Raw genomic sequence first — 71,533 nt, forward strand, 5'->3', positions numbered from 1 at the left:
AATAATACCTCAAAAAAGTTAGGCTGCCTTCGGCTCAGGTCATGATCCCAGCGTCCTGGGATCGAGTCCCTCATCGGGCTCCTTGCTCGGCAGGGAACCTGCCTCTCCCTCTGACTCTGCCTGCCATTCTGTCTGCCTGTGCTCGCTCTCTCTCCCTCTCTCTCTGACAAATAAATAAATAAAATCTTTAAAAAAAAAAAAAAACTTAAATACGAATGAGTAAGATGAACACAGGACTTGAGGTCACAAAAGAAGAGAGGAACAGACTGAACCCTTACGACACCAGGCGCGTGTTCCAGCTCGGTGACCCTACACGCACACACAAAAAGGTATTTCTAGTTTATAAAACCCATAGCTGAGCCAGATGAGGAGGTTAGGAGGAAGACTCGGAGATGAAGGTTTGTGGGCAAATGATTACCGAGGAAGTTCTTATGGGAGATTCCGGCAAGGGACCGAGGCAAGTAGGGCGGGGAAGGGGAAGAAGCCCCGCAAAGATGTCATTTCGGTAAGGTCTCCGTCTCCGCCTGGTCCCGCGGGAGCTCTGCAATGTCAGGGACCCCGCATAGTTTCTCCCGGCTCTAGGCAAGCGAGCTGGGCTTTGGCCTCCTCTACAAGTCCCAGCACATCCACAAGCTCCAACACCGTCCCACAGCACAGTGGCTCCTGCAGCCCAGGACTCGTCCTCTGAAGAAGGTCACCAGTGGGTCCTGTTAGGACGAAGAGTGCTTAAGTTGGGGGGATGGGCACGCAGAGGCAGTAAAGGGATTCCGGGAAATCGAGGGGGAGCGTCTGTGGTGTCTGCCCCAACTGGCAGGTGGGAAGGGTCAGTGGTCAGAGGCAGCTTTGTGCCCGAGACTGAAATGACCGGTTGTGACCAGCTGCGCAAGTGAAGAAATAACGCCAGGGAGGAACGAATGGTCATTCTCCAAACGACTCTGTTCTTCCCATGACCTTCCTGTACTTGCATCTAAAGTAGGTGCCCTGTGGTCAAGGTTGCAGAAGGGATGTGGGAGAGTACAGACAAAGAAGGGAAGAACTCATTTGTCCAGAAAACATTCCGATCCTGTTCACATCTTGGAATTTGTCGTGTCATGTATGTGCCGAAGAGAAGCAAGCACCTGGGTTGTAGAATGTGTGTTTGGTCGCCTTCAGGCCTCATCCAGCCCTGCACGGTCACAGGCGGTCCTTTCTCTGTGGGGTCCTCTGCACGGACTGAGCTGCATCTTCAGGGCGTCCGGTGAGACCGCAGGGCCAGCTGTTTCCCAGATGAGAAAGTGAGGCCGGATGCATTAAATCTGCTTCTCAGTCTTCCCCACACGGCATCGGCCATTGTGGCACTTTGTAAAGTACTGCTCGGAGTGCCTGGAAGCGGTCCAGTCCCTGTTTTTTAAAAAACTCCAAAGGTGGTCAGGAAGTACAGTTGGATTTGGAAACAAAGGAATTAAGTGATCCTCCCAGGGTCCTGAGGAAAGAAAGAAAATAGACCCAAACCATTAATTTTTTTCATTCACCCACCTACTTATTTCTTGAGCATTTACTTTGTGACAAGGATTCTGCTAAGTGCTGGGAATATAGCATAGACGAGATCGTCTTAATCTCCACCGTCTCATAAAAAGGAAGCGATCAGGGTGCTGTGTCCATAGTTCCTAGGGCACCATTCAACGTTGTTGGGCAGACAAAGCCTGCAATGACCTTGGGAATGAGACAGATACTGAGCTAATAATTCCAAATGTGATACACCTTATAAAACTGGAGTTTTATTGTATCTGGGGAAAGATAATGTCAATCATCTTCACATACAGGAGAGTCTCTGGTCATTTTGGGCTACTGCCACTGTCTTATTCTAGAGTTAGGCAAAACTGCTAACCAGTTATATATAAAAAAGTGTTCTCTTTTATTAAAACACTGCATAAGCAAATGGATAGGTCGTTGCACAGAGATGCTTCTGACCTTTGGATCTCAAATTCCACAAACCAGATTGAACTCCGAAGTGTGGACTTTTTATAATTATCTAAGCAAAAGATAATCCTGCAGAGAATTTGCCTGGAGTCCAGACAGATGCAGAACTCAGCTTTTATTTCCATATTCTTCTAATGATTCAGTAAAGTACTGGGGAAGTTTTTTGTTTCTGTGTTTCTTTCTTTGTTTTAGGTAAGATAGGTGGATATGTGGTATTTGGTGAAGATAAGCATCCAGATTTTAAGATTTTAAGGCCCCCAAAGCAAGTGTGAGTCATTTGTCTGAGTCCTGCCGCTGAGCGCATGGTGACAGCAATGGGATTCACCTTTGTGTGGGCTTGGAGAGTAACAACCTCCTTGGAACAGGGTATCTCCATGAACAGTCTCGGGAAGAGATGTGGGGACCCCAATCCCAGCCCGCTCTCCTCTATACAGCAGCTGTCAACACAGAAGCCATTTGCCCTGGGAAACTGGTCTCTTTGTGTTTAAAACATAATGTTTCTTTAAAGCATCCTTAGCATATTTTCAGTAGGTCTCAAGATAAGAAAGATTTCTTTTAACACTGTATTCATATAGGAACCTGCCATTCTGATTCAGCAATCAAACTGTTTTCTTTCACGTTTTTTTTTTTTTAATGCTCTTTGAGTTCATCAAAATCCTCATGAGAATTACATCAATTTCTTAAAATTCTCCTTTTTCTTCCTCGGAAATACAATTTGTGATCTCATCGTCTTTTGGCGGGGTGGGTACTGTAGGGGTTGGTTAAGTTCTGGATTTCAGAGTGTTTCCCCGAAGGCAGTATAATGTCAACAAAGCAAGTAATTAAACTGAGTAGGAGGTGCTGACTGGATGAAGCCTTTGCCAAGTTGTTAACACAGCAAGTCATTAAGCAAAGTGACTCCTAAACTCGATAAAGCAAGACTTGCCCTGGATAAGTTACCCTGGGATAACAGAAAGTTGACGACATTAGGCAAATTTTCATCCAGGGAAAAGGTTGAGGACAAAGATAACTCAGCACTAAGCAACCTTTCAGAGCTGAAGAAATGGAGAGGACCCCAAGAGGTCAGTGGGTCCAAGCCCAGCTCTTAAACACACCATTAACTGACTCTTCTGGGCTATAAGCCTGTCCATCTGTTCTCAAACTTAATCAGAATAGACATGCAACTTATTTTTTTTTAACAGCTTATTCCATTTGGAAGTGTTCAATCATTATATTGTATACCTGAAACTAATATTACTCTGTGACTAATATTATTCTGTAATAAATTTAAATAAAAACTTAACAAATAAAAACCCAGCTTATTCTAGTGTTTCATTGCTTCTAAATGGTTTTTCTTTGCCACCAAATGAAGGTTCTCCCAAATTTAAGATCAGTTTTCCTTGGCCAAATTTCTGGCTTTTTGGAAAGAATTGCTCATCATCTTTCTCATTAAAAGCATTAAAAAATGCAGGCTGTACGGCCAGATTGCCTAGGGTGTGAACACTAACTCAACCACCCAGACCCACAGTCTCTTAACATCTTTCTTAATCTGCCTGAGTTTCCTGACTGGTAACATGGCGGTTCTACCAGTTAGCTCTCTCGGAAGGCAGCTACGAGGATTAAGTGGGATAAAGTACTCAAACTTCTTGCTTACTGTTGGTACACGGTAAGTATTCAATAATGATAATAATAATAATATTGTTATTTTTAATGCTTTCTATCTTGAAAGGTGGTAATTGAACCAACCTCTTAGCCTTCTACTGAGCATTAATAAAATTCAAATTCTCTTTTGAAAACTTCAAAACTGTCTCATTTTTTTCTGGATAATTAGTCTGAAGCTTCTTAACATACTGGTTGATATCCCTATAGCCTCAAGGTCTAGAAGTTTACTGTATTCCACCATGTTTTTTATAGCAATGACCTTGCACCTTTAAAGGCAAGATTGCATGATATTTATTACACTGAAATTCTTCTGAATTTGAGGAAGATGTTAGCCAAGAAAAATATTACTTTTTCTTTTAAAATCAGTCCTTAAAGAGACAGTCAGAAATTAGCGGGGTCCTGACAACAGAGTGATGAATAGTAGACATGCTCTTTGCTCTCCTGGTGCTTACAGTCTGATGGGGGAGGCAGACATCCATAAAACAGTCGTAAAAAGCAGGGCCAAGTGAGATAAGAGCTAGAAGGAAATGAAGCTCGCTTCCGTGTGAGTATATTATAAGGAAGCCTGACCGCACCAGATCTCCCTGAGGAAGTGATACCAGAACAGGAGACCTAAGGAAGGAGGAGGTAATAACATCTACTCATTCTTTAGGTCTCCAGGGCGGAGTGAAGGGGGCAGCTGGCCTATTGGGAGCAGCGGTGGGAGGGAGCTGGTCTGCTTCAAAGGGACTGGGGCGGGCGGAGGGGCAGAGCACCAGGAAAAACCATCAGGAAGAAAGGCAGCAAGGCTGGGAGCTGAGAGTGAGGATGGGCACTACCAGGTAAGGCCAGAGGAGAAACCAAGTCAGTCCCCGCAGACCCTCATGGGCCTGTTAGGGACTGTCCGCCCTAGCTCAGGAGTAGCGGGAAGTCATTGAAGATTTTACACAGATTGTGTAGAAGGAGATCCGACTTGCCTTTTGCAAAGGCGACTATGCTGTGGCGTGGGAGTCCCAGGATCCCAGGATCCAGGATCGCATCGGGCTCTGTCCTTGGCGGGAAGCCTGCTTCTCCCTCTCCCACTCCCCCGCTGTGTTCCCTCTCACTGGGTCTGTCTCTGTCGAACAAATAAAAATCTTAAAAAAAACGAAAGAGACTCAAAGTGTGTTTCCCAAAGAAAAAAGAGAGAAACCAAGAAGTGGGCTCTTAAGTCTAGAGAACAAACCTGCCATTACCAGAGGGGAAGCGGCTGGGGGAGGGGGGGTGAACTAGGTGATGGGATTAAGAGTCCGTCATTGCGGTAACCCCTGAGCGCCTTGCCCAACTGCTGAATCACTATAGTGTGCTTCTGAAACTAATAGGATGCTGTATGTTAATGATATTGGGATTAAAATAAAAAGCAAACAAAACAATAGCTAAATCTTATACTTGTTAACCAACCCAATTTACAACATAGAGTCCTAAACTATTGGAGCAACGGTACCGGAGGTGCGATAACATGGGGTTTCCGTGGGAAGTCTTTGTAAGAAGCTAATAGCGCCCCAGTTCCCCACCCCTATTTCCTCCAGGTAGGAGATGCCTTTCCTTCCTGCAGAATGAAACTGAAGGCCTCTCGACGAGAACAGAGGACTCTGGATGAGAGAGGCGGGGATAGGAGAAGAGCTCCTGCACACAGGGTACATATGTAGAGCCACAAAGTGTGTGTCGAAACTGCCTCCGTCTTCTTCCTCCACGTGGCTTCTGCTAGCCGGAAGCTTGTGTTTTCTTGGCAGAGGGCTGGAGGGATTCTCCGGCTTACCTGACCAGCCTAAGAGTAAATGTAGTGATACGGGCTCCGCAGGTAGACCCATGTAGTGGACTCAGTGAAGGGTCTCCGTATGCACAGAGCGTCCTCTCTCCAATGCTCCAGGCTTAAAATAAAACTAGACAGCTAGCAGCCACCAGATAGTTGAGGAAAGGCTATTAATGAAAGGTAGTGATCAAACTCAACAGAAGGAAGCAACTTGAAGGAAACAAACTTTGCCAATAGAAAACTTAGGGAAAAAACCGCAATCTTGTCCTCAGAGAGATAGAGAAGGTATGAAACAACATTTTATACAAAAGGAACATTCAGCATGTTCAAAAGGAACTAATGTCCTATTAAAAATAGGACATTAGTGTTACAAGGTAAAATGTTAACAAGTGTTGCAAGGTAAAATTAAGGCAATCTCCCAGGAAGTAGAGTTTCAAAAAGATAATAGTATACAGATACAGGAGAGAAAAGGTTTGAATATTAGAGGACCGGTGCAGGATGTCCAACATCTCGTCATAGGGTTATGAAAGGAAGGGAACGGAGGATAGGAAATCATCAAAGGAAAAAAAAATTACTGAATGTATCCTGTGTCTCAGTTTCTAGATTCTTGGGCCTACCAGCTACGCAGAATAAGAACTAAAAATAGATGCCTACCTGAGAACATCATAATAAAATCTTCCGTGATATATTTGCAGCACTTAAATAGTGCCTGGCACATAGTAGGCATTCAAAATATTTGTACTAAAGAATAAACAAAATATCCAGAACAATAAGGATAAAGAAGTAGGATCTCCAATTCCCGGGGTGGGGGGTAATGTTTTAATATAACAAATCAAGCGTTAGAATGCCACCTGTCTTCTCAGTAGCAACACCTAAATCTAGAAGACAATGGAGAAAATGCTCCCAGAATTCAGAGGAAGAATAGATTTCTATGTTCTGAAAAAGTATTAAATGTAGAATGGAAGTATTTTCAGATACATAAGGTCTCAACAATGTTGCCTCTTTGTGTTCTTTCTCAGGAAGCTCCTGAGCTGTGTCCTTTATTAAAACAAGGGAACAAACCAAGAAAGTGAAAGACGTAGAAAGCAGGAAATTGGATGGAAGACTAGAGAGTGGTGAAAAGAAATCCTCCAGAATGAGGACAGGTGGGAATCAGCATTCGAGGTGGAACTCGTGTTAGAGAGCTTCTGACCCAGATCGGAGCAAGCAAGTCTGATTTCCTCAGAAGAAGAAGTGGTTCGAGTTTCCAGTGCAGTTGCATGTATTAAAAGGAGATTTAGACAACTGAGGAGGAGTTGGAATTTGTATCAAGCATAAAGAACACGAAACAAGCCACACTAAAACAATCGTGACAATGATTCCAGGGGAAACAGGAGGTTGGGTATTGAAGGGAAGGCGCTCACGGTGGCCTAGAGCATGAACAAGTCAAACAGGCTTTGTCTGTCGGTAAGAACAGAACAAGGAATATGAGCAGAAATGGAAGTCACAGTGTGTGACTGTCTCAGTGTACCGGGCTGCGGGACAGAATCCTACAGACTAGGTGGCTTATGAGTCAGACGCTCTCCGTGTCACCGTTCTGGAGCTGGGACGTCCCAGATCCTGGCACTGCGGATTCGGTGTCCGCTGGAAGCCGGTCTCCAGGTTCCTGACGGTCCTTCCCGCTGTCACCTCCCATGGCAGAAGGGGTGCGGGACCTCTCTGGGGTCCCTCCATAAGGGCATTAATCCCATTCATGTGGACTGCACCCTCGTGGCCTAATTATCTCCTATGGATCCCGCCTCCGCCACCCCCACGCTGGGGATCAGGTTGCATAAAAGATCTTGGGGGAGGGGCAGAATCATTCACAGCACAGCCGTCTACACCGGGGGAACGGGCCACTAGTGGGGCGGGAGTGGGGCGTGCGGGGCGGGGAGCCGCAGCCATCCCAGCTGGCGGCGACACGACGGAGCGCGCCCACGGGGAGCACCGCGGGATATGAGTAATTCTCATTTTCTTCTTCACTGCTTATTTTTTTTTTAATTTATTTGACAGACAGTGATCACAAGTAGGCAGAGAGGCAGGCAGAGAGAGAGGAGGAAGCAGGCTCCCCGCTGAGCAGAGAGCCCGATGCGGGACTCGATCCCAGGACCCTGAGATCATGACCTGAGTCGAAGGCAGCGGCTTAACCCACTGAGCCACCCAGGGGCGCCGCCTTTTTTTTTTTTCTTTTTTTTTTTTTTTTGCACAATGGGTACACAGTACTCTATAAAATCAGAAAATAGACTTACTTTAAAAACAACTCTTCTCTCATAGATTTATAATTTCATAATTTCTTCCTAAAGGTAACTTTTTCATCTATTATATGTGACTTTATTGGTTTCACTCTTTAAGAGCCAATGTATTTCCAAGTTCCTAAAGGCATCTCCCTGTCCCTGCCCAACAAAGCAACATTCACAACCTCTTTGGAGCATAAATTGCTCCAATTTCCAATATAGAAATTGAGATTCACTGGTTTGTCTGATAGGTACAACCAGAAAGGGGCAAGTTAAGATCCAAGTTCAACTTTTTTTTTTCATTCTGAGCTCAGTGTTCTTTCTACCATATGAACGGAGTGCCTATCAGTAAGTGACAATCTCTCCGATCTCAAATTTATGGTATGAAGGTGTGTTATGATCTTTGAATTCCTACCAGCCCTAACACTGCATGAATTACTTAGGTGCATGAGAAGAGTCAGTCTGTGTCGTTAACAATATTTATTTCCCCCACATCGGGGCTGTGGATTCCATTAGGACCCCGAAGTCCACATGATCATGAAGTTAATTTGCTGTCATGCAAGTTTTCACTTCCTGCCTTATTCGTAAATACGGAGGCACAAGAATAGCTTTGGGTTTTATTTTCACTTTTGCAATCACTTGGGAGCCTTACGAAGGCTGAGCAAGAGATTTGGAAACTCATAGTGCATTTCCCAAGAAGCTGCAAAGGTTGTGAAATTCACAGGGCTCTAACCTCCCCATGAGAATGGGAGCTGATGGGCCAAGACAGCTCACTTCCAGTTATGTTCCCGGGTAATTCTCTGGAAATAATGGAGAGGGCATGGGACTCGCAGCCCAGTTGCAGGCTCCCGGTTCAGGCTTATGTCCAGGGGGACACCCACAGGATTCTCTTTTCCTTCTGTTCCAGACATTCACTCTGCAAACTGCACCGAGCCGCCAGGAAAGGCTGAAAACGAGATTGCCTCACTCCGTCCCCGCCAGGACTCCGAAGACACAAAAACCAAATTGCTGCCAGTGACAGAGTTTCAAACTGGATACGAATCAAAGAGGCAGAGTGAGATTGCCTTCTGCTCAGCTCTCGGGTGTACCGTGTGTAATTAGCTGTGCCATGCACTCCCCCGGCTGACCCCTCAAAGCAACGAGAAAGAGGTCTTCTTCAGTCTGAGTGATTTTAGGCCCTGGTAAATGATGCCTCTGTGACAGATAACCTTTAGTCTATGCTTAAAGGACCAGGATTAACTCTTGAGAAAATTCTTTTGAAAAACAAAATCGCTATGAAACTCTAAGAGCTGGTTGTATGTGTGTGTGGTTTTTTTTTTTTTTTTTTAACATTTTATTTATTTACTTGACAGACAGAGATCACCAGTAGGCAGAGAGAGAGGAGGAAGCAGGCTCCCCACAGAGCAGAGAGCCCGACTCGGGGTCCGATCCCAGGACCCCTGGACCATTACCTGAGCCGAACGCAGAATCCTTAACGCACTGAGCCACCCACACGCCCTGAGCTGGTTGTGTTTAAAAGAACATCATAAACCCTCTTCAGGAGCACCCGTAAGCAACCTGGGAAGATTGTCTAATGCAACGATTGGAAGTCACTGGTCCTTGAGCATGCCGACATTAAGAGAACCATTAAATAAAGGTAATTGTTACAACACTGCAGAGTCACACCATCCATCCTGATGTCTGTGTTCCCAAACGTTTGTAAGGGAGATTTAACATGCTGACAAGGGACAGTGCTGGTGATTATGTTCCAGCGGCTACTCAGAGGCAGACCGAGCTTTTGCTGTGCGTCCGTCCGGCCCGTGTCCCCTTCTTATCAGCGCTCTGTCCCATCCTGCCCCGCGCACAGAGCTCTTTCTCCCTGCCCCACCCCCATGGAAAGGTCATCCTGTAAACAATATGATAAAATCCATCAAAATGGTGTGTAAAGACGGGTTACTCACAGTACACACTGGTTACTCACAGAACACAGTGGTGTTCCCTCGTGCAAGGTTATTTTCCTTTCAGTAGCTCTTAGGACAGAGGAGAATCCGGAATCCGGGTTTGCTTTGGAGGAGGGAGTCCCGTGGGAGCTAAGAGGTATGGATTCCATCACTTAGTTCTGAGGGCCATGTCTGAGCATCCCCTGATAAGGCCGGAGGGGCCGTGTCGTGCACACTAAGTGAACTGTTTGGAACTGGCTCAGGGTCTACTGGCTTCTGCCCTGCTGCCCTGGACTAGAAAACAACTAGAAAACAAAGCATTCGCCTCTCCTGGCCCTTGCTAATGGGAACCAGTGGACTATCCTGGGGATTACAACCTGGAGAACTCTAACCGGAAAGGTTTACAAAGTTTCGGACACACGCAGGCCTCCCCAGAAGGGCCCCGAACCGGAGACTTCCCGACACGTCCGGGGGGATGAAGGCTTCTGTGGCCTGTGCGTAAGCGGCTGCGTCTGCTGGTGAGCTCGGCCGGGCCCTCGGGCTCTGCGTCTCTCGTCTTCCCGGTGGTGCTCTCGGCTTGTGTCCTGGGCCGTCAGCGCTGTCCTGTCCCGGAGGTGTCCCTGCCGGTAGTTCTGCCCGACAGGCGAGGCTCTAGGGAAGTGACTGTTCTCAGCCGGGCAGCCGAGGCTTAGCGCGAGTCCGTGTGCAGAGCGCGCGATTCGGAGATAGTTTCAATCTACGAAGTGAGTGAGTCTTTTATATAAAACACACAGAAGGCTAAAGTGTTTCAGTGCAGGGCACCCGGGCGGCCCAGTCGGTTAAGCTTCCAGTGCTTGATTTCAGCTCAGGTCATGATCTCAGGGATGTGAGATGGAGCCCCATGTAGGGCTCCTGGCGCGGCGGGGAGTCTGCTTGAGAGTCTCCCTCTCCCTCGCCCTCTGCCCCTCCCCACCATGCTTGCTCATGCACGCCCTTCTTCTCTCTAAAATAAATAAGTAAAAATTAAAAAAAAAGAAGAAAGTGTTTTAGTGAGTTTTCCCATCCAATACAAACATTGTTCTAGTGGAAATGAAATTTTGGTGCGAGAAGAAAAGGCAGTAATTTATGCTACAGATATGCTCCAAAATGTGTGAAATGACATGTCACAGCTTATATAATGCAGCATTTGTAATATCAAAGGGCGGCAACCGTCCAAATGTCCATCAATAGTGGATTGATCAAATAACTTATAATACACCCATCAGTGGGATATCAGGAAAACCTATAAAAGAATGAGTGAGCTGTGTACCACTATGGGAAGATTACTAAGATGTATTATCACTGCAGAAAAGCAAGGCACAGGTGCTGTGAAAAGAGGTGGAATGAAAGACTATTTTTACATATTTGCTTATAAAGGCAGATTATCTATGAGATGGTCCACAAGAAAATAGTAACTTCAAGGACATTAGAATGGGTGACTAGGGAACAGAGATAAGAAAGGGATGACTTGGGGCATCTGGGTGACTCAGTTGGTTAAGCATCTGCCTTCAGCTGACATCATCATCCCAGGGTCCCGGGATGGAGCCCTGCATCAGGCTCCCTGTTCAGCGGGGAGCCTGCTTCTCCCTTTCGCTCTGCCTGCTGCTCCCCCAGCTTGTGCTCTCTCTCTGACAAATAAATAAAATATTTAGGGGGAAAAAAAAAAGAAAAGAAAGGGATGACTCCTGAGACACGCTTTAGGACCTTTAGAATGACTAATTATATCAATGTGTTTTTTTCTCATAAATAAGCTGGATTAATTTTTTTATTTAAGAGGGAAATAAAGAAAAGGCATATGGTAATTTGCAGGGTGTGTGTTTATGCATAGGAAATGACATGTCTGTCAATGGCATTAGAAGAAAGCCAAAAAACAATGTACATTTTTTTTTGTTTTTCTCAAGTTTGGAAATTTCAAAAGTTTCCAGAATGACCCTTTAGAAATTTTAAACAATTTTTTTGTGATGAACGTATCTGGCCTTTATGTTCAGTTGACTCAGTGAGTGTTCAATGGGAAAATAATAAGGACAAGCTGTATCGTTTTGATTAAGATTGTATCTTTCCATGCGGTGTCTTAGTAGACCCTTCATCAGAAAATCACATTCGTTGTCTTGAATATAGTGCCGGACCTGTTAACCCCATCTTTAGTACAAGCCATCACATTGTTGAGTTGCAAGTGGCCACGACTAATTTAAGCCAATCCTGAATTCCATCTCCCTTATGAAGGTTTGATTGGTTCGGGGATGGACAGCCTCTACCAGTCTAGGAGAGTTTTGCATATCTGTTAGTTTTCCATTTCTGTTCTAATTCATTGTTCGTTTCTGTTTTCACAGCAATGATATTATGTGGGTTTTCTCCATCCATGTTTTCAGTTATTGTGGAACTTAGAGAATAGTATTTGTGATGAGATTCCTCGACGGCAATAGGTTAGGGCAAGAAGAATTGACTCATTTTATAAAATACGTCCTCCGGGTGAAGGTGGAGGGGGCAGACCCCCCACACCTCTGCAGGAGTACAGCTCTTCACGGTCCCCTGACGTTGAATCCATCTTCCTGGGACAGCACTGGACATTGCTTCTACTCCAGAGGTCAGTGCAGTTTTTCTGTAACAGGTCCGATAGTAAATATTTTGGGCACTGTGGGCCATATGATTTCTGTCACAACTACTCAGCTCTGTCCTTGTGGCCACAAGCAGCCGTCAGCAACGAGGCAAACATGGGCTCGGCACCCGTCCCATAAGTTTTTATTTACAAAACAGGTTTGGGGCCGTAATTTGCTGACCCTTCTTCAATTCTTTTTTTTTTTTTTAACTTCAATCCCTAAGCAGGTCTCTCCATTTTAGGGATGATATCTGGACTAGGTTACATTGATACGGAGCTATTTGTATCTTGTGATGTGATAACTTGGCCTTGTGTATTGGGTGGTAGAGACACAAACAACCAAGTTTGTCTGACTCCAAAGTTTGTGTCTCTGCCACCTGAATAGCAGTGGTCGAGCCGGGAGCCTCTCTCCTACCCACATTGTCCCATCCGTGGAATGTGGAGAAGAGTCTGACTTCAGTGGAGTGTTGCAATGATAAAATGAAAGTGTGTGTTAAGTGCCCGAATCAAAGAAAATGCTCCCCAAACACAATTTTCCTTCTCTGGTGCCACAGCAATAACCCCCTCTCCGCATATACACACAAGAAACAGGCAATGCCCCAACTTCATCCACACCTATTTGTAAACCCTCTTTTCAATGACTAATCTTGGAAACTGGAAATTAATTCTAATTAGCTTCAATTGCAGATGATACTACTGAAAAAAAATCTGTCCTCAATTTCTGGTAATATATTTTGTTTAGTTCTTGAAACCCCTTGTGTGTTAACAACAGCTAGCTACAGCAGTCATCAAAGCATTTTTAAAAAGGTCTTGATTCTAATAATTCTCAAGGAAGTAAAGGAAAGCTATAAAATATACTATCAGACTGTAAAAGACCATTAATCAGAAGAGATCTTGCAGAAAGAGTAACAACATTAGATTCAATTTAACGTTTGCAATGTTCCTGGTTATGCTTTTAGAATTGGTTCTACGTAAAATCTTTTAGGCAGTTCAACTTTCAGTGCTGTAAGTAGTGGATTGTGAAAACAATACTACTTGAAATTATCCCCCTTTGAAAAATTAATTAAAAATATGCGTATATCCATAAGGCATTAGTGATAGGAAATACTTTCATAACAGGAGAGCAAGTCTGTGTGTTTACTCTTGTATAAACATCCTTGGAGTCTACAAAATTGAGTATATCTAGCATATCCTTTTTTGGATGGGGTATATTTAAGTCCTCCCATAATTAGAAAATAAAAAAGAATTTTATTTTCACTAGGAAAATCATTAGAATCAATGCTAAGGTGGTTATTTAACATCTGTAAAGTAATAATATCTTCAGAGAAATAACATAAAACCAATACAATTTTAGAAAATAATAAGCACCCCAGTGAATGAGAGAGTTTATTGTTTCAAGCATGAAAATTAAGAACTAGGTGTCCTGGTGAAGGAGCTCTGGCCTTAAATCCTGGATCAGACGCTTCAAAATGTGACTCCCTGCATTTGTTTCTTGGTTCGTTCGTTCATTCATTCATTCACCAAATATACATTTATTTAAAAATTACCCTTTGTCAAGCACTATGCTAGGAACATAATTTGTTTCAGAACAAATGCCTAAACAGTCGATTATAATATGTTTTACGATTGTTACAACAGAAATATGTCCCCGTCGCTGAGAGAGCAGTGCAGAGGGAAGGAGTCACTGCGGCGGGCTGGGGGGAGTGCGGTCCGGGAGGCCGTCGGGGAGGCCTCGGGGATAATGCAAACAGCATTCGTGGTTAGGTATTTTTTGAGGATGAAAAGCCCTGAAATTCTAAACAGAGTGAAAAACAGGATCAACATTTAAAAAGTTTAAAAGTCCACTTTGCGTCTGAGTATGGCTGTGTCTGGTTCGCGCTGACGAGAACAGGGCCTCACGGAGGAAGGTGAGGCCTTCAGGCCGTGCTGCGGGCCTTGGTCCCTCACCCACCTGGCCACTGAGCCCTCGGCCACCATAGGAGTTTCCCTCCTTACGTCTGTGCTGCCAGTGGCTGAAAACCCAGGTGTATGAACGTCGAGGAGCCCAGCCCAGCTGGGGTTTCTGCAGGAAATGTCTCTGATCCTGGTGATGGGAATTTACTACAAAGATCCAAACGGACATCAGGAGGCAAGAATGGGAAACCATTTCGCAGAGTGATCGGGCGTCAGGAAGGCCCCGTTCGCGGGCCTCCGGATCACAGAGCCCTTCCAGCGTCCCCAGAGCACTGTGCGCCTGTGGTCACCCAGGCGGGCACCCGCTCTGCCCGCACGAGTCACCCTTCCAGGCCCGTGACCCAGTTTCTCTCCTTTCGGCTTCTTCCTCCTGTACTGCTGCCCGCTGGCTACTTCTCAGTTTGTCTAAAACTAAAACTCCACATTCCACGGACGGGACAGTTTGTCTCAGGAATTTTGTTGACTCTTTGCGTCCAGGAGCTCACGCAGCCTGCGTGGTCTCCTGTGGTCTCGCGGCTCCTACTCCAGGGGGCTTGGAGCGTCTCTGCGTGCTTCGGTGCAGATCAGACTTCATAACCGGCCCGGGACTTCGCTTCTTAGAAAGCCCTGCTAGCGAGGTTGGCCCTTGCCCACCATCTGAAAGCCTGGGTTTCCGGAAGGTTCCGACCGTTCGTTCAACGGCGAAGTAGCTCGCTCTGCCCGAGCTGTTTGTACAACAGCATGGCTCATGCTGGACACGTGCCCGCCTCTGGCAGCCAGGAAGCTGGCACACGCCAGGACGAGGACACCCGGGTGACCGACCCTCAGGAAAAACCCCTGGGCATCAGCCTCCCTGGGAGGCCGAATTTCCTAGCTGTCGTCACAGCTGGCTTCTGGAGGAAATACGCTCCCTTTGTGTGACTCCCCTGGGACGAGACTCTTGGAAGCTCGTACCTTGTTTCCTCCAGACTTTGCCTTGTGAGCTTTTCCCCGCTTTGTGGGTTTGCTCTGTGTCCGTTGGTATCTCAGCCGCGAGTAGGTCCTGGCGACTCTGCGTCTAGAGATCTTGACGGTGTGATCTTGAGAACCCGTGAGGCCGCTTCGCTTTCCGACTCCCGAAGGAGGGGTGTCTGATGCACAGCCTAGTCCGCAGGACTTACTAGAACCTGACCTCTGGCTGTCTCTGTCCTCCTGTCCTGCCGTTCCCCCTCCCCCGTTCTCGCTCCGCCCGCTCCTCGCTGTTCCTCAGACTTTCCAAGCGAGCTCCTGCTTCAGGGCCTTTGAACGTACGGTTCCCTCGGCCTCTGGCCTTTCTTCCCTAGATCTGCAGGGCTGTTCCTTACCTCAACTGGGTCCCTGCTCACATGTCACCTATCTAAAAGAACTGTCCCTACTACCCACATGCCTTAACTACCTATGCCTTTATCTCGATGAGTTACTCACAGCACTTACCACTCTTTTGCATTATATTGCGTATTTGTTTGTTGCGTATCTTTCCAGCTACAGTATAACTAAATGAAGGCAGGGACTTTGCTTTGTTTACTGCCCTATTTTTAGTCACTAGAACAGTGGTTAGCACATACAAAGGACACAATGTGTACTATGTTTGCAGAAGGAGTGAGGTAATAAATAATGCATCTCTTACCAGGCTGTATTATATGCCCACAGACAGTGTGTAGATATCTACCTTGGGTCAAGCCCTGTGGCACAGACTGCGATCATCGGTCAGTATCTGCTCGCTCCTTATTTTGTAGCAGGAGAATCCCTGATTTCTGGCGGGGTATAGGCCACCAGAAATAGCACACATTTCCCAACCCCTGTGTTGACAAGCATGGCTCTCTAAGTGCAGGCCAATGGGATATAGGAGGAAACTGGGTTTTCAAATTCCAGAAGTATCCTTAATTGGAGTGGGTTTTATGTTTCCTCCCCTTTCCCCACCCTGTTGGGTGGGATTAGTTGTGACAACCGGAGCTCTGGCAGCTTTGGATCATGAGGCAACCTTGGGAATGGAAGGAGAAGATTGAAGGGGCCAGATAATTCAAGGCCAAGGCCAATCCTGAAGAACCTACCTCTGGACTTTCTGAAAGCCAGAAATAAATTTCTTCTTTTAAACCCGACCATGTGGGATTGTATCTCACTTGAAGTTAGTCGTAAATTTAACTAATGTAAGTGCTAATTTCCGGTATGACTTCTTGAAGCCGGTTGGCAGAGTCACACAGTGCAGCGTGAAACCATGAGAACTGTTCAGTTTGTTTAAAGGAAGCCGTGGGCATCACAGGAAGGCTGGCAAGCCGAATGCTATCCTGTGGGAAATGTCAGCTGTGGGAAAACATTGTAATAAGGCCCCCAGTGAGTCACACTTTCCTGTATCCACATGCATCTTCGCAATACGATGTTGCCACTCCTTCTATCGAGAGGCTGAGGCTGTATCCCCACCCCCTTGCATCCTGGTTGGCCTCGTGACTGACCTTGACCAACAGAATGTGACAAAAGCAACCCTGAGTTCCAGAGTCTAAGCTGTAAGAGACCTTGATTAATCGATTGCAGGCGAGGTCATCAGAAATCCCTCTCAGATGACCAGCCTACAGAATCATACAAATAAAGTAGTTGCTATTTTAAGCCACTGTTTTTTTTAAAAAGATTTGTTTATTTGAGAGGGACAGAGACAAAGAGAGAGGACAAGGACAGGGGCAGAGATAGAGGGAGACAAGCAGACTGTCCATTGAGCAGGGAGCCTGATGCATGACTTGATCTTAGGACCCTGAGATCATGACCTGAACTGAAATCAAGAGTCAGATGCTTAACCAACTGAGTCACTAGGTGCCTCTAAGCCACTAAATTTTGACAAGATTTGTTAGCAGCAACAGATACCTGAAAATTAGTCTGAGTGCATATCTGTTTCTTGCTACAAAAAGATCCTCAGACAAGGCTAAATGTAAGTTAAAATCATTTAAAGTATTGAGTTTGGTCACTTTTAGAGAAATATAAAATCTTCAGCTTACCCACTTTGACATTAAAAATGAGGACCACAAGTCTTTATTCAATAATTACAATAAATGTAAAAAGTAGCAAAGGGGGATGCCTGGGTGCCTCAGTCGGTTAGGCCACTGTCTTCTGCTCAGGTCATGATCCCAGGGTCCTGGGATCCAGTCCCACATCGGGCTCCTTGCTTGGCGGGGAGCCTGCTTCTCCCTCTGCCTCTGCCTGCCTCTCTGTCTGCTGCTCCCACTGCTTGTGCTCTTTCTCTCTCTGACAAATAAATAAATAAAATCTTTAAAAAAAAAGTAGCAAAGGATAGTAGAAGGAATATTAGATGAGAAACTGGTAGAACTGGGTTAGGGTTCTCCTATGGTAAATTGGTTTTATGACCTTAAGACAGTGGCCTTGGGGCATGTGGATGGCTCGTAGCCTTGATTTTCGCTCAGGTCATGTTTGCAGGATGGTGAGATCAAGCCCTGTGTTGAGCTCTGTGCTTCAGCGACAAGTCCGCTTCAGATGCTCTCTTTCCCTCCCCCTCTGCCCCACCCCCAGCAAGAGCTTTCACTCTCTCTAACTAAATAAATAAAATCTTAAAAAAAAAAAAAAGTTGCCTGGTCTTCTGGTGTGTGTCATTTTTCTCAGGTGTAATATGGGGACCACCTTGTTGCTCACTCACTCCCTCGTTCATTCCAGAATCATTGAATACGTCTAACTATTGAGCGCTACTATCACGAAGAGTGGGGTAAAAGGAGATTTTGACTTTCTACTTCTGTATTTCTGTTTAAGTTGACTAAAAATAAAAACCTGGATTGGTTTATAATCAGCAGGGATCATAAAGATGTTGTTGTGGGTGAAATTGTGTACCCACACTGATACGGTGAAGTCCTAATTCCCAGTACTTCAAAATGTGTCTGGGGGCGCCTGGGTGGCTCAGTGGGTTAAGCCGCTGCCTTCGGCTCAGGTCATGATCTCAGGGTCCTGGAATTGAGTCCCGCATCGGGCTCTCTGCTCAGCAGGGAGCCTGTTTCCCTCTCTCTCTCTCTGCCTGCCTCTCTGCCTACTTGTGATTTCTCTCTGTCAAATAAATAAATAAAATCTTTTAAAAAAATGTGTCTGTTTTTAAAGATGGAGCCTTTGAGGAAGTGATTAAGTAAAACTGAGGCTATTGGGGTGAGTCCCAATCCAATCTGACTGGTGTCTTTTTCAGGAGAGGAAATCTGGGCCTATAAAGAGGCACCGGGGATCCATGTGCACAGAGGAAGGACCATGTGAGGACACCGTGAAGAGGAGGCCGTCTGCATGCCAAGGAGGAGGCCTCCAGAGAAACTGGTCCTGCCAACACCATCATCTGAGATTACAGATTGTGACCAGGCACATTTCTGCTGTTTAAGCCACCTAGACTGTAGTATTTTGTTGGGGCAGCCCTAACAAACTAATACAGATGTTTCTTTCCTATTGAAGGAGAGCTAGTACCTTCAGTGGGCACAGGGTCCCTTTCTCGAGGTGCTCATGTTCAAGTAGGAGCAAAGTTAACCTTTAATACAATGCAGGATGATAAATGCTACGGCAGAACCATGTAAAGATTACTCTGGGAGCCCAGAGGAGGGGACCCTACCTGGCCATGGTGAGGGAGATGATGGTGGCTGCCATGGGGAGAGTTCGGAAAACCTCACCTGTGGACGAGCTGTCCTCTTCCTGTTGAAGGAAGAACAGGCTATAAGAACAATCCTATCCTGGCCTCTCCGTGGAGCCTCTGTGCTTGGTGGTCTGACGGAGCTCTGGTCCCACGTCAGAATGGCAAGAATCAGTAAAATCTCAACAAGCACACATACACGAACTGGAGAATGAGAATACTGAGGTACTATTGTCAACCTTTATTTTACAAAAAAAAAAGAAAAAAAAAGAAAAAAAGAAAGAAAGAAAAGAAGGAAAAAAAGAATTAAAATGCTATCTACCATCCCCACTGTATCATTAGATTTTAACGTCAAAAACAGAAAGGACATAATCTCATCATTAAAAACAATCCCTTTAGCTTTAAATTACCCGCAAAGATCTTGCTTTTTGCATTGCACGTACATTAGTTCCTTCGTTGTCTTAAGCCAGCGTTTGACGGCCACTAGAGTATCACTTGTCTCCGGGCGTTATGAGCACCATATCTGATTTCTTTATGTGGCAAAACTCCTAGTTTTTCTCTAAAGTCTGGATTTTCTGTGTTCAGTAGAAACTGATGACACTGACTCCATGGCTACTTGGCCAGAGACAACATCCTTACCCTCTTTGCACAGCTAGATAGGATTATGGGGCTACATTTTAGCTGCTGGGATGCAAGCTGAAGTACGGTGTTATTTCTGGGTCACTTCTGTCTTAGAAGATAAGCCACTTGCCTCGAGTTCCTCTCTTCCTTTTGCATAGGTTGGAAGACGGAATGTGCCCCAGCCCAACTCTGACCACGAGGATGGAGCGTCACCCCAGGTAATAGCGGAGCAATAACACGTGGAAGGGAGGTGACCTTGGGGCGGCTTTCCTGCCGAGCGCGGTTGCTCACCTTCCTGTAGCATGAGAAGGATATGGACTTCGCTGTTACTTAAGCCTCTGCATGTAGATGCACACTCTTTGGTTTCATTTTTGGGACAGCTTAGTCTTTCTCCCTGTTACGCAAACGGTGCTTTCTCTTGCTTTCATCTTAGTTGCGTTTGAACGTTCTCTTCAGAGTTTCCTGCTGCTCCTCTGTATCCTGCCCGCATGGGGTATGTGACCACTGGGTCGCCGGAGAAAGACATTGACATCATCCGCTCCCGTCGACGTGTGGAATCCCCCAGTGAAGGAGGCCGGTCGCCTTCTTCGCGCTCTTGCATGGCTTTCCCCTAAGTCTCCACCTCGGTCCCTCTGACGGCTTAGGTGGCCGGGACGGGAATCACTCCCACAGGGGACTGGCTGCTTTTCCCCAGGACTCTTCACCTGCTTCGATCGCTTCCCTTTTCTGCCTTCCCAACACTGCCCTTTTAGTTTCCAGAGAACTAGGTAATAACACCTTCTCCTTTGATTCATAGACACTTTGAACAGGCACTTACTCAACAATTACGTCACAAGGTGTCACCGAAAATGACAAAATAGGGAAAGTACCGGACTCTTCAGTCTACCTGGAAAGAAGAGATAAATAAGTTGGCGATTATAAAACAAGCGAAAAGTATCATAATTCAAATAAGTGTCGCGTGTCATTGGGAACACCCGGAAGAGGCACCTAACCCAGCATTTGCAGGAGGGAGTGTGGTTGGCAGTTTAGGGATGGAAAAAGGTGAAGTGCGCGTGCGTATCGGCCGGACAAAATTGTACACCTGTTGCTTAAGAATAATATATAATTCTAAAACTTCAAATAACTTGGGGGTATATAAAATAAAAAGTGGAGGTTCTTCCCACACACATTAATTTTAATATCCATTGTGATTTGTTAATACCTGATGTGCGTTCTTCCAGATAAACAGACATGAAAATAGATACACCAATGTATATCCAGATAGGGTTTTATTCTCAAAAATCTAATCGTAGTATACATATTATGCAGGCTCCCATTTTCCCCACATAATCTTTTTTTATCACGTGCAAATATTTACCTCATTTTAAAAAATAGGTGATAGATTTTCCTACTAATTCATCACTAACTTATTTAATAAATCTCTTCTTTTTTGACCTTTAGGTTGTTTTCCATTTTTTTCCTTCAATAGTACTGTTTCAAGGAATATTCTATCCATTGGACCCGGCGATAAATATTAAGAGGAAAAAATTACAATCTGAAGATTCTATACCTGCCCCAAATGTCATATGTATATGAGAAAAAAAAATTCCTTGGTTCTGTAAAGTATCAGAAAGTTATCTTCTGCTTTTCTTTTTGGGGAATTTACTTGAGGAATTACTCTAGCAAAATCAAAATCAAAGCAAAACCATATTTCAGGGAGATTTGAAGTGTATAAAAACATGAATGAGTAATCAACCCAGTACAATTTAAAAGACCAGAATAGATGATCAGAGCATGGTTCCTGAATGGGGAACTTAAATATCATAAAGAAAGTGGTATTTCCCAAATTAAGATTTAGGGCTTCTTTTGATTCCAAACAAACCCTAAGAGGAGTCTGTTTTTGAATCATGACAAAATTCTCTAGAAAAATAAGTAAGAAGGGTTAAAGACTACTTATAAAAAAGAGGCTGGAGGCTGTTACTTGCCTTATCAGATGCTGAAGAATTATAAATACGCCATAGTTACAGCTTTATACAGATGAATTGGTGACTTCGAAGCCATAACCCGAGGCACCGGGGTGGCTCAGTTTCAGCTCAGGTCATGGCCCCAGGGTCCTGGGATCCAGCCCCGCATTCAGCTCCCTGCTTCTCCCTCTGCCTCTGCCCCTGCTTGTGTTCCCTCTCTGTGTCTCTTTCTATTAAAAAATAAATAAAATCTTAAAAAAAAGTGATAACCTGGAATGAGAACTTACAAAATATAGAAAGATAATAAGGTAACATATTTTAAAGAAATTACAAACTTAAGGATAAGGAATTGCTTCTTTAATAATTAATGTGGAGAAGAAGGACATTTTGAGGACAATTTAATTAGAACTTTGCATCACAGCATATATACAAATAGATTAAAGAGTTAAAAATTCAATCATAAAAAATTGGAGAAGGTATAAAAGAAAGATTATATCATCCCTTCTTGAGGAAAGGCTCCCTCAAGGAAAAAAAAAAAAATGGAAGAAGCCATAGGAAAAAGACAACAGATTTGACCGTATAAAAAGTTACTATAGTTCAAAGAAATATAGAGAGACAAAAGGAGAAGGCAAATCACAAACCAGGAAAGATCTGTACAACACACACTGAAAAAAACAGGGTTACTATCACTTGGCAAAACTCCAATACTAGTTAGATCCAAATCTCAGCCTAGTCTGTGCCCAGATCTTCACAGATGAATGTGTCTTAAGAAAAAAATGCACTATGTGCAGTGCTCTAACCCTAAACTTCCTACTGACTGCCTTCACGTGAGCAATTAGTCCTGCTGTAAAACTGTAATCCATTTCCCTAGTTCACTCCCTCTCCCACGCTCCCCGACAACTCGTTCATACCCTCTTCCACACGTCAGTCTTCTAGCATCTTGTCCGCATCTTCACCCAACATGGATGATCTTGCTTATTTCACTCAGAAAGTAGTAGCATTAGGGAGGGCCCGTGATGTGATGGGCGGGGGGTGTTATATGCATCTAATGAATCATCGAACACTCCATGAAAACTAATGATGTGCTTTATATTGGCTAATCGAATCTAAAAAACTGAATAGAAAGCAAGCAAGCAAGCAGTAACAGCCAGAAGGGGACGTCCACACATGCCGTCATGTCGCCCCACCCCCAGCATCTGCCTTGGGCTGCTCCAGAGGAATCCTGTGTGCTCCCACCAGCCCTTCCACAGGGTCTCTCCCTCCCTCCCCCCTCACCTACTCAAGGACAAGGCTGTGTCTCCAGAAGTTCCCTCTACCTACTGAACATTCTCTTCAGCCCACAGTCATGATACGATTTTTCACACCTTAAAAAAAAGTCTCTCTCGGGGCACCTGGGTGGCTCAGTCAGTTAAGTGCCTTCAGCTCAGGTCATGATCCCAGGGTTCTTGGATCTAGTCCCACGTTGGGCTCCTTGCTCAGTGGGGGGCCTGCGTCTCCCTCTGCCTGCTGCTCCCCCTGCTTGTGCTCTCTCTCTGTCAAATAAATTTTAAAAATCTTAAAAAAACAACAACCCTCTTTTGTCCCACTGTCCTCTGAAGTATTGCCCTCCTGCTCTGCTCCACTCTGCAGCTAGAAAAGCGCCGGGCACACTTCTCACCGTTTCCGCGTCCTCGACTTCCACTAGCCCCTGACTCGGTCCATTCAGGCTCTCAGCCCCACCAACTCCGGGGCAACTGCTCTTGTCAAAGTCAGCCACTACTTTCCTTTTTTCTAAACCTAATAATCAACCCTTGATTTTATCTCGCTGGTCTATCAGCAGCATTTGACACAAACATCACCACCCCCTCTTCCTGGAAACATTCGGTTCACTGGCTGCCGGGGCACGTCTTTCCTTCCTCGTGGCTTTTCATGTCTGATGTGGCCCTCCGGATCTTCCCACATCTGCCCAGCCGTCCCCCTGGGAGTCTCCCCGTTTCAGTGAACGACAACCTTCTTTCCAGCTGCTCAGACTGAAAGTCTAGAAGTCTACTCGATTCCTCTCATTTTCCCAAACTCTGCTTATAACCTGTTGGCTGTCTCTTCAAAATGGATGTAGAAACCTACCACCTCTCGTGAGTGTCCGCGCTCCCACTCTCGGGCAAGCCACAGCGTCTCAAGTGGTTTCCTACGATCATCTTTGACTGTTTCCACTCCAGCTAGCTCCTTCTGTTCTGCACCGGCAGCCGGAGCGATCCTGTTAGTCTGATAAGCGTGTTGGCTCTTTGCTCAGAACATTCCAGCAGACCCCCGTCTCGGAGTCCAACTCAGCGTCCTCCTCTGTGACACCCCCTCCCCATTCGCATCCTTCACACCCTCTGCTTGTCCCCCTGCTTCAGTCACCGCCGTCTGCTTACTGCTCCTGGGAGAGGACAGACGGCCTGAGGTCTTCCATGGCCCCTTCCTCTCATTTCATCTTTGTGCGAATGTCACTTCCCTGCCCACTCTCGGTAGTCCCTCCTGTTGAATCCCTACCCTGTCCCCGGCTTCATTTCCCAGCACACTATTCATTACCCTCTGATATACTATGTAATTTTATGTATTCAGGATGCAAGCTCCGTGAAGTTAGGGACTTTGTTTGTGTTATTATTATTACTATTTTACTGACGCAGTCTCAGGGCTGGCACATTGTAGTTGTTCAATAAAAGCTTGTTGGATAAATTAATATGTCATGTTTAATGAGCATACAGAGGGCAAACGGGATTATAAGTCTCTTCAAAATTCCTAAAATGTCAACTGACAATACCTGTCAGAGTTCTTAACTATGCATTCATTCAGTAATTCCACTTCTAGAAGCTCATCTCAGTGCAGGATTTCCCAAGCTAGAATAAGGGAAATACTGTTCCAGAACAGGTATGTGGAAAATAAAGAAAATATTCTGGGGAAAAAAAAAAAGTCTCTTCTAACCTGCTATGGATCTGATTTGGTGGTACACTGAGAGGTTTTAGCACACACCGATGCCTAAGTCCCACCTTTAGAGATTCTGATTTTATTGTTTTGACTGTTGTCCCCCTTGTCATGATATTAGCAGCCTATAATGATAATTACTGAAATCACTGAGAACCTTAATTCATTAGAGGCTGTAGTGTTACTCTTATTCACAATTTTGGGCATATATACCCAGAAATGCGGAAAAAAATATATATATATATTTAACAAAAAGAAGGACTTAGAGTCCATTATCTGTAAACATTCTTCCAACTGGGATTCTCTATGTTCACATGGAAAATGATCTGAATTAGGGGTTTGTACAGAAGCAGTGACTGTTTCTTCTGTGTGTGAAAGGAGAGAAAGGGTGTAAGCTGTATAATGCTATAAAATAAGAAGAAATATTTATTTTTACTATAGATAAGCCAAGAGTATAAGGAAAACTTCCATAAAGGGTCACCAAGCCCTCCACTGCAACACAGGTCAGGCACGAATGATGTTAGCAGAAACTGCTAACTTGTTGGGCCAGCTGCTTCTTGTTGGGCCAGCTAGAGCACATTGAGGACCAAGATTCCGAAAGCAGGAGAGGTGGTTTTTAGAATTATAACTGAGTTATTTATTTTTACACATGTGTTAGCCTATTTGGACTCTTTGAACAGAATACCATAGATTGGGTGGCTTATCAGCAACAGAAATTTATTTCTCACAGCTTTGGAGACTGGGCAGTCAAAGGTCCAGGCACTGGCAGATTGGGTGTCTGGTGAGGGCCTGCTTCCTAGTCCACTGACACGCCTCTTGCCTTTGTGACCTCCCAGGGCACAGGGGTGAGGGAGCTCCCTGGAGTCTCTTTCCCAAGGGCACCAATCCCATGCCTGAGGGCTCCGCCTTCTTATCTAATCATTTCTCAAAGGCCGCACCTCCAAATTCCACTTGACGTTGGGGATCAGATTTCAACACAGGAATTTGCGGTGGCGCGTGAACACTCCCTCCACAGCCACGTAGGATAACAAGAAACCTCAGCAAACAGCACGTTCTCTAGACACACAGTTCGGAAAGGACTTCTGATCCTATGCAATGTGGTCAGCCAGCTGGACTTGTGATTTGTAGCCTTTTCTACAGTATCCCTTTAAGTATGAGGATTAGGATACATAATGAGATTAATCTGCCAATAAAGAAATAATTTTGTTTTATGAATTCTGAGTTGTTCAGTTGCCACTAATGTTTTGTTTTCTCAGCTGAGCAAACAATGAATTCAGGCAGCTACTTAGATGTATGCTGCACCTGAAAGGAACTTCTTTAGAACAGAAACCGAAAGTGTTCACACTATCATTAAAAAGATAATGTAGCTGAGCTGAATTAACCTACTTCGGGATGCATTTCTTCCCAAGAGAAACTACAAAGTTATTCCTCACCAGCGGACCTCACTGCCCCCACCACAATGAGACATTAGGGATTAAATAACCTGGCGTTGCACTTATCACTGAACTACAAAGCCTTCAAGAAAATCCAATTACCCACTTAGATAACTAAAGAAGTGCACTTTTAAAGGCAAATAACCTGTTTCATAGAAGAAGTTATTTCATGTAAGGCTTGGTTTTAAATCCCAGCTCCGTAACTTTCCATAAAATAAGAAAACCCACTCCCAAAATATTATTAAATATATTAATAATATGTATAAAATGTCTGGCACATAGCAAAGGCTCAGTAGTGTGCATTAGCCTGTATCATTATAGGGATGATTTGTGTGTCTATATTGTAAATATTTCTAAACATTACTTATAAGTCTTTTGGTTAAATCTTTTTTTTTAAGATTTTATTTATTTATTTGATAGAGATCACAAATAGGCAGAGAGGAAGGCAGAGAGAGAGAGGAGGAAACAGGCTCCCCGCTGAGCAGAGAGCCCAATGCGGGACTCGATCCCAGGACACCAGGATCATGACCCGAGCCGAAGGCAGAGGCTTTAACCCACTGAGCCCCCCAGGCGCCCCTTTTGGTTAAATCTTTTTAAGGACATTAAGAAAAGGCTATTTCTTTTTGACCTTGCCAATTACGTTACAAAGTAGATTACCTTTGTAATGTGAGAACACTGTAGTTCTTGTTAATTTTTTATTGTTCGTTTCACCACACAAGACATCTCGTTTCAAACAGAACTTGGTCCACTACTTAACGGAGGTTGTCACAGTGGTGAATAGATGGGTAGCGCAGCAAAAGTGAAAATGATTTTTTTGATCCCAGAAACCAGAACGTGGCAGTGAGCGTGGGTAGTGGCTGGTGGCAAAATTTACAGGAAAACTCTTACCAGGGAGCACCCAGATAGGCAGACCCTGAAGTACAGATTCTAATGGATACACTTCTGTATTGTACTGGATCTCGCCTCGCAACCTTTTTTTTTTTTTTTTTAAACACAAGGGAGTGTTGGTGAGGTTCTGGCCACAGTCCTCTGCTTCCCTCAGAGGCTGATGTTTGAGGCCGGAACATGAGGCAGGCCTGAAGAACAAGAGCCTTGGAAGGAAGAACACTGTGAGGCGATCCTGTGGATGCCGTCACGAGTCCGCAGGAGACTCCTCAGCACCTGACCCGCTGGGCCTAGGTGATCCCGCTGGATCTCTTCGCTTATTTTGCTGAATTACGGATTAGGGATGACTAATGAGCGGCACCAGTTGTTTTTCTCGACGGCCACCCCCTTTCTCTTTTCGTTAACATCACCCTGGAGTGGTCACTGGAGTTGGCTGAAACCAACTGCTCTGGATTGAAGAGTTCCTGCCCTGTTCACACCATTTTGTTTCCTCAAGGCTGTCTCCAGTCTCAGTGACCGCCAAAGCACTTGGGGGCCATTTCCTGCTTGAGAACAGCTGAGTGAGTCGGGAGGAAGTAGAGGTTTGGCGAGTTCGCTCCTGTGGGGTTAGGGCAGGGCGGGGCTGCCAACTTCAGCTTCTGCTTTTGTGGGGCTTGGGCTCCTGACTGGTTCCTCCTCGTCAGTGTCGGTAAAGTAAGTCTGAGCCCCATCTACTCCCCTTTCTGGGAGCAGCGGACGGAGGGTGCAAGGAGGGGCCAGCTCGCTTTGTCCAAAGTCTTGGCCGTGATTGTGCTCCACGTTCTTAATTGGTCTCCTACCTGTTGTTCATCTTTTAGAGAGTTTGTCAAACCTTTAAATAAATAAATAAAGGTCTGATTTAAATATTCCTTCTCTGAGGGACACCGAGGTGGCTCAGTTGGTTAAATATTGTTTCTGTGAGAATGTTCTTGCCTGTCTTGAAGAGAATTGCTTTGAGGAACATCTAAATGAAGCAACAAGTCCTGCTGGATACTCTTGGTGGAATCAGAGCTTCTGATCTGAAGGGGGAGACTTTGGGAGCCCTGAGGTTGGATGTGGTTCCGCCAGTAACTGCCATGTTTCCTCATTTATTTGATGTTGAAATCATGCTTACATTATTTTACATCACTTTCCCTCATCACGTCAGTGTCTTTGGCTCTCCGGGCCTTACTGGTCCTGAAATGGAAGCTTTTGCTTCCTTCGGCACGTCTGGGCTGTCCTGGTCACGTGATTCTCTCCGAAGCCCTTCTCGGGCTGTGTAAGAGGATGCCACTTCTTCGCAGATGCTTGGGCCGAGGTGGTGCATCTAAAAACATGCAGCAAGAATCAAGAAAAACATAAGGCTTCTGCCATGCACGTTCTCTGACTCTTCTCCCCATTTCTGTTACCAACACAAAGTTAATGATTCTTTAATGCCCTACAGATACGTTTTATTGCTAAAACATGTAACTCTACCACTGCAATGTAAGTCTGAAAAACTACTTTTAAGCTGCAGGGCTCTGGGGGGTGGGGGATGGTGGCGTCAAGACTGCCTGGATTGGAACCCGAGGTCAGCTGTGCTCTGGCTCTGCGTCCCGGGAGTCTCACCAGCTGTGACATGGGGTAACAGCCAGCGGCCACCGCGGAGGACGGGTGCGGGGCCCGTGGAACCGCAGCTCAAGCTACTGCTGCTTTCCTCTTCCTTCAGAGTAACAACAAAGCGACGGAGCGGACTGTTTGCACCGGCCAGACGACGCCTGCGGTCGCAGCTCCCAGGCCGGCGGCCTCTTCTAGACGATGGATCAGGATTACGAAGCTCCATCGGTGTCCGGAAGGTCCCGCAGGACCGTCTGAGCCCAGATTTGCTTGTCAAGTGCCCGTTCCTCACGACGCGAGGTAAAGAGATGAAGAAAACCTATTTTTCTGGGTTGTCGTTTCGGGGTTCCCGTTGCTGTTGCGTGACCGTGCGGTTGTGCACGATTGTGCGGTTGTGCGTGACCGTGCGGTTGTGCACGATTCTGCGGTTGTGCGGGACCGTGCGGTTGTGCACCATTGTGCGGTTGTGCGGGACCGCGCGGTTGTGCACGATTCTGCGGTTGTGCGGGACCGTGCGGTTGTGCACGATTCTGCGGTTGTGCGGGACCGCGCGGTTGTGCACGATTGTGCGGTTGTGCGGGACCGTGCGGTTGTGCACGATTGTGCGGGACCGCGCGGTTGTGCACGATTCTGCGGTTGTGCGGGACCGCGCGGTTGTGCACGATTCTGCGGTTGTGCGGGACCGCGCGGTTGTGCAAGGACAGACCGAGCCCGCGGAAGCGCGCCGACGGGACGCACAGCGCACAGCAGTGCAGGGACCGTCTGAAGGGCCGGCGGTGCCCGTTCTGCGGTCACAACTGCGGAGACGGACGAGGGGGCGCCGGGACCAGGAGGGCGGGAAGGACACGCGGTGACACGGACTTTCCGGGCCCTGAAGCTCTGCGACACCGTACGGTGGACACAAGTCCCCACACACCTGTCCCAGCTCACGGACACACAAGAGCCAGCGACGTGCCGGTGTCGCTTCAGCAGCCGCGACCGGCGGGCCCTCCGGGCAGGGGACGCGCGGGGCGGGGTGTAGGGGAGCGTCCGCGCCCTCCCGGGGCTCCGCTGGGAACTTAACGCCGCCCTAAAAGTTCGCCCATTGAAGAGACTGCACGGAGGGGACGAGCGCGCGGGGAGGGAGGGGAGGACGGGCGTGAGGAGGGGCCCGACTTCTACCCGCCGAGTACGGGGAGGGCACGGCCAGGCCCGCGGGTCACAACGTCCCGGGGACCTCCGGGAACCCCTCACCGTCCCTGGGACGGAACAGACGTGGCAGAGCAAAGGCCCCGGCCCCGCCCCAGCCGAGGCCCCTCCCCAGCCGAGGCCCCGCCCCAGCCGAGGCCCCGCCCCAGCCGAGGCCCCGCCCCAGCCGAGGCCCCTCCCCAGCCGAGGCCTGGCCGCGGAGCGGGGACTCGCCCGTCTGCCGGCGCGTCCCTCCGCCCACAGCCGCCCCGGCTTGCGCCTGGGCGCCCCTCTCTGAACGACCCACGGGCCCTAAACACAGGCGCTGCCCCGTGTCCCCACGGGGACGAGGGGCTAAAGCGCCCGGGGAGGGCCGAACTCCTAGCGAGAAAGGAGCAAGGACACCCCGCGCCGCTCGGTGACCGCCCGGAGCCGGCAAAAAGCCGCCGGACACCCGGACGCGGCTCAGCGACGGCGGAGCGGGGTGGGCGGGGCGGGAGGGGCGGGGCCGAGCGCTCATTGGACGGCTTCGGGGGGCGGGGCTCGAGAGGACAGCCCGCGAGGAGCGAGGGAGGCTGCGCGTGCGACGCCGGCCGGTTCCGGACCCCTCGCTTCCCTTCCTGCGGGCTGGGCGAGCCCGGCGACGGGCGTGCCGACGCCCGTGACGTCATAAGGGGCGGGGCTGCCGGGGTAGGGGACCGGCCGGCGCGCGGGCGCGTGCGGCAGTCGCGGTTCGGGACGGAGCGTGCGTGGTCGCCGGGTCTCGGCGCCGGGTTCGCTGTCACAGTCTGTCCCTTCCCGAAGCTTGGGACAAGCTCGCGCGTGTGTGTTGCGAGTGTGAGGGGACTCCGGGCGGAGGCCACCCCTCGCTGCCTTTTTTGACCTTCCTTTTGTCCGAGGGGGGCCGCCCGGCCCGGGGTCGCTGCCGCCCCGCCGCAGCGCGCTCGGGTCCGGCCGCCTCTTCCTTTGCTTTGGAACTCGGGAGCTTTTCCCCTTTTTCCGTCTCTGTTTTGGGCGCTCAGTGCCGTCTGGGCTGGTGTCCCTGGTCCCCGACCGGCCTCTTCCTGCCCGTGCGCTCGCCGCCCCCGCCCAGGGTCTCCCCCGCGCCCTCGCCCCGGCCCGGGAGGTGGGAGGCTTCGTCCCCCCGCCCACCCGCGTCTCCGCAGCCGTAGCCGCACCTGCCTCGGTATGAACGGGGGCACCGACCCTCCTCTTTTCATAAAAGACATTAAGCCCGGACTGAAAAACTTAAATGTCGTCTTTATTGTGCTGGAGATAGGTAAGTGGGGTCCGCCGCCCGCCCCGCTGCCCCGCGCGTGCTGGGCAGGAGGGGAGGGCGCCGCGCCGCCAGCCCGGGGCTCCCCCTCCTCCTCCTCCCCTGCGAGGCCCCCACCCCTCCCCCGTCCACGTGGCCCCGGTGCCCCCCCAGCCCCGGGCTCGGATCCGACCTGCGGCGAAGTCGCGGGGCTCGACCTCTTGCCCCTGTCCGCGGAGGAGGAGTTCGAGCCTCTCTGAAGTCCTCGTTACCTAACGCACCCCTCCCCCTTGCGATTTTAACTCTCCGCAGGACGTGTGACCAAAACCAAAGACGGCCATGAAGTGAGATCATGCAAAGTGGCCGACAAAACGGGCAGCATCACGATCTCCGTGTGGGATGAAATCGGAGGTCTCATCCAGCCGGGGGACATCATTCGGTTGACCCGAGGGTAGGTGTGCGGGGGGGCGGGCGGAGGCTTCCTAGGTGACAGCCTACAGCCACCCGCTGGGGACCCTGACAGGTGCTGCAGCTCCTGTCTGCTCGGTGGCCCTCCGCGCAGTTTGGGGCCCCTTGGATGGTCATTTTGGGTAGTGGACAGCTTCGGATGGAACCCCCTCCCAGGAAAGCGGTCAGTTTGACCCCGGAATCTAGCCCACTTTCCCTCTGTACAGATGGTTAAATACGTTTTTGGGATTACTCGGTGTTTTTTGTAGATTGGCAAAATTGGCATAAATTCATCCTACTTACTTTTTTTTTTTCCCCCATAAATTATTTAATACAGTTGTCAGCGCTTTTCTAGCTTTTCCCCCTTTTTAGTGGCTTTTGAAATCCTGCGTATTTTGTTTAGACAGGACGTCAGATTGTAGTTGGACAGTTCAGCAGGTCTGCGGTATGTCCAGTTTGTACCGGAATGGAAAAGTTAAGGGAAGTTCACAGTATCTGGAAGGCACATTCTGGAAGATGACTTCCGGTGCCTGCTGCTGTAAGGTCAGTGCAGTACACGAACCAGAATGATAGGCAGAAAAATGTTCGGCAGGAAGAGAAGTGTCAGATCACCCTGAACGCTGGAGGTTGGGTAGGCCCTTTGGTAATAGGTGCAGGCCTCAGAGCTGCTTCAGGAAGTGAGGCAGTGTCCTCGAAGAAGGAAGTGAGAGTCAGAGCATAGACATTTTATTCTCCTGCAGTGACTCAGGACACTAATTGTGTCTTTAAACGTCCACATCTGTAGCTGACACAAAAGAGAATTCCTGCCTAGGAGGGTGTGGTGCGGATTAGCATAATTGAAGTTTTTCTGGCTGCCAGAATATTTCGCATCTATCTACAGTAGTGTAAACAGCATCTCATTTCAGATATCTCATTATTTTGGGGTCAGTGGGAAATACATAGGTATGTCCGTCAAAAAATTTGTGGAAAAACTAACATCAAGTTCCATATAGTATTTATAGAGTTTCAAGGAGTATAATATAAAGGAAAATTCAAAACTAAAGAAACTCCACTATTTTGTAACTTCAGTGTGACCTTGAGGTTTTTACACTTCGGTAATTTCCTCATCTGTAAAATGGGAATAATTACACCTTACTTAAAAAATAACATGTGTGGCTGAGTCTGGCCTATTGTAAGGCCGCCATTCAGTTCTAGTCGTATCTGTCGTTGACCTCATTCCGAAAACAAATGCAAGTTAAATGTTTACTTGTTGAAACTTCAAAATTTTTTCTCAGCATGCTTTAACTTTTACATTACTAAGGTGAAATATTAGTGCACTCTTTTTCTTCTAAGTTGCTTTTTGTATAGCATAAGAGTCTTTAGTGGATTACCCTTACTAAAGACGAATGTATAATGTGGAACTAACTAGTATTTATTAATCTATGTTAAAAAATGAAATACAACTACTTAGTTAACAATATTTAATTATAATTTGTCATTTTTTTTAAGGTTTTATTTATTTGTCAGAGGGAGAGAGCTCACAAGCAGGGGGAGTGGCAGGCAGGGAGAAACGGGCTCCCTGCTGAGCAAGCAGCCCTGTGCAGACCTGGGGACTCCATCCTGGAACTCTGGGATCTTGACCTGAGCCAAAGGCAGATGCTAAACCCACTAAGCCACCCAGGCGCCCCTATAATTTAACATTCTAGGTCCTAAAGTTACCATTGTAGTTTATAGAGAACCACTGAAAACCAAATTTTAGACCTGATTTTACAATGTTTAATTTACATTTTTATTAGATTTTTGTGCAGGAATATTTAATGATGCTGTCTGCACTCTCAGAGTTGATCAGAGTAAATAATCTGTTCAGCTAAATTGATGGTAAAGATTGCAAGTTTGGAAAGGCAGATAGGTGAGATTTGTGATTGATTTTAGGCCCTTGATTAAATTTTACCAAATTTTCAGTAGCTCATGAATCCTCCTATGTGTTTTATAGAGAAAAAGGAAAATCTGTTTTACTGAATAATCTGAGGAGACCAAGTTAATGTGTATAAAAGTACATACTTGGTGTTGATATTCTATATGCTATGATTGAGAAATAATTTCTGCTTGAATCTCTTCAATTGAAAGTTCTTTGTTAATTGAAGATGTGATCTTTGGAGTATAACAATGCTTGCTTTTCAAAAAGACTTTCTGTTTTCTAGGGTTGGTTATAGTTTAGATAATTATGTCAAAATTTGGCAGTAGACTTCTCTTTGTACTGTTCGATTGTAAGTAACAAGTTAATAAATTAGACTAATTGATTTACTACCATAGACAGAGTTTGATCTACACCTACGCCCCGATACAAAAAAAAAAGTATAAAGTTTCACTTAAGTAGAAGGAAATACATGTATTTTTACAGAACAGACGTTTCTTTCCTTTCTAGGTATGCATCCATGTGGAAAGGCTGTTTGACGCTGTACACTGGAAGGGGTGGAGAACTTCAAAAAATTGGGGAGTAAGTATTCAAATGCATTTCCTGTAAGTGAATAACTTACACGTAGTGTCTACAGAGTAACTGGTACGTATAAACTATAAAGGATAAACTTCTTGGCTTTTCTGTATTGGTAAACGGAATGCCTTCAATAGCTTCGCTGTAAAAACAACTTTGCATGTATGTACCAGCTTAACAGCCGTCCATATTGTTTCCTGTGGTTGAGAATGGTAGTTTTCCTGGCAAAGAGTATGAAGTTGCACTTGAGATGAGCCCCAGTGGGGCCATTTCTGTAGAGTTTGGGAACACGTATCTTTTAGGTGTCACAGTGCAGTTTTAAATAGGTTCTGTCTTCTGGTGAAATGCCAAAGAAGAAGCTAGGTAAGAAGTTAGGTTTCAGGCCAAGAGTTTAAATTTTCTTTTTTCATTTATGGGTGAATATGTACTCACGGTAGAAGGACTTGCAGCGATGACCATTGAAGTCCTGTATTTATCCACAGTCTAGGTACCGTACAGGCAGCTACAATGCGAGCTTCCGTATACTCCTACCCTGGTAATCTCCACCCTGACTTGGAGGAACCATCCTCTCTAGGGGTGTAAAGGTAATTTAGCCTCCATATTAGCTTAGACATTTGGGATGTGTTCATAAAGTATTGTGTTGGCAGTGAGCCAAATCATTAGTTCATTCTGCTTGTAGGAGATTTGAAGACCTACAGAAGCCACACACGGCACAAAAAAAAAAAAGAAAGAAATGTTCTACACTGCAGGGATAAAATTGTTGGGAAAAGATAAACAATCTTGCTAGCTTTTCAAGATCAGAAATTGGTAACACTTTGCTTTTGTTAGGAGAAAAACTGTTTGTTTATGTTTGTTTTTAGAGCAGTATTAGAGCAACTTGTTATGAAAGCTCTTAGCGTCAGTATCATCCAAAGACGTGGGGTTTTTCCTGACCTTCATGTATACGGAGAAAGAGGCCAGTTATGTGAAGAACCAGTGGAGGTCACTCTATTCTTCTTTGACTTGACTTTGTTAGGGTCAGTCTAGGATATACCAAAACCGATTTTTTAATTTATTTATGGGGTGAGGAGCTAAGTAAATGCTTATGTGTAATCTTCGTATATGCCATAGTCAGCTTACAAGAAGCATTTGAATAAACTGTTGTCCTAATAGCCACATGTCTTTGTCATACCTGCAGAGTCCGCTCTTAACCTTGAATGATTATCTTTGCAGAGTCACAGTGATTGGTCAGGAGAGGGACTGGATGGGGGTGTGTGGATGGATCAGTGCAAATCCATCACCACTGCTGGACAAGCCACTCTGGAACCCTAAACATGGTTCAGGGACAGCAGCCTATGTGGAAAAACAGCACAGAGATGTGTTTCTGCGTCCTTGATCTTTGACATGATTTAGTTTTTGCAGTACAGAAGAACTAAAATAAAAAATAGAATATTTTAAGTATTGTGGACCATTGAGTGTTTTAGAATGCTTTGTTTTTTATGGAACATGGCGTTTAGGAAGTTTTCGTTGTATAAACAGTTAGCATGTTGCTTTTTAGTTAATTCATTGAACACCTAAATTCTTCATTCCTATAAGTTATGCATGTTACGCAAAGAAAGGTTGATTATTTTAGGAATCGTTTAACTTGTGCTTTATTTTCTTTCAGATTTTGTATGGTTTATTCAGAAGTGCCAAATTTCAGTGAACCCAACCCAGATTATCGAGGACAACAGAGCAGAGGGGTAATTAATCCAAATGTATAGTCTGTTCATATGATTAGACTAATTTTGACAGGGTACTATAATTCTCTGGCTAGGTGTTCAACCCTGTCCTACCCAGAAATAATGAGGACAGTTTTAAAAAAGAATATAAAGTCATTGTCATTCTGTATATTTTGTGAGTATATATACATATACCTTTGGTGTTAAATATATGTGCCATTGAGCACTTGGAGCAGTAGGGAGGAATATCAGGAGAACACAGTAAGATACAGCAGAAGCTATAAAAGCTTTGGGAAACATTCCTGAATAGTAACATTGAATGGACTTGGATAAATCTTTTAAAAATTTGTTTAAAAAAAAAAAAAACAACAAAAACAAAACTAAAGAATGGATATAACTTGTTATTATAATAATTTTTTTTAATAAATCTTTAATCGGTTAAATTAAAAACATATTTTTTAGGCACACAATGAGCAGAAGAATAATTCCATGAATAATAATATGGGTACAGGTACATTTGGACCAGTGGGTAAGATTTTTTTTTTTTATATTTGTGATCAGGTGTTAAGAAGTTAAGCGAATATATCTTATGAAAGATTAGAAGAAAACTGTCATTAGGTGCGCATTGACACTAAAAGTGAGCTGCTAGTCCACAGGGAATTCCCCAGTAAGTGATTTCCTAAATAGCAGATGAGCTCTCTTAAGCTAACTTACTGAGCATCTTATTTTTATTTTTAAAAAAACATTTTGTACACATGTATTTTATTTATCCGTTTAAATTCCTTGTGGTTAACACAGTGTTTTATGAGTTTCGCACCCGCAGTGTAGTGGTTCAGCAGTCGGCGGGTCGGTATGTGGGCTCTTAAGCCCCTTCACCTGCTTCGCCCTCGCCCACCCACCTCCCAGAGCACATTCTGTATTTAAACGGTGGCTGATAATAAGAAATCTGATTTAGTGACGCGTGATAGGTTTTCCATTGATTTTATTTTTAACAAAATTTCTATAATCTGGTGATTATTTATAATAGATGGAAAATTACTGGTTATTTTGGCAAACCAAAAGCCTTTTACCTTTAATAGCTCACCTTAAATTTTCACACGTGCTGATAGCTGCCTCTTTAAAAGATTGGCCTTTACCCCTCAAATACTCTCAGATGCCACGTTAATGGGTCTTTCAGCTGTGTCTTTTGAAGTTTTTATTAGGGAGGAAAAGCTTTGAGATTGGGAGTTCAGTCGGGTGGCTAAAGTCTGTTTAACGCGGTGGGTGCATGTTTTGGCACAGCTGGTAACGATCACATTGTGGGAAACTTTGCTGTCTTGTCCTTTGAAAAATGAGAATTCCATTGTTCATTCTGAATTATTAACCATATTTGAACCTAATGCCAGTGTTCATACACTGTTTCACCTTTTTTTTTCTTTTTCCCTTACAATTTTGGCGCAGGACACTACTATGTTTTTCTCGACTAATTTCTCATTTTGTTCCCCAAATTGTTCTATTTCTTTCTCCATATTAATACAGCTTCAAGCTAATACATTTACAGTAATTACATGTTTGGAAAACTCAGAACGCACATTGAGTCTTTTCTAGTAGTTTAAAAACAAGGGCATTTGTTTTCTCTACTACTACTTGTAAACACGTGTCAGAACTTCAAATAGGTGTGTTACTATATATCAGTGTCTGAAATGGTGATGAGTTTTTATATTCTTTTTAGGAAACGGGGTTCAAGCTGGCCCAGAATCACGGGGATGCCAGTTTTCATATGCTGGTAGAAGCAATGGCCGGGGACCTACACATTCACAGCTACACGGAACAGCTAATAATCAAACAGTCATGACCACAATAAGTAATGGCAGGGACCCTCGGAGAGCCTTTAAAAGATGACCTATGCCCAATACTCACATGTAGTTTTTAAACTACACACCCTACTTGAACACTTACTGCACTTTTATTTATCGTCAACTGTGAAAACTGTGTCCTTTATCGGTTTCCTCTTATGTTTTGGGTTTGTTAACAAGAGTGGATTGTTCTTATAGCAAAACTGTTAAGCTGCTCAAGTCTCCTGTTGGAAGAATTTGAAGAATGGGAAGACTCTGAAAAGTAGGGGCATTTATTTTTAGGGCAAAAAGATCAGTAGTTATCCTTTAAAAACACGCCCCTGTTGTGTGGGTGAGTTCCTTAAGACATCAGCATTATAGCCTCTATGAGTCTATTTTCCATATACATTTTGTAATATTTAAAGTAAGGCTTAGTGGGAGATGTTCTTTTGTCTTAATTCAGGTATTGGCAACTGAAGCAATAACCACCAAAACCGCCTCCCAAAACTCAGTGGTAATAGCAGTTTTTGAGTGTTTGTGACTCCAGGAATGATTGACTTCTTCATTTGAGTGACTGCCAAGAGGATTTTCCAAGGACTGAATCTTCTAAACTCTTGTTTTATTACCAAAAAGAATATATTCTTTATCAGAATTATGGAGTAGAATGGAAACTGTATTATAACCAGGAATTTTTATAAGAAAGCTGCATTTATTTTAGGGTAGTCCTGTTAATACTTGTTGTCAACTGTGTGCATTACACTGAAGGAAAACTTAAAACCGAGGCCTTGAATATTTATTTTTTGAAACTACTATGTCAAATATTAAAGTATAATTTGAGGGAATTAAAAAGTCATAATAAATAGTGATCTAAATATTTTAAAAAATTGTGGTACATAGATGAAGGCAATTCAAATTGAATTCATGTAGAAATATGCAGTCTTTAAGTTAGAGTGTCCTTAGGTACTTGCAGAAACTCATCCTGGAGTGAAAATCCTAGGTACTTAACTTTTATTTGAAAAGTGTGTGTGTGAATATTGTCCAAGTTTCTGAACATAATTCACAAAGCCTTATCAACCAAAGTTAAACGGCTCTCTCTTAAGAAGTGCATACAGCTTTATTTAGAAATGTAAAGGTAGAATTTCTTTATGTGTTATAAATGACACCCAGTTCCCACTTTCTACTATAGAGTGGGTAACTGGTAAATTTTTCCTTTGTTAGAATTCAGTTCTTCCAAATTAGCCCCAATAAAACTTGCATTAATGTTAACGGACTTCCCTTATTTTTGCTCTTTCAATGATTTGCAATGGAGAGCCGGTAAATTTTACCATAGTTGTAATGATTACTTCAGCCAGGGGACTGCTTAGCTCTGTACTTGTCGCCTTTTGTCCCTGCCTTAAATCACAAAATAATTTAAGTAGACTCTGTTTTCTAAGAACGCCATAGCCTTTGAATATGAAAATTGGTACCAGAATATTCATTTCTCCAATTCAGTGTGTCTTAACAAATTGCTGTACACACTGAGTGTGAGACACTGGGGAGTTAAGGGGTCGGTGACGAGTCCTCTCAAGGAGCTTATTCGTGGTTCATAGTACTTTGGTAACTAGGGTTTGTATATTCTAGAAGGTTTTCTTTTAGCCTTAACCCAGTGAATTTGGCTTTGTGGCTAATACCTTTTTAAGATACAAGATAACATGTTGGAAGTAAAAATTTACTAAAAGTTAGCATATAAGTTTTTCTTTAAATAGGGGTAGGAGCAGTAATACACAATTGATTTGTGTGAATATGGTGTTAAAGATGATTTTAAAAGAATTTTGGAGTTTCAGAAAAGTAAACTATCGGGAGGGATAGCTGAGCTTCTAGTCCTGGTGCCCTGTATCCTCACCTATGATGTTGGACAAATTACTACACTTAGGACCTCTATAAGCCTTAAGTTCCACAAATACAAAAACAAGTAATAGGATCCCCTTAGAGAGTTACAGGAGATTTTCCACGTAAGTGATGAGGGTGATTTCTGGCACGTAGTAGGCAGAGTGTCACCTGATCATACCTCAAGAACAGAAGAAGATGCAGCGTTAGGTGTGGAAATACTGTTCTCCTTCAACATGTTGCGATTAAATAGAGAACGATCTAAGCTGTTAATTTTGTAATTGACATTTGCCTCAATAACTTAATCTTGTTCTGTGTTACTGTTTATTAACAGATCTCTTTTTTCTTAAGGGAAGCCTCCAAAACCAAAGCAAAGTGAATTACAGTCCATAACGAATGTTTGCCCCACCAGTCTGCTTGGACGGTTCTCAACAAGAAGAGGAAGAAAGTTTTCTACCTTCCTCTTCCCTGGTGCTTTCACTTGTGAATTTTTAAATGTCTAAACACCTACCAAAACCAAAACCACGTAGTTTAGAAATACACACCTGCTAGAATGGGGCCCCATCTCATCTCTACAAAACAGTTCTGAAGTGGTTTCAAGGCTCATCAGCCAGCCGGCCTCGCTTCTCTGCGACAGGTTTTTGGCTGGTGGCTGCACTACAGAGACGGGAGGATGAACCTCACAAGGCCAGAGAAGGATGAGGAATAGTGAAGGTTGCGGTGTGCTTTCCCAAGGGCATTTACACAGGTTTTCCTGTATATACCTACACACACACACCCCTTTCCTATATATACCTATACACCTATACACCTATATAAAAAGAGGTGTCTTTTGGCTTTGCTTTCGCAGGCTGGGGTCTGCGGGTAGTCTGCTCTGTGAGGGCAGTTTAACTTGATTCCCTGAATATTTGTAGTACTGAATCCTTGTGATTTGTATTTTTATTATTTAACATTTTAAAAGAATGTTTAATTTGCTGGGTTTAGTAATAACGCCAAAGGGATGATGCAGAATAAACAGATGGGAAGTTAGTAAAAAAAAATCCAACAGTAATTATGAGAACGTTTAAAGTCTAGGAAGCTGGTTACGTGGCCCCACAAAGTGTTCTCAGAGGTGCACACTGGCCGTCTCTACAGCAGCGTGGAGACAATGGCAGTTTTAAGTTTATATAGATCTGGCATTCCAGTTACCAAAATGACTTCCCTTTTCTGTTATGAAACTAAGTACTGTTTGCTCCACGAAACCTTAGGCTCCAGTGACTCCTAAGATCCTTTTCTTTGATGTACTTGGAAAGGTTCTCCCGACAGCAAACCTTGGAAACCCCAGGAAAGCAGTCCACACGGAGCACTTGCCCAGCGTCTGTCTCCGCCTCTAGGCTGCTGCTTGGGATTACTTGCCCTGTGATGGCTTTTGTAAAAATCTCTTTTGCCTTTTCTTTGTTTAAGTTCCCCATCTGATGAGAGTGTTTTCACATTTCTGGTAGAAAAGGGGGTTATAGAGGGGTAAAGGCAGGTGTACTTGGCTGTGGTGAAAACCAGGCTTCAGCCAATGATTAAATGTTAGGGTAAAGAAACACTCCCTCATTTCACAAAGTCATTGTAATGATTAACCGTTAAGGTATGCTGAGGAAATGCTTGTGACCTTTGGAAAACAGCACTGTCGTGAGTGGTGTGCGTAAGGCTCTGAGGGAGAAGCTTAGGGAAACCTCTTCCTTCCCAGGCCTGTTCAACTCTTCCCAGAGTTTGTGTCTAAGTACTATAACCACATTACTCCAGGTTTCTGAGCTAATCGGGTCTAAAGAGGTTTCTCAAAGCACAGATCACAGACTGAGAAACAGACTAGAGAAAAGGCCATAGACTGTTCCTAATAAACCTTAGCACTTTCTTCATTAAGAACATTAGACCCAAAGATGTTCCTAAGGGCTCTTTACCACTATGAGGTAACTGGTGTGATGTAGCAAAAGGAACATTTAACATGTTTGACAGGTAGGCGTGTAAGCCTTCTGAAAGGCCTTGATGGGGAGCCCACAAGGCGCGTGGCTCCCACGTTCGAGGACTGTGCCAGCCCAAGGCCGCAGTAGACCCCAGGAGTCAGTCCACTTCCCACACCATGGCCCTTGCCACCACGTGTCCCTACAACCTCAGCTGATGGCCTTGGCATGTCTTCAGAAACTTTTTAAAATGATTTCCCAGCAAAAGTTGAATTTTCTGTTTTACTCCATCAAAATCTTTTGAATGTAGAGTTCAGTTTCTTATCCATATATTGAATGTATGTGAGTAAAATTGACATGCTCGTTTACACGCCTGCGATAGATTTTCCCCCCGAACTTGATGGAACTAGGAGTTGCTTCTCTGCTCGATCCGGAGGAGGATTTGTAAGTGCAGGAGTGGTAGAGCTGAACTTGGAGTAAGACCCTAAAGATTTTTGTCTCCTGCCCTTGATCTCTCTCCCAACATAGCTGTTTTGAAATGCATATGTAGTTTCTTTCATCATTGTTAGGCTAGAATATGCCACAGTGAGAGAGCTGGAAGCCTATGCTTCCGAGGAGCAGAACTGAGTAAAGCAGGTGGTGTCCGTGCGTAAGGCCTCTGGATGTGAACTCTGCTGAGTTTTGAAAAGGTTCACGTAGAATGGCTCGAATTAGGTCTATTAAAATCAGATCATCTATAATGATCGGACTTCATTTGGGGCTATATCACAGTAAAAAGCTTTTTCATCCTGGGTTTCTGTTAAACTTTTTTGAAAATAGATTTTATCACTGCCTCTCTCAGCAAATACATGTTTATCGCAGCCCCCGGCTAACACCGGAGCGTTCCTCACCGGAGCGTTCCTCAGGCCCCTCTTGATTATGCGCAGAGAGGCCGGCGGAGTGAGAAGTAGTGGGATTGCAGACGTGGTACACTCCCCAGGGAACGCCTGATAGAGCCCCCACCCCCTTACAGATCTCAGTCTTGGTCTGCACACAGCCAGCTAAATCTCCACAAATAATATGCAAGGCGTTGTTTGATTGCTGTGGAGACAAGTCTGTTTCAAACATTTACAACCCTAGTAGGAGATGACCTCTGACCTAGGTCCCAGGACTGCCACCGGAGTAAGAACACAGCTAGTGCCACCTACTGGGTGATGACTACATAGTTCTGTGGTTCAGGAATGTGGCTTAACCCGTGGGGGAAATGTTCCCTCAGTCCGTTGGATAAGGATTTTTGTCTGATGGTCGCAGCATGATATAGGAGATCATTAGGCAGAAATGGAGCCATCGAATCCTAGTTTCTGAACTAGCAACACTGACATCAAAAGTGATTTCCCTTAAGCAGCTTTATTAAACCCTGAACAGCTCCCCAAAGCTGTAGAAGCTATGGAAACGCTGGCCAACTTTTGTGTTCCTGCTACATTGGTCAACAACACTGGTGGGGAGTGTAAACTCAGAGATACCTTTTGGTGGGTGGTGTTTGGGTAAAAGCAATTGAAGGAGAACATGAAACTGCCTTTTTTTTTTTTGTATAATCCTAGCCAAACGGCTGATGTTCCCGTAGTGATGTTAGCTTTGCAGGATGAAACCTATTTTAAGTGTCCATGACAGTGTGCTTTGGTGAAAAGAAAGAGTTTTGAGTGGAGGAGATCTTGGTTTGAATCCTAGATCTACGTCTACTGGCTCCGTGACTGTGAGCCTTGTTATAAAATGAGGATAATGGGCTCTGAGGACTACATGAACCGATGTATGCAAACCTCACAACCATATCCAGGGCTCAACCAACGTTAAGCTCTTTCTCCACGAACAATGTAAATGAGAGGCAAATACAGATCATTTTTTTCATGCCCTGAGAAGGCCATCTCAATAATTCTGAATCTGAAATATTAAGCAACTTATGTTAGTTACTGCACTTAGGTTGGGTTTCTTTTGGTGTGTGTACGTGTGTGCATGTGTCTGTGAACAGTCAAGCTCTTGCTCTCTGCTCGTGCAGGGAGGTGCGCTCGCTGACGGCTCATCACGACGGCCTCGTAAGGCTGAGTCTTCACAAAGGTCGCCTCGACAGTTGAGTGTCTTGCGCTGTTTTTCTGTTCACCTTTGCCCAGAGGGTGAGGGCATGGTTATGAAAGCGCAGAGGACATGTTGGCCAGGGTTTGTGCCAGAGGAGAGGTCGGTGGCCAACGGGCGGGCGGAGGGTACGCCGGAAGGAATTCCGTGTTCCCAGTGACCGTCCTCAGAATTGCTGTGCCCCCCAGCATGCAGACAGGTTTGTTTGCTTCTGATCCAGCACTAACTTCTCAACATCTTATCATGAAAAATTTCAAACATACAGTGATGTTGAACAATTTTAGAGTAAACATTTGTGCATCAACCACTTAGATTTTATCATTAACATCTGACTAACATCCATCTCATTCATCCGTTTTTAATATATTCAAGTAAACAGACATGTATTTATTTCAGCATGCTTATTCCCTGCTCAGCACGAATACTAGTTCAGTATTTTGTTGCCATTTTTAGTATAGAATTTACATATAAAGGAACGCACAAAGGTTAGCTGTGTGTTGATAAATGACCATGCCTGGGGAACTCAAACTCTTCTTGAGATGTACAGAACATTGCCATCACTGCAGAAACTTTTCTCATGCCCTTTCCCAAGTGAACCCCTCTCCGCATGGCCCAGGGGCAGGGAACTCTTCGGATATTTTTTTTTTTTTAAGATTTTATTCATTTATTTGACAGACAGAGTAGACGGAGAGGCAGGCAGAGAGAGAGAGAGAGAGGGAAGCAGGCTCCCTGCTGAGCAGAGAGCCCGATGCGGGGCTCGATCCCAGGACCCTGAGATCATGACCTGAGCGGAAGGCAGCGGCTTAACCCACTGAGCCACCTAGGCGCCCCCGGATATTTAAAAAAAAAATTTTTTTTTAAAATTTATTTAACAGCAACACGGTGAGAGAGGGAACACAAGCAGGGGGAGTGGGAGAGGGAGAAGCAGGCTCCCACTGAGACAGGAGCCTGATGTAGGGCTCGATCAACTGAAGGGGAAAGTTTCGTATATGCCAAGGTCAGCTCTCGTTAAATCCCAACGATGCCAGAATACTTCCAAACCCAGCTTCACTCATCTTGAAAATGTAATCCTAAGACTTGGTATTTTTTTTTTTTTAATCCTGTCTCATTTCAATTTATCTCTAGCTCTGCCCTTAGTATCTTTTTTTCTTTCCCTGTTGAGATTTACACTCAGCGTCCTAGGCTCTTAAGGCAGAAACTGCTGGAGTGAGACCAGCTGAGCGGGAGGACTAACAGCTCCTGGACTGGGCTAGCAGGAGTGGGCTACCTGAGGGACTGACCTCAGGTAGGACTGACCGCTTTGTCCTGAGCAGTCCTCGGGGAGGTGGGGAGACTCTGGGTGGATCTGATAAGAAGTAGCAGGTGTAGATAGTACCCTGAGTGCCGGGGTAGAATGTAAACACCGGCACTTCAGTATTTTCAGGTCAGGGGCTCAGATCTTCAGGTTTTGATTCTAAAAACTCCTAATTTTCTTAAGGTATGAGCTCTCCAAAAATGCCTTCTGCTCCTTAGGGTTTGCCTTTTCATAGTTAGGAAACTGGAGTTGGCATACTCAAGAGTGTATCAATTACTTGCCAAGCAAAGACCTACTGCTCAGGCTACAGAAAAGCATCCCTGAGTGAAACAGCGATTGTGAGTGTGTTTCCCCAGCTTCTGTGTGCGTTCCTGCATGGGGCCCAAACATGACACAGATGAATCACTGCCAACAAAACTACTTCTGCATTAAACCCCACATTTCCTAACCTTAGATATTTTCTTTTTTTTATTAGTTGGTGCTTAAGGTTCCTCTCCTCTGCTTCTTTAATTGGCTCCCTGTAATTTACTGAGTAGTCACTGTGTGCCAGTACTGTGCTAGTGACTTACCCTGATGATCTCATGAAGCACACCTGTCGGGGGAGGTTTTGCTATCTTCACATTACAGGTAGAGACTAAGATTTAGAAGGACTGAGTAATTTGCCTGATAGTGCACTACCAGGAATTGACAGAGTCCCACACCGCAAAGCCTGTACTTTTACCTACTTGTCGATGTGGAAGTGTGGAGGTTGTTGCTGACCTCACTGGGCAATGCTGGGCAGGAGATGGGGTTTGCTTTGGTTTTAAAAGGGGGTGTAGACTTAGGTATACTATAGCAAAGGGGAAGGTGGAGAATGGAAATACAGAATTTCTGTATTGTTATCTAGGATTGGTCGTACTTTATTTTTATTTATTTGGTTTTTTTAAAGATTTTATTTATTTGTGAGAGAGAGAGAAAGAGAGCACACAAGCACAGGCAGACAGAGTGGCAGGCAGAGGCAGAGGGAGAAGCAGGCTCCCTGCCAAGCAAGGAGTCTGATGTGGGACTCGATCCCAGGACACTGGGATCATGACCTGAGCCGAAGGCAGCTGCTTAACCCAGTGAGCCACTCAGGCATTCCGGATTGGTTGTACTTTAAATGTCAACTGAATACAGACCCAATTAAAGAAGTTTAGTCTACTATGATAGGTCCTATCTTTGCAGGGAAAATGGGATAATTGGAGACCTGTCCCTGACCCCCCAAATATTAGGAAACCATGGGTGAAGTCCCCTATTATTTGGTAATAGAGAAGAGTTTTCTAACAATGGGTCAAAATCCAGAAACATTAAAGATTAGTAAATTTGACTACCTTTGTATAGCTAAAAAATAAAGTATGAAGACAAACTTGGAAAAATATTTGTAATTTATATCCCTGAAAAAGGGCTAATATTCCAGATACATAAATAAACTTATAAAAGTGGAGACAACCACTGTCTCTGGAAAAAGGGACAAAAAAATATAAGCAGTTCACACACACACACACACACACACACACTTCAAATGCCCCCTAAGCATAAGAAAGGAATATAATTTCAACTTCATAATGAGATCTGCAAATTAAAATGCTATTGAGATACCTCAACTTTTCCATTGGTAAAAATAGAAAAGTTTGAAAACAGACTCTTAGTGTGACACTATGAGAAACAGACACTTTGATTTATAGTTGGAGGGAACGCAAACTGTTTACTCTCCAGGGTTAGGGGTGTGACTTGGCAATTTCACATTTGACCGTGCCCTGTGACCCAGCCACCCTGCCTCGGGGGCGTCTATCCCTGTGGCCAACTGTTTGCAGTGGCGGCTGGAATACCCCTGCCTATCTGCACAGCTTTGGGCAGTCTCCTCGGGGACAAAGGACTTGTCCAGTGCCCTAGGACAGGAGCGAACTTATCGCAAGGAGAAAAACTGAGAAGTACCTGAGCTTTGGGCTTGCTCTCTGCTGATGTGCTGGGAACCCGGGGCACGGCACGAGAACATAAATGAACGCTGGCTCGCCTCCTGGAGGACGGGAGGCCGCTCGAGGCAACTTGGCTGATCGGCTGCCGAGCTCCCGACAGGCGGATGAGTATCTGGGATGATCCAGCTCCGGCTGCGGTGACAGCCGACCTCAGTCGCACGAGTGAGAGCGGCAGAAGGAAGGATGGGGCCGAACCCTGCCCAAATTGCTGACCTGCAGAATCTTGAGCTAATAGTGATTTGCTTCATGCCACTCGGCTTTGAGGTGGTGTGCTGTAGGTAGCAAAAGCTAACTGATACAATGCTGAAGACACAGTGACAACAATAGAAAAAGGCGTATTTATTGAAGCCTTGCCTATAACAGCAAAAGAGTGGGAAGGACTCAGGTCTGCCGGTTGAGGGATGGCTGAACACATTACTGTGTATTCACTCCGTGGAATACTAAGCAGCTGCGGTAGAAATCTCTCTCCATACTTTCTTGAAGTGATTTTTGGAATATATTAAGTGAAAAAAGCAGGTATAAAACAGTAGAGTGTGCTGCCTTTTTTAAAAAAGGGGAATGACTATTTGCTTTACATTTTGAAAATGAAGGAATTGGCAAGTAAAAATTATTTCTTAAGAGGAAGGGGACACGGACAGAAACTGAATTTCACTAAATACTTCTTGTTTTGTAGATATAATTTGAGAATCATAGAAATGGTTTGCATATGGATGCATATAACACATGCATATATATAAAATCACAACAAAATGCATATCTAAAGCTAAAGCCAAATGAAATTAATGAATTTATTCATTTATATATAATGGCAACAGACAAGAATTATTTCAAGTATTGCAAAAAGACAATCCTTTCTCTATGCATTTTTAGTGGATATATCCTAAATTAAAAAATGAATTAGCAAAAAATATTGTTAGTGATATTTTTATTCTGAATTTATTATATGTATGTGTTTATACAGTCAAGATAAATAAAATGCACAATTTTGTTAATGGTATCAGGGATCATGAAAAGATGTATCAAAGATGCTAAGTAAAATTATAAATTCTAAACAATTACAAATTTGAATGGGAAATAACACTATCAAGTCAAAGACATTTCCTTAAAAATAATAAAGCAACTTTTTCCAAAATTATTTTGGGATAATTGATGAGAAATTTCTTGATGGATCTAGAAGACAATTCAGGACCTCCCTGATCAATCACCAGGAAATAGAGAGCCGTACGTCGTATGCCTCCTCGTTTGAAGCCATTAGAAGTCCTATCACCAATATTCTTTAAAAAAAAAATTGGACCTGATTCTGTCTGAGTCTCTAGATCTGACTGCGGGAGTGTGGGCTGTACGGGGCGCAGAGGACGGAGCGCAGGAATGCCGTGGGAAGTCCCAAGAACAACCGCCCTGATCCTTCAGCAAACCAGTTACAAGGCAAACCAGGGCGGGGAGGGCAGGGGGTTGTGGAAAAGGCACTTAAAAGAAATATCAATCAAATGAATTATTTGAATTCTGATTGGAAAAGAAACAACCAAGTAAAAAGTATGTATTAGACAGCTGGGGAGGTCTGAGCAGTGATTAGATATTGATTAAGCGTGACATGGTTTTGTGGGTGTGTTAAAAGAGGCCTTCTTTTTTGGAGTTACGTTCTGTAGGAGTGGGTGTAGCCAAGACGGAAACCACACAGTAGTTTGAACGGGGGGAGTTTAATATACGGAATTATTAGTACAGGAGATGAACTGCAAAGGTTACCCCTTTAGAAGAGAAATAAGGAGCAGCCACTACTTCTAGGGAAGAGGCAGAGCACCCAAGGGAGGAACGGGGCTCCCTCTCCCAGTCACCCTCCAACGATGAGCTCCGGCTCTCCTTGAAGAGGTTCGCTGGCGTGCGTCCGGCGAGCGGTGGCCGGCCAGCTCCACGGGAAGTCGCCAGCTGGACGCTGTGACACCGCCTGGGAAGCTGCCAAAATGCCCGCAGAGCTCACTGAGCGCCACGGTGCCCCCCAGGAGCTGTAGCTGCTTTCAGCTATGGGGACAAGCAGGGACCCTGGAACCTCCAAGAGGCCCCTACCCTTCCAGTGTCCCTCTGGTGCCCTCTACACACCAGGCTTAATTAACATCCTGCCTCCGGCTGGCGAAAGAGGATGTTGATGGGGTCCAGCGCCAGCATCCATATTGGAACAAAGAATGTGGATCCCCAGCAGACAAGGATTAAACTGATAACTGGCACAGATACGGAAGTATTTTTAGAAGAAATAAAGGAATGTCTGTGATTTGCTTCAAAATGATTCTGTGGGTGGGCGTCTAGATGAGACGAGATTATTCCCATGTTGGTAACTGTTGAAGACAGGACTGCTTATGCAAGGGTTCATTATACTCTTCTATTTTTATAGGTGTTTAATTCATATGTATGTCATATATTAGTTTATATATACATGAGAGATGTATGAGACAGATACGTGTTTATATATGAGAGGTTGATGAGATACATATGTCTATATAGGAGATAAACATATAATTGCATATGCATAATGTATGTACTAATGTTAAAGCACTTCTTACTAATTTTTATTATAAAAAAGCTTAAAAATGTAAATGGAGGGGCACCTGGGTGGCTCAGTGGGTTAAGCCTCTGCCTTTGGTTCAGGTCATGATCTCAGGGTCCTGGGATCGAGCCCCGCATCGGGATCTCTGCTCAGCGGGGAGCCTGCTTCCTCCTCTCTCTCTGCCTGCCTCTCTGCCTACTTGTGATCTGTTTCTCTGTCAAATAAATAAAATCTTTAAAAAAATGTAAATAGACATAATATCTGTCCCTAGGAAGCTAAAGCTGTACATTATAATCTAGCAATCTAGGACTGTCCAGAATCTGGGGAAGCCAGGTATCAATACAATGTGATCAAACACGTCTGCCTGGGGAAAAGGAACTGTCCCTCTGAATGGTTAGGAGAGAGAAAAGGATTTTTCTCCTATGAAGAATTCGGGGCTGAGGTTAGCAGGACGAACATTCTTAACGTTGAAAGGGACCAAGATAACGGCCTTAAGTGTGTTAATGGGCATAAAGCACTGAAACAGTGCCTAGAATATTCTTTTTTTTTTTTTTTTAAGATTTTATTTATTTATTTGACAGACAGAGATCACAAGTAGGCAGAGAGGCAGGCAGAGAGCAAGAGGGAAGCAGGCTCCCCGCTGAGCAGAGAGCCCGATGTGGGGCTCGATCCCAGGACCCTGGGACCATGACCCGAGCCGAAGGCAGAGGCTTTAACCCACTGAGCCACCCAGGCGCCCCGTGCCTAGAATAGTCTATGTGCTATGCTAGTATTCTGGTTTTATTTCATGTTAATGACTTCTCTGTCATCATCCAAAATCTGTCCTACTGCTGGCGAGGCCCCCTCCTACCCACCTGATGGAGAATTACCAAGATTTCACGTCATCTGGGCATTCAGACCTTGGACTCTCAAAGGAGACAGCCTGCTAGCACCTAAGAATACCCCGATTTCCTCTGCTTCTTGTCTTTCTAGGGGAGAGGCAGTGGTAGCGTTGGCAAGTCAGCAAACCCAGCAATCACAGAGGCTCTGCCGGCTCTACTGGGGCGGGGGTGGGGGCGAAGGGGTGGCCTTCGCAGAAGTGCTGACAGCAGCAGGGTACCGAGGGGGCAGGATGCTCGGGGACAGGGGGACCTAGAGGAGCTCAGTGCCAGGGGCACAGGGAGGACGTCTGGGTGATGACGGTGATGAGCTCTTGTCCCAAGAGTTGTAGGTGCCAAGGAGTTTAACAACCAGTGGGAGGAAGTTGAATGAACCTGGGCAGGTGGTTTTGCGGGGAGATGCTTCATTGACTGTCCCTTTGGTGGTCACAGTGTGTGCGTGTGTGTGGCACAAGCGTGCGTGTGTGCATGTGTGTGTGGACATCTGTTTGTGTGCGGCAGCGGCAACAGGAGCATTCAACCGCCGGCAAAGAGGAGTCAGACTTCCGATTTAGATTAAATAGATAAATAAGCAAGCAGTGCTGGGTCATCAACCTGACGGCTAATTTTTTCCTTCTGTGGTGGAGTTGCATTTCATACACATTTAATTTATGAATATTCAACTCCAAGTGCTTGGCTTAGCAAGCACACAGCCTACACAGCAATAAAAACAAGGTAGAAATGAGAGAAAGACCCCGATATTCATTGTAACGGAGCAACCTCCATGACACCCACTACTGGTGCCCCCCGGGTTTGTCTCAGTTCTTGCGAGATTCTCAGACTGAAGCTTCTTGCTGCTTTGTGGGACTCTAGCTCTTGAAGACATAAATCTTGTTTTTCTTTTTCTTTTTCTTTTAATAGAACACACACGTGAATGCAAACCCACTACCTCGTCTAGAACTCCGTGAAGCTTCTCACTGTCTTTCCTTATGGAATTAAAAAGTTTTGAAAATGATATTTTTCATGTCTCTTATATATTAAGTGGAATCATTCGTAAGTGATACAAAGTTAATCCCTGAACAATACAGATTTTAGCTTTGGGTCCACTTATGTAGATTTTTTTTTTTTCAACAAAAACAGTATGATGCTGTGAATGTATTTTCTTGTCCCTATTTTCTTTTCTTTTGCTTTATTATAAAAATATAGAATATAATACATAAACACACAAAATATGCGTTCATTGACTGTCCATGTTGTTGGCAAGGCTTCTGGTCAACTGCAGGATATCAATAGTTAAGTTTTGGGGAGTCAAAATTTGTGTGTGGATTTTCAACCGCCCAGGCAAGTCAGCGCCCATAACCCCTGCTGTTAGGGTCAGCTGCATATTAGTGCACGCGGCTGTAGCTGCAAAACTATGCTTTCTAAATTAGTTTAAGGGAATTTTCAGTAAACTTGGGCGCTGTATGGTTTTATTTATATGCTGACTTTAGACCCTATCCCTGCATAAAGCAGGACTCCTCTGTATGATTTCTATTGTACATACTGAACCCAAACAAGTGTCTCCTTTGAATGTGTCACATCAGTGTTGCACAGAGGACGTGTCAAAATTCAGTGTTCATCATTTTGTCTCTTAGAAAACAATAATAGCTCCTTAAAAGCAGGGTGGCTTGAGCATTGAAAAGCGAAGTTTAGGGGCACCTGGGTGGCTCAGTGGGTTAAAGCCTCTGCCTTCGGCTCAGGTCATGATCCCAGGGTCCTGGGATCAAGCCCCACATCGGGCTCTCTGCTCAGTGGGAAGACTGCTCCCCCCCCCCCCCGCCTGCCTCTCTGCCTACTTGTGATCTCTGTCTATCAAATAAATAAATAAATCTTTAAAAAAATATTAAGCAAAAAAAGAAAGGTGAAGTTTAAGGCAGCGTCTGGGGAAGGAACAGGATGCTGGAGAGCAGCCCTTTTCATACCTCAAAGAGACGAGAGAGTCGTGCGTGGAGATGTGATACAGACGCCGGAAGAACACAAACTGGGCTACGTACATTTTGAAGCATCAGTTTGGTCTTGTCTGGTCTTAGGTGAAAACGTGAATATTATAAATTGCATGTCACGTTCCAGCCATCTGTGCCCATTCCTACCCCTCCATTTTCGCCATGCGGCGTAATGGCTTGAAGCGCACATTGATCCAAAGCAATCCTGTGGCCACGCGTCAGTGTGACGGAAAGTCCCATTACCTTCTGTGAGTGTTTTTTCCCCCGGTCCCTTCCTCGGAATGATCAGTCCTTCTGGGGTTTCAGCTTGACCTGACACTCGGGTTCTCAGAGGGGGAGGACGGCGGCGGGAAGGGGCGAGAGATGTCCTGGAGGCAGGATGTGAGCGCGTGGAGCCGACCCAGAGCGAAGCCTTAGTCATCAGGGTGGCAGGAAGGCCTGATACAGTGTAGCAGCCTTTCTGGGAATGTGTCCTTGATCCTGGGGATGAGGGGAAAGTGCTGAGCCGGCACAGGACACTGCTGGGGGCACCAGCCCCTCGGCCGGCCAAACCGCTCCAGCCCAAGCACACGGAGGTGGTTTGTTCTTTTGATTTTGGTTTTGTTTTGTTTTGTTTTACCTACCTGCATCTCAGGATTCACCTGGTGGTTCAGGGGCTTCCGCTGGCAGAGTGGTCCCTGCTGAGTTCGGGGCACAGTGGGGGACGTGTGCACAGGCAGAGACGTGGTGGCCCCGGGTTGGGGAGGCCGCCTGAGCTGTCCGGCTGGGGAACCCTTCTCAGGGCGGTGAGTGCCTGCATCAGCCCTCCAAGGCGGGTCACTCTCAGTAACTTTGGGTCCATTGCCTTTTTTGGTCCATTTCAAATGATCTTCTCACGTATAGCATGGAAATAAAGGACTTCATAAAAAGTGTTTTCAAATGTCCTAGTACGAAATACATTGATTATGCTTTAAAACTGTAACTGCTCTTATCAGCAGGTGATGGAAGCCTCTCGTGGGGCCTACGTGTGAGTTTCCTGGCTTTCCTATTGTCTTGTTAGACTTTAGAATGTTAATGCAATGAGTTCTTGAAATATAAGAACATACCCTGGAAGATTCCTCTACACTTTTCAAGAACAGTTTGGGAAGAAAACTAGTTTTCTCAGTTTGTTTTATATGATTTCCCCACAAACCTCCTAAAGCATTACCCGGTGATGTCCCACAGCCGTTGGCGTGACTCTCACTGATCCGTGTATGAGATCGAATCCCCTGTTGTGCTCACATCCTTTCCCTGCATTTTGTGTGCAGGTACACTTTGGAAAACCAAATATAAAAACGTCTTGTTGTACAATCACTTCCCTCTTAGTCCTATCCTATCTCCTGCCCTTTGCCCCGTCCCCATCCCCTGCTTCCAGTAGAGGTTTTGCAAAACTGCACGATATTTTTGTTTTTCAATCTTCACAGGAAGGAAGGAGAGAAAGTCAATTTGTGAGAATAATTGGCTGCTTTTCCTGATTATAGAGGAGGGAGGGTAAAAGAAATCAGCAAGCACAGCTCTATTCTCCATTGCTTAATTCTTACCTTCATGCTCCACCTTTCAGACTGGGGTCAGGGCCTGCCTCCGTTCCCCAGGGGGCTGACCAGACCAGCCTGTGGGCGGCCGAGAGGGTCGGTCCTTCTCAGCACTGAGCAAGCTTAGGTCCAGTTCCGAACCCCGTCGCTAGCAGGTCACGTCCACTAGCTCCTCTTTCTCTTCCCTCCACAATCACACAGAGGCTTGCTTCAAGCTTCTAGAAATTAATGAAGGAAGAGACAAACATTAGCCTCCCAAGATTCTAATTAACTTTGATGTGGATTTCTGTGTAAAGTTGGATGATCACTGATTTTTAATAAATGGGAGAGAAAATCTTAAAGATTAATGTAATAGCTGAGAACACAAGAGCTAGAACTTTGATGCTGACTTAATTCTTCCTCCCAACCCTGTCATTTGGAGGAAAAAAAATATCAAAGACTTTAAGAAAGTGGGGAAAGGCAAGGGGATTATGCAAATTAAAAGTTCACAGGACTAAATCATTACTCCCGTGCAAATGAGCTTCTCCTTCATGTGCTTTTCAGGAGTGTTTTAGGGTTTTCTTTGCTGAGGAGACAGTCCTGGGGATAATGAGAACGGAGAAATAGTGAAAACGAGACTGATCATAAACTCATTGATCTCTCTGGGTATCACAACAGGTTTAAAAAAAAAAAGAAAAAATAGCAAAATCTGAGGTCTCTCAAAACTTGACTCAGTGGGTTAAGCATCTGACTTCCCCACAAGTCATGATCTCAGGGTCCCGGGATGGAGTCCTGGGTAGGGCTCTGGGCTCAGCGGGGAGTTTGTTTCTCCCTCTGCTCATATATTCTCTCTCTCTCTGTCGTATAAATATATAAAATCTAAAAATAAATAAATAATTTAAAAAAGTAACAACAGCAGCACCTGGTGCGTGCGTGGCTCAGCCCATTCGACATCAGAGTCTTGGTTGTAGCTGAGGCCACGACCTCAGGGTCCCGGGATCCAGTCCCGTGTGGGACTCTGCGCTCAGGGCAGTGACTGCTTGTCTGTCTCCCCATCCCCACCCTCTCTCTTTCTCAAATAAATAAATAAAGGCAGTCTAAGTAAGTAAGTCACCACAGTGCATTAGTGACACGCATCGCTTGACCTCCCCCTGCCCCCACCCAGCCGGGCAGCACGACAGAACCTAGTATCTCCTTCTCCAGCCTTCCTCGCCAGCGGTCTGCACTCTTAAATAGCTCAGGGCTTCGGCTGTCCTGCCTTCTCTTTTGCCCCGATTTGGAGACTGGGGCAGAGTGAAGGTTACTAACTGCTAAAGGAGGCTTCTCAGTCTGGGGTTCGGGGTTAAACCCAGCAGCTCGCGGGCTCCCGGGACACTCACTTCCCCATCTGATGGAAGGTTCTAGTGTTGGCAACATCAAGGTTAAATGATTTACCCAAAGCTCCCTTTGGCCTGACAGCAGACAGCTCCAGCACATAAAGATATATTCTGAGCGCTTGTACAGATTAAGTACTCAATTTTTTCCTAAATGATGAACAGACACAGGGAGAGGTCTAAAACAATGCACACGGCCTTGTTGTGTTTGATTAACCTTGACTGTGGCTGCTTTTGCAACTCGGGCAGCTGGTTTAAACAAACTTGTAATTTCACAGCCTCACCAAAACAAAACAAAGCAGGACAAACTATTAATCTTTTATCATTTTATAAAGTAGGAACTTAGTATATATTTACTGATAACGAAGGGACATATGTAGGTTGACATAATTTATTGATTCTCTATTTCACACTTGAGTTCTATGGACAAATACTTGTAGATAACATCCGGGGCCGTACATCTCTTCTCACCTGTCATTTTTTCTTACAATAAATTCATGTGACTTTATGCCACCGAGACTCAAGAGGGAAGTAACTAACAGCTTTGAAGACTTTGAAGGCTGACTCCTAGCTTCTCCTCTTATTAGCTGTGCAACCTTGTTTAAATCACTTAACTTTTCTAAGCTCAAGTTCTCGAGGGCCAACAAGGATACACCACCCCTCCGTCCCAGAGCGCTGTTAGCGCAGTGTGCTAGGGCCAGTATGGAGGACACACAGGGAAGCACTTAACTACAATAGCTGCTTTTCCTAGAAATGGAGTCGCTAGGTTAAGGATATGTACATTTAAAAAAGTTTTTACAGATTGCCAGCTTCATCTTAAATTTTGATTATATAGTTCTGGGACTCACTATTAAGCACACTAAAATAAGAGAAAATAGGCATGCTCACATGTTTAAGAATCCGTCCCAGCAGTCACCCTGTTTTCCCCTAGCTGTTCTCCTTTCCTCTGACGGCCACACCCTGATTTTCCTTTAGAAAAATCACATTTTCTCCATTCATATAGATCTGCGGAGCTGACTGCAGCCTCTGGCCTCCAAGAGAAGCTGGGATAGTCCTTGGTAGTCAACAACCTATTCCCCTGCCACCGAGATTGGCTCGGGAATGGGCACGCGACTTGAGCTGGGCCAAGACGAACCCACCCTAGGACATTTACTGAGGATGGGAAAAGACGCCGTCGTTTTTCTGGCTCGCTAAGCCGGGAGCTCCCGGTGATTGTCTTTTGTCCTATGCAGAAAGAATCTACGTGGAAGAATGCAGAGTTGAGATACGGAGATGTGTCCCAGTGACCACGTTCAAACACGTGCATGTAGCCATGTCTGGACTTTGGAGTCCCATGACTCAATATACTCCCTTTGTTGCTCAGATCAGTTTGTGCTGGGCTCTTACTGAAAGGTGACCAAACTGACAGTTTGTATTATGTTCCTCAAGGTTGTATCCTACATAAGAAATAAGCAGAGTCTGGGGCGCCTGGGTGGCTCAGTGGATTAAGCCTCTGCCTTCAGCTCAGGTCATGATCTCAGGGTCCTGGGATTGAGCTCCACATCAGGCTCTCTGCTCAGCGGGGAGCCTGCTCCCCCCCCCCCCGCCTGCCTCTCTGCCTGCTTGTGATCTCTCTCTCTGTGTCAAATAAATAAATAAAGTCTTTATTTAAAAAAGAAAGAAAGAAAGAAAGAAAGAAAGAAGCAGAGTCTCCATCACATTAAATGTCAAGAACATTTTTGTTTCAGGGTATTTCTGAATGATGGTGCATTATAAGTCAGTATGAGTTATGCAATGTCTGTGTCACTGGCTTTCCACCCACCTTAAGCAGGTTTAGGTCTCCTTCAAAAGCATGATTGAAACCGTGGGTACCTGCTGATGACTTAGTAAGTAGCCATGGTTCTGTGAGTGTATGTATGTGTCTCTGAAGGTAAATACAGGAAATTAGAAAAGAAAAATTAAATGAGCTGTTAAAATGAAAGTTTGCAAACTGTATCTGCTGGTGTTAATTTCTAAGACTCCCTCTCTATAGATTTGCATTACAAAACACAAACATTGTGTTTGATTTTTTCCTTTATCCACAGTGAGTATAAAAGCCTGGAATAGAGAGCTCATGTTGAGAAGTCACAGAAGGTAAAGACAAAAGAGAACAGGAAAGCCAAATTAGGGAGGGCTCTGAGCACTGGCCCGGGGCTTTGCTCTTCATTGGTTGTGTAATAAGGAGCCCTTAGATATCTTGATTGAGAAAGGTTCTAAGATTAATAGGGTAATAATACACAGATGAGGGTAGAAGGGAAGAGACAGGAGGCAAGGGAAAAAAATGACTGGACAATTCCAGTAAGTCAGGTTGATATTAAAAAAAAAAAATGTGAGGCAACGGGAGTGGAAAGAAAACAGCGGATGGGAAAGGCATCGAGAAAGAGAAGCAAGCGAGAGAAGGTTACCCCAAGAATAAGGGGCAGCAGAGGGAGAAGAGTGAAGGATGAGCACATTATTAATTTTAAAAAAAGATGTTGGTTTGGGGAACTAGTTGGCTTGCTGGAAGAGCTGCAGGGGAGACAGCAGACTTTGGCTTTCTACTTACTTGAACACTTTTCCATTTGGATTTTATCTCCCTTAGAAGTAGAATGTAGTGTGTAGAACGGGAGCAACCCACAAGGTGGCCCTAGAACTTGAAAATGGCTCTCCTAGAGCTATACTTGTTAAGAGAAGTGTGTAAAGTAATTTTAAGAGCAATGATCTTTATCCATAACCCGTGAATGTATGAAGTTATCTAAAGAAAGGATGGCTCGTTAGTAAGGGAGTTGTTTGGTAATGAACTAAACATAATGGTGAGTCATGGAGACAAAGTTGGAAAGTGCCCCAAACACAGTGTTTGGAGTGGCCTAGGGCCTTCCTAGGCAGCTGGTGTGGTTGGCAGGTACGACCCAGTGTGATGATGAATGGAGGTAACAGGCTATTTTAACTTTTTTTTTTTTTAAAAGATTTTTATTTATTATTTATTTGACAGACAGAGATCACAAGTAGGCAGAGAGGCAGGCAGGGAGAGAGGGGGAATCAGGCTCCCCGCTGAGCAGAGAGCCCAATGTGGGGCTCAATCCCACGACCCTGGGATCATGACCTGAGCCAAAAGCAGAGGCCTTAACCCACTGAGCCACCCAGGTGCCCCCTATTTTAACTTTTTGCCACTTTGTAGTTTGTTCTAATTTTATGCTTACCAAAAAAATTTTATGCTCATTATAATTTGACTGCCCATATGGCTCCTATGCCAGAAGAAAAACTCCTTGTGAGTAGCAGATCTCTTTCCATTATCTGTCATTAAATCAGTACTCTGGGTAAGAAGCACACATGTCACTTACGAGCTTCCCCAGTGTTGAGTCATCATCCTCATTGTCCATCCAGCCCCAAGGCACAGGCAAAACTGGGTTTCTCGTCTGAAAGGCTGAGGACAGTCTCTGCCTGGTGGTGACCTACCAAGCCAAGACCTCATAGTGGGTAGACAGAAGACCTCCCCTCGCGTAGGTTCTGACTTTCCATGATCTCTTGTCCTCCAGTGTGTGTAGTTCCTGACTAAGAACACACCAGGCAACAGGAGATCAACAAGACTAGAGGAGTCTGCTAGAGGAACTGTCAGAGACTGTAAGAAGAAATAACGGGGGCGGTTTTCCCCTTGGGGAATGCAAAGTCACCATCCAAATCTGATTTACTTTGTTAGTTTTCCATGTGTGTTGGTGTGTGTGTGAGAGAGACCATAAAAGTTACTCTTAATCATTATAGAAAAAAAAATAATGAGAAAACAGACATAAGTAAAATCAAGCTAATGCCCCCCCTCAGGGACAACCAGTTTGCATTTCAGCATATTTCTTCCTCAGTGCTTTCATTTCTACTTTTAATTTATACTCAATTTTGAAAGCTTCATTATGTGGTTCCTAATTCCACTATAGACTAGAAATAGCAATTTAGAGAAAGGGCTGAGAAAGAAAAGTCATAAAAAGTAGATAAAATGTGTTAAAGTGCATAGCACTCTGCTGCCATTTTATGGGCCACAGCCGTGCACAGCTTGGTAACTACTGGGGTCAGTCACTGTATTGTAATTGGTACCATAATAAATTTGCATCATGATGATCTCAAATCATCACTAAATGCTTCAGTTATGTTTGGTATACTCCTGTTAAAAGTTGGAGATCTATAGAATGTACTTCTGAACTATATCATTTAAGCTGGTTAATATACGTTAAGAAGTAAAGCGAAACCTACATACAAATTTAACTATACAGAATTCTTCCTTTACCCTGGGTTCCAAATACATAGAAAAGGTGTAGCTAAAACTATCAGTTGCCTTTCTGACACCCATTCCATCCTGTCCCATTACGTAGCAGCTGTGCTCTTGGTGGGACTGGCCTTACCTCTTGCTTCAGAGAAGGGCTCTGCATGGCCCAAACTGATCGTGATGATCACATCCCCTTGCCCCAGTAACTGATTCAAGAATAAGCCTGGAGCTGCGGCCTAAATTAATGGCTCAAAGCATTCTTCTGACCACAGGGACCTTACAGAGGTAGGTGCTTACCCCTATTCATTAGTCAGAATATAACCCTTAACTTCTGTTCAACGGCTATGGGAGGCAGGCTTTTCTTTTTTTCTGTAATCTGAGATGTGCATTTGAGTTCTGGAACGGCTGCAACCATTTTGTTACCATGAGGAAGCTCCTCTGAGGATTTTTCTTTTTTTTAAAAACAGAAGAGATGATTTATTGTATATGTGTTATGCTTGGCAGCAACCGAGAGCCCAACTAGTCTAGAATGTTATAGATCCAGGGCAAAATGTCGAAAGGGACTTGTTTGGTATAAGCAAGATGGGTTTCTCAGTGGGGAACATGGTGACTGGAGGATGATGGATGTTCTAGATCCACTGAAACAAGTTCTAGAAGGTAGCGTGCAGTCAACAACTTGTACCGTACCCAAAGCCTCCAACTTTCCATTTTTTGCTTCCATGACCTTTACAGTACAGAAGCTAGTGGTTTCCTAGCTCTGGGCCTCTTCTTTCTTCTTTGTGTCCCTGCCTGTGTGTTTGCTTCTTCCTCCACTTGGCTTTCATGGTGGGAGGTTTCCAAGGTAATGCTAAGGCCAAGAGCCCAAGAGAGGAGAGAGAGAGAGAAGCCAGAATCCTGAAATTTATTTTATACCTGGGCTTAAGTCAATAATGTTCATGTATATTTAGGCTACTTGGATTTGTGTATCCTGTTACTTGTGATAGAATATATAAATGATGTTTCTCTTGTGCTTTGTTGGAGGCAGAATTAGGCCATCGATATATAAATATCCAGAAGTTTTGTTATGGGTATGGGTCATAAGTTCAGGACACCAGTCAGGGCTGGGCTTGAGCCACAAGCAAGGAGATGACAGTGGATGGCACGGGAGCTCCTCAGGAAATACGTATTGGTTTGTGTTGTTGGAGTCGACGAAATGGGTCAGGACTCACTAGGAGACAGGACAGAGCGTAGAGCTCTGGAGTCCAAAACTCCAGTTAGCATGAGGAAAAGAAATTAGAAACCGTGAAGGAGCCACTGGAGGGAACGGGAGAGAGGCAGCAGGCGCTCACATCACTGTGCCTAATGAGAAAGGAATCTGCATGAGGAGCTCACGATCTACAATGGCCGGTGTTTCAGAGGCACCACGACAATCAGTAAACTATGAACTTGGTGATTGGGGGAGTAATTGGTGATTTGATGAGATGCCCAGAAACAAAGAGTGACTTTGAATTTTATTAGATTTGGGATAAATCTAGGGTAAATGAAGTTTACTGGGGACACTGGCCCAACAAAGTATAGAGTCATAGTGACAGACACTGATGGATTTTCTCTGGTTCTGCTTCTATTTTCTCTATAGAAAAATTCAGAGATCGAAAAATTCCTTACACACTTCTGGAGGACTCAGGGATGTTTCTGGTGTTGATTAGAAACCACTAGTTGACGGGTGGTGTCCTCATCTCTTCCAGCTCGCTGGGAGATGGGTTATGCTGGCAAAGGCACAGGGCAATGGAGAGAAGACTGAGACTGGCCAGTCCCTCTTAGCATTCACCCTGGGAGTTCCACCACCATCAAGGCAAGCTAGTCCTCAGCCCTGGGGCTCAGAAATCTTATGTTGCCAGCGTAGTGGGATCGCTCCCTCTCTTCAGGCCCAGCATTAACCAGGCTCTCAAAGGCTTGTCTCCTGCAGACAAATTTGTCAAATTATAGAGAGCCTTGTAACCGTCAAGAGATGAAAATGCCTGGATTGGCAGAAGATTGGTAAGCAAGGAATCCAAATATTAGGAGTGATTTGATTCAAGAGGTGTCCCCCAGCTGAGACAGATGGAGGTACTCTAGAGATAATGTTGCCAAGAAATTCAAAATGCCAGTGTTCAGGCAGAATTTCTTTTTCTGTAGCTGACACTTGCACAGTTATTTGTAAACATTTTCTTCCTCTGGGCTCTTCCTTCTTCGCCTGCTTACGAGGCTGATCATCTTCTCATGCGGCTTTCCTTTCAAAACGGGAGTCCAATACACTTGATTAGGATTCCACTTACAATCAAAGCCAGTTCTGCCTCCTTCAGACTATTCTCAGTCGCCTTGATTGGAATTTTAAGTGTTCACAAACATTCCCTTCGTGCATTTTTAAAGACAACCTTTGGAATTTTTTCCTATATATGAGAACATGTATCCCGCGATGTGGATATTTTCTAGTTCCTTCATTCATGCATTCATTCATTCATTCATCCATTACTCAGTCATTCATATCAGAAAGATTCAATGTACATCTACTCTATGTCAGGTACTGTGTTAGGCGCTGATATAATAACGATTAGTAACACAGGCACAGTGTTCCCCGTCTCAGCTTCTGAGAATGAGACCCGGGAGGTAGTTCCCTCCAGGCCGTGGGCGTGAGGATGTTCCCTGTTGTTGCTGGAGCACGAAACACCAATGCCTCTGGCCGTGTTCACTGATATCCACCAATGAGGGTCAGTTTTACCAGTTGATGACTTCACTGCCTTCGTACTTTCCTATTGCTGGCTCCACTGCCTTACTACCCAGTACTGCCTGGTCCTAGAGGCTGCAGATGTGGTAGTGAGGCGGCTGAGTCTATCCCTGAATCTGCTCGGGGCCGCTGGGGTTGTGAGAGCTTGCCTAATGTGGACCCAGAGTGCCCTCTCTGATCCTGCCAAGGCTGATGGTTTCAACGCCAACCACACCACTCTTCTCAGCCTCCGTCTGGTTTAGCATTTCTCATCCTTTCCCCCACCCAGGGGAGACATAACGGGTTATAAACATAACGGAAACATCTATTGCAACATAACGGACGTATAACGTTGTGTAGGTTTAAGCTGTCTAATGCAATGATTTGATAGACATACATATTGTGGACTATTTACCATAGTTAACACATCCTTCATCTCCTATAATTACCATTTTGTTGTTGCTGTAATTGTGAGAACATTTAAAATCTACTCTTGTAGCCGTTTTCAAGTATGTAGTACTCGAACTATACTGTTAACTAAAGTCACCGCATTGTGCATTAAAGCTCCACCATGAATTCCTCTTACCATGGAAGTTGCACCCTTTGACCGACTTCTCTTCAGTTCCCTCACCCCCACCCACCCCAGGGAATTACTGTTCTACTCTCTATGCCAGCTTTTTAAGATTACACATACGAATGAGCTCACACAGCATTTCTCTTTGTCGGACATATTTTACTTGAGCATAATTTTCTTAAGAGTCATCCATGTTGTTGTAAATGTTAGGATTTCCTTCTTTTTTATGGTTGAATAATACTCTATTGTGTATATATCACGATTTTTATCCATTCTTCCATTGGCGGACATTTTTTTTGTTTCCATGCCTTAGCGATGGCAAATAATGTTGCATCGGACATGGGAGTGAAGTGGATTCTGAGATGCCAATTGCATTTCCTCTGGATATATATCTGGAAATGGGATTGCTGGCTCATACGACAAATCTACTTTTATTTTCTGAGGGACTTCCCGTACTGTTTTCCATAGTGGCTATAGAATTTACATTTCTACCAATAGTGCACAAGTGTTTTCTTTTTACTATAACCTCACCAACACCTTATCAACTCTTGTTTTTTTTTTTTTTTAAAGATTTTATTTATTTATTTGACAGAAAGAGATCACAGTAGGCAGAGAGGCAGGCAGAGAGAGAGAGGAAGGGAAGCAGGCCCCTGCTGAGCAGAGAGCCTGATGTGGGACTCGATCCCAGGACCCTGAGATCATGACCTGAGCCGAAGGCAGCGGCTTAACCCACTGAGCCACCCAGGCGCCCGGTTTTTTTTCTTTTGTCTTTTTGTTTTGTTTTTGATAATAACCTTTCTAACAGGTGTGGGGTGATATCTCACTGTGGTTTTGATCTGCTTTTCTCTGGTGATTAGTGATAAACATCTTTTCGTGTCTCTGTTGGCATTTTTAAAAAAATGTCTATTCATTCGTTTGCCACTTTTTAAAAATGTCTATTCATTCATTTGTCTATTTCCAAATATTTGGGCTATTTAATTTTTTCCCTATTGAATTGTATGAATTCCATATATATTTTGGATATTAACCCTTTATTAGATATATATTTTGTAAATATTTTCCCATTCCATAGGTTGCCTTTTCATTATACTGATAGTTTATTTTGCTGTGCAGAGCTTTTTAGTTTGATGTAGCTGTTGATACTTGGTTTTGTTGCTTGTGCTTTTGGTGTCATGTCCAAACAATATTTGCCAAGATTAAGGTCTTGGAGATTTTCCCCTATGTTTTCTTCTAGAAGTTTTATGGTTTCAGGTTTTACAGTGAAGTCCTTACATCCTTTCTAGTTAATTTTTGGAGAGGTATTAAGATAAGGGTTTAACGTGGATGGAACTAGAGGGTATCATGCTTAGCGAAATAAGTCAGTCGGAGGAAGACAACTATCATATGATCTCCCTGATACGAGGAAGTGGAGATGCAACATGAGGGGTTAAGGGGGTAGGAGAAGAATAAATGAAACAAGATGGTATTGGGAGGCAGACAAACCATAAGTGACTCTTAATCTCACAAAACAAACTGAGGGTTGCTGGGGGAAGGGGGTAGGGAAAGGGGGGGGGTTATGGACACTGGGGAGGGTATGTGCTATGGTGAGTGCTGTGAAGTGTGTAAACCTGGCGATTCACAGACCTGTGCCCCTGGGGATAAAAATACATTATATGTTTATTAAAATAAATAAATAAATAATTTTTAAAAAAGATAAGGGTCTAATTTCATTCTTTTACATATGAATATCTAGTTCTCCCAACACCATTTATTGAAGAGACAATCCTTTCTCCATTGAGTATTCTTGGCTACCTTTTCAAATATTAGTTGACTGCAGGTACATGGGCTTATTTCTGGGCTCTCCATTCTGTATCATTGACCTATGTGACTCTTTTTATTCCAGCATCTTATTGTTTTCATTACTATAGCTTTGTAATATAGTTTGAAATCAGGAAGTGTGATGGTTTCAAGTCTGTTCTTTCTCAAGATTTCTTTGGCTACTTGGGTCATTTGAGGCTTCATATAAATTTTAGGGTTATTTTTTCTATTTCTGTAAAAAAAACTGGAATTTTAATAGGATTGTATTGAATTTGTAGGTTTCTTTAGATAGTATAGACATTTTAGCAAAGTTGACTCTTCTAATCTATGAATATGGATATCTTTCTATTTTTTTTCAAATTTTCTCCTCAATATCTTATAGTTTTCTATGTATAGATCTTTCACTTCCTTGGTTAAATTTAATTCTAAATATTTTATTCTTCTTGATGCTATTATGAATGGGATTGTTTTCTTTATTTCTCTTTTAGATAGTTGATTTTTAGTGTACAGAAACACATCTGATTTTTGTATATTGATTTTGCATCCTGAAACTTTATTGAATTTACTCTTTCTAACAGTTTTTAGGTGGAGTCTTTAGGATTTTCTATATATGAAGATATGTCATCAACAGACAGAGACAATTTTACCTTTTCCTTTCAGTTTTGGATCTTTTTATTTTTTCCTTTCCTAATTGCATTGGCTAGGATTTCTAGTACTCTGTTGACTAGGAAGGGTGATAGTGGGAATACTAGTCTTGTTCTTGATCTTAGAGGATAAAAATTCAAACTTTCACTGTTGAATATGATTTCAGCTACGAGCTTGTAATATATGGCTTTTATATGCTGAAGTATGTTCCTTTTATAACCACTTTTTGAGAGTTTTTATCATGAAAGGATGTTGAATTTATCAAACACTTTTTTGCATCTATTCAGATGATTATGATTTTTATTTTTAATTCTATTAACGTGGTACATCATCACATATCTTAATTTGGATATGTTTAACCATCCTTGTCTCCCAGGGACAAAGCCCACTTGATTATGTTGTATGAGCCTTTTAATATGCTATTGAATTTGGTTTGCTAGTATTTTGTTGAAAATTTTGGCACCTATTTTCATCAAGAAGATTGGCCTATATTTTTCTGTAGTATCCTTATCTGGTTCCAGTATCAGAGAAATGCTGGCCTTATTAAATGATTTTGAGAGTGTTTCCTTATCTTCAATTTTTGGGAAGAGTTTTGAGAAGAATTTGTATTAATTCTTTTTTAAATATTTGGTAGAATTCACCTGCAAAGCTGTCTGGTCCCGGGCTTTTTTTTGTTGGAAGATTTTTGATTTCTGATTCAATCATTATTGGTTTGTTCAGATTTTCTGTTTCTTCATAATTCAGTTGTAGTAGGTTGTGCATTTCTAGGAATTTATCTGTTTCTCTTTGTCTAATTTTTGGTATATAATTGTTCATAGTACCCTCATAATCATTTTTATTTCTGTGCTATCAATTTTAATGTCTCTTCTTTCATTTATAACTTTGAGTGCTCTCTCTTTTTTTCTTGGTTAGTCTAGCTAAAGGTTTGTTAATTTTATTTATCTTTTCAAAAAACCAACTCTTAGTTTTGTTGATTTTTTTTCTATAATTTTTATTCTCCTTTTTGCTTATTTCTGCTCTGATCTTTATTATCTCCTTCCTTCTGATAATTTTGGGCTTAGCTTCTTCTTCTTTTTCTAGTTCCTTGAAGTTTAAAGTTAGGTCATTTATTTCAGATTTCTTTCTTTCTTTTAAAATATAAGCACTTACTGCTATTAACTTCCCACCCAGAACTGTTTTTGCTATTCCCATAAATTTTTGTATATTGTGTTTCCATTTTTGCTTAAGATATATTTTTATCTCCCTTTTTATTTCTTCTCTGGCTCATTGATGCTTCAGGAATCTGTTATTTAGTTTCCACATGTTTGGGAAATTTCCAGTTTTCCTCTTGTTCTTGATTTCTAGTTTCACACCATCTGGTCAAAAAATGTACAGATAGGATTTCAGTCTTTTTAAGTTTGTGAAGACTTATTTTGTGACCTAACATTTGATCTATGCTGGAGAATGTTCGGTACAACTTTGAGAAGAATGTGTATTCTGTTGCTGTTGGATAGAGTGTTCTATATATGTCTGTTAGGCCCATTTGGTTTAAAGTATAGCTCAGGTCTAATTTTTTTTTTATTGATTTTCTGTCTAGATAATGTATCTATTGTTGAAAGTGAGATAGTGAATTCTCCCCTCTTATTGTATTGTTTTCTATTACTCCCTTAAGGTCTTTTGGTATACATTAATATATTTAGGTTTTCCGATGTTGGTTGCATATATATTTATACAATTTACTATTATACATTTTTGATAAATTAACTCCCAGTCATTATAAATTACTTTCTATCATTATATAATATCTGTTTTTCTCTTATTAAAGTTTTTAATTGAAAGTCTGTTTTATGTGATATAAGTAAAGCAAATCTTTCTCTTTTGATTTTTATTTGCATAAAATATTTTTTCCATCCTTTCTCTTTCAGTTTATGTATATCCTTAAAGCTGAGTAAGTCTCTTTTAGGCAGCATATAGTTAGTCTTGCTTTTTATACAGTTAGCCACTCTATGCCTCTTGACTAGAAAATATAATCCATTTACATTTAAAGTAATTATTAATAGGTTAGGGCTTACTGTTGCCATCTTGTTAGTTGTTTCCTGGCTGGTTTTAGTTCCTTTGTTCCTTTATTGTGGCCTTTTTATGATGATGATTGGTGAATTGATGATTTCTCATAATGGTATATTTTGATTCCTTTATCTTTGTTTATGTATACTATAGGTTTTTGCTTTGTGATTACCCTGAGACTTACATGAGACATCTTATAATAGTCTATTTTAAGCTGATATCAACTTACCTTCAACTTCATACCCAAATTTTATCATTTAACTCCTCCCCACCTTTTATGTTTTTATGTCACAATTTACATGTTCTTACATTGTTATACTTATTGATAAATTGTTATAGCTACAGCTATTTTTTAGCACTTTATATTAGAGTTCAGTGAGTAACATACTACTATATTACAGTATTGGAGAATTCTGAATTTAACTATATACTTACCTTTACCAGTGTGTTTTATTTGTTCATAGGTTTTCACAGCACCAATTAACATCCTTCTATTACAGCTTGAAGAACTCTTAGCATGTCTTGTAAGGTAGGTCTAGTGATGATGAACTCCCTCAGCTTTTGTTTGGGAGTCTTTATCTCTCATTCTGAAAGACATATTTGCTGAGGAAAGTATTCTTGAATGACATTCCTCCCCACCCCCAGATCTGAATACTTGTCCAAAGAAATCTGCTCATAGTATCTGGCAGTTCTTTGGTAAGTGACAAGCTTCTTTTGCTGCTTTCAGGGTTTTCTCTTTGTCTTTGATTTTAGACAGTTTTATTATAATGTGTCTTGGAGAAATTCATTTTTGGTTTAAATTTTGGGTGAATCTATGAGCTTTATGAACTTGAATGTCTAAATCTCTCCCTAGTTTTGGGAAGTTATCAGACATTATTTCTTTAAACAAGTGTTCTGCTAATTTCCCCCTTTCCCTCCTCCCCCTTCTTTTTCTACGATTTTATTTATTCACTTGAGAGAGAGCACAAGAGAGCACAGAGGGAGAGGGAGAAGCAGACTCCCAGGAAGGAGCCTGACATAGGGATCAATCCCAGGATCCCCAAATCATGACCTGAGTCGAGGCAGATGCTTAACCAACTGAGCCACGTAGACACCACAACCCCCACTTTTCTCCTTCTGGAACTCCAGTAATCCATAGGTTGTTTCTTTTCTTGTGTCTCATTGGTCCTATAGGATTTCTTCATTCCTTTTCATTATTGTTCCTTTTTGCCCTCTGATGGGATATGTCCTTTTTTTTTTTTTTTAAAGATTTTATTTATTTATTTGACAGAGAGAGAGATTACAAGTAGACAGAGAGGCAGGCAGAAAGAGAGAGAGAGAGAGAGAGAGAGGGAAGCAGGCTCCCCGCTGAGCAGAGAGCCTGATGTAGGACTTGATCCCAGGACCCTGAGATCATGACCTGAGCCGAAGGCAGCGGCTTAACCCACTGAGCCACCCAGGCGCCCTGATGGGATATTTTCAAATGATCTGTCCCTGAACTTACTGATTCTTTTCTTTCTTTTCATCTAGTTAGTTGTTGAAACTCTTTATTGAATTCTTCAGTTTAGTCGTTGTATTCCTCAGCTCCAAAATTTCTGTTTGGTTCTTTTTTATGTTTTCTATCTAATTGTTAAACTTTCCATTTTCATCTTATATTGTGCTTCCTGATATCATTAAATTGTTTTTATTTGTTGTTGTTGTTCTCCTGTAACTCTGAGCATCTTTAGAACAATTATTTTGAATTCTTTTTCAGAAAATTAATATATCCCCATTTCTTTGGGATCATTTACCACCATCCTTTGGTGGTGTCCTGTTTACCCAATTATTCATGGTTCCTATGGACTTGTGTAGGTATCTGCACATCTGAATAAGCAGTAACCTCTTTCAGATTTTATGGACTGACTTTTGTATGGAAAGATCTTCACCTAAGCATGGGCACATATTGTTGAATGCTGCCTGGGATCTAGGGCACCAAATTTTGGGCTTATCTCCAGGTCTGGAGATTGAGCATGATGTCTTGCTGGTTCAAGCTGCTGGGGTCCGTGACATTGACAGCTGTATGGCCATTAGTGAACACTGTGAGGGTACTGCAGTGGATACAAGGGTTTTTGGGGTCCTCAGCAGCACCTCTAGGTACCAAGCAAGGCAGCAGTTGTGGCTAGTGCTGGTGTGCATATGCTTGGCTATGGCGGCTGGCTCTAGGTGCTTGTATAGTGGCAGGGGCTGAATGCAGACACATGTAGTGGTGGGGCCAGGGCCGCAGCAAGCGTTGGCACCAACTGTGGCCATATTACAACTCTCAGGGCCCAGGCTGCTGGTGTGCACCTGTATGGCTGCAGGGTCTCCCTGTGGGGGTGCACATGGTAGTGAAGACCAGTGAGAGGAACTGGGTCAGGGGCATGCAGGTGCACAGCTGGAAGGGCTGGCTGCAGTTGAACTTTCACTGGCCTGAAAGGCTGGAGAAGTTGGTTGCTCACACTGTTCTTCCTTTCCTGGTAAGGGAACTCTTTTGAGCTGGGATGTTCCCTCTTGCTGTGTAACATCAGCCTGCAGGACAGGATGATGCAGGGAAAATGAAGTTATTCTTTCTTCCTTTTCAGCCCTGTTATTCTCAGAAGACTTTTGTTCAACTGTGTCTCTCAGCTTCCTTAAGTGAACTTCTAAATTCTTCCAGAGCTATGTTTCTTTATGGATGGCTGTGTAATTGTTGATCTTATGGGAGACACAGAGGCTGCGGCTCCTGCTCAACATCACCTGGCTTCCTTACTCTTCTATTATAGCTCTTTTGTTTAGGACTTACCACCTTCACACCTATGACTAAAATATGCATATTGACTCTCTCTTCTCTTAGAATGAGTTCTTTTTCAATAATTTCTTTTCTCTCTCTCTCTCTCTCTCTCTCTCTGCAAAAGGACTCCTGGCTTGCCTGTTCCACCATTTATTGAGATATATGAATACATTCTAAATCCTCCAGTAAGCAAAGCTTAGGGTCAATCTATAACAGATTAATTTAACTTTATCACTGAAAGACGCATATGCATATATACGGAAAATTGATCTAGAGCTCAGCAAAGGAACTTGCACAATGAAGGGGAAGGACAAGAGGTAGGGAATGAAAAGGGGAAGAAAATGAAGGACGAAAAATGGAATAAAGAATTCAAGAAATTGAGCCCATAATAAACCCTTAATTTAAGGTAGGAGGAATAGATAGGAGCAAGTAATGACTTACAGTTTTCTAGAGATTCTGACACATTCTTTAGAGAGTATATGTCCTATAATATAGAATAGATAAGGAGAAATAAGGTTATAATTGCCAATAGGTACAATGTTACTGGAATATGTAACAATATTTAAAGCAAAGTCCCCAAATACATTCACAAATGTACTCTTCATTTCCAGAGATAGAAATGTCATTTCTTCAGAAATTCTGGATGGCTGGGTTGTGCCAAATGCATACGAACCATTTGTGAAATTCATGGGAGAAAGGAACGGTATAGAAATTGCTTATCCAGAATGTAAGAAGGCTGCAGCATCAGCTGGCAAGTCAGTCTGTGACAGGATTTTCACATCACTGAGAGGCAGAGCCCCACGCTGTGAGAGGCGGAGGCCCCTGCTGGGAAATGCTGTCTGCACATTTGCTGGGTTTCTGGGATTGCTGGGCTCTTTGTGTTTTGTGGTGCAAGACGTAAGTAGCAGAATATGGGAAACGAGGACAGGTATATTACAGATTTCTCGTAGCTTTTAGTTGCACATATTTAAACTGCTCCGGGTTCATACCTTCTGTCTTTTATATGGGTTTAATCAGTAGCACAGCATATCTTCGCTTTGTAAAGCAGTTACTGGGAGGCTGATCTTTCTGTTCAGAAATGAAGGGTGTATCAGACTCACTGTTATCAGGAGTCTTATGCACACGAAACTTTCTCATGGCTGGAAAGGACCAGGTCCAGGGAGGCTCATTTTTCCTGAGCTGAATCTTTACGTGTTTAATTACATGTTTACAAGCTTAATGACCTGCCTCTACAGAGACAAAACAGTGATGTGTGTGACCGCTGGTCTGAGCTCTCTTTGGGGAGAAGGAGGTTTAGAAATTTCTACGTCCTTTCCCTACCTCAAAACTTTGATTCAGATGATGTGAGATGTGAGTGACCAAAGTAGAAGACAGAAATGGTCTGATAACAATAGAGTCGTGCTCTGCATGGAATTCCAAAGTAATTAAAAAGAAGTATTATATTAGCATGTTGTCTCTTTCAGTTGCAAGGAATAAAAAGTCAGCTTGAATTGCCTTAAGGGAAATAAACCCATTGACTCCAGCATGCGCAATCAGGCAAGGCCGGATGCTGGTATGCAAGGGTTGTTGTCAGGCACCTGACTCACTCCATCACTTTGAGTTGTTTTTTCTTGGTGTTGGCTTTGCTTGTAGGCTCTTCCCAAAACACTGAAGGCTTCCATTCTACTGACTTAGTAATACCAGCAGAATGTCTCTCATTTCTTATAGACCCAGAGAGAATTCTCAAGTGGTTTCATTGGTCCAGGTCAGGTCATACATCTGTTCCTGAACACGACACTCACTCAGATGGATAGAACCGGGGTCATGTGTCCACTCTTTCCCCTCAATCAGGCTCCACCTCACCAACAACAATAATCTGAGAGTGAGAGAGAGATGTCTCTGTGAACTACATGAAAGAAAAAAATAGGAAAACAAGTGGAAAGATATTCTTTATTCCTGAATAGAACGGCTTAACCTCATAGAAATGTCAATTCTCTTACGATAATACATAAATTTAAGGTAAGACCAACAAACATTAGAGAGGCCGGGGGAAAGCCTCTGAGTGCTGCGGTCCAGCTCACAGGCGACCTGAGGTCATGTCTTTTTGATGACCTTCCCCAACAACTCAACATTTAATATAATAATTATATTAGAAAAAATTTAAAATGAGTAGATATTGTGATGGTGTTAACTGAATGTCCAACATCTCTTCAGTAGAAGTCCTATCACTCTTGGCCAGCCTTTATTTTCTGGAATCATCTTAGTTCTTTGTGGCCTATGATTTTCATTATTGTCCTCTTCTCATCCTTTATTGAACTGAT

The 71,533-nt window shown here is 44.0% G+C and overlaps 2 protein-coding genes and 1 long non-coding RNA gene across 3 annotated transcripts; all 3 read left to right on the forward strand.

Annotated features, from left to right (window-relative positions):
- Positions 1-4,357: 4,357 nt before the first annotated feature.
- LOC122901705 lies at positions 4,358-8,841 on the forward strand. The gene is made up of 3 exons (XR_006383662.1): positions 4,358-4,421; positions 6,391-6,516; positions 8,531-8,841. It is a non-coding gene; the product is annotated as an uncharacterized LOC122901705 (long non-coding RNA).
- A 10,085-nt stretch (positions 8,842-18,926) lies between these two features.
- LOC122903462 lies at positions 18,927-28,972 on the forward strand. Its single transcript, XM_044244341.1, has 2 exons — positions 18,927-19,539; positions 28,231-28,972. Exons 1-2 carry the CDS (start codon positions 19,493-19,495, stop codon positions 28,970-28,972), a joined length of 789 nt encoding a protein of 262 aa, XP_044100276.1. The 5' UTR covers positions 18,927-19,492.
- Positions 28,973-30,031: 1,059 nt separating this feature from the next.
- Positions 30,032-39,110, forward strand: NABP1 (nucleic acid binding protein 1). The gene is made up of 6 exons (XM_044241194.1): positions 30,032-30,564; positions 30,853-30,991; positions 33,392-33,463; positions 35,103-35,178; positions 35,620-35,686; positions 36,869-39,110. The coding sequence occupies exons 1-6, from the start codon at positions 30,474-30,476 to the stop codon at positions 37,036-37,038; spliced, it is 615 nt and encodes a 204-aa protein (XP_044097129.1). The 5' UTR covers positions 30,032-30,473; the 3' UTR covers positions 37,039-39,110.
- The last annotated feature ends 32,423 nt before the right edge of the window (positions 39,111-71,533 follow it).

Source organism: Neovison vison, chromosome 3 (genome assembly GCF_020171115.1).
Source record: "Neovison vison isolate M4711 chromosome 3, ASM_NN_V1, whole genome shotgun sequence".
Taxonomy (NCBI): Eukaryota; Metazoa; Chordata; class Mammalia; order Carnivora; family Mustelidae; genus Neogale; species Neogale vison.

Coding starts and splice junctions, on each gene's coding strand:
- LOC122903462 (XM_044244341.1), top strand. CDS start 19,493: ATGTGCCCCAGCCCAACTCTGACCACGAGGATGGAGCGTCACCCCAG. Junction 19,540..28,230: donor AGGATGGAGCGTCACCCCAG/GTAATAGCGGAG, acceptor CTCTTCCTTCAG/AGTAACAACAAAGCGACGGA.
- NABP1 (XM_044241194.1), top strand. CDS start 30,474: ATGAACGGGGGCACCGACCCTCCTCTTTTCATAAAAGACATTAAGCCC. Junction 30,565..30,852: donor CTTTATTGTGCTGGAGATAG/GTAAGTGGGGTC, acceptor AACTCTCCGCAG/GACGTGTGACCAAAACCAAA. Junction 30,992..33,391: donor ATCATTCGGTTGACCCGAGG/GTAGGTGTGCGG, acceptor TTTCCTTTCTAG/GTATGCATCCATGTGGAAAG.